General features: G+C 35.4%; 6 protein-coding genes across 8 annotated transcripts; 3 read left to right on the top strand and 3 right to left on the bottom strand.

Moving 5' to 3' along the window:
- The first annotated feature begins 3,203 nt into the window (after positions 1-3,203).
- LOC121248454 lies at positions 3,204-4,765 on the top strand. Its single transcript, XM_041146928.1, has 4 exons — positions 3,204-3,315; positions 3,391-3,629; positions 3,833-4,159; positions 4,292-4,765. Exons 2-4 carry the CDS (start codon positions 3,545-3,547, stop codon positions 4,444-4,446), a joined length of 567 nt encoding a protein of 188 aa, XP_041002862.1. The 5' UTR covers positions 3,204-3,315; positions 3,391-3,544; the 3' UTR covers positions 4,447-4,765.
- Positions 4,766-19,915: 15,150 nt separating this feature from the next.
- On the top strand, positions 19,916-23,468 carry LOC121248452 (oxalate--CoA ligase). Of its 2 annotated transcripts, none has more exons than XM_041146925.1 (4): positions 19,916-20,235; positions 20,721-21,768; positions 21,968-22,071; positions 23,207-23,468. In XM_041146925.1, the coding sequence occupies exons 1-4, from the start codon at positions 20,035-20,037 to the stop codon at positions 23,423-23,425; spliced, it is 1,572 nt and encodes a 523-aa protein (XP_041002859.1). In that variant the 5' UTR covers positions 19,916-20,034; the 3' UTR covers positions 23,426-23,468. The 2 variants fall into 2 exon arrangements, with proteins under 2 accessions (XP_041002859.1, XP_041002860.1); XM_041146926.1 differs by lacking the exon at positions 19,916-20,235 and adding an exon at positions 20,538-20,590.
- Positions 23,469-24,332: 864 nt separating this feature from the next.
- On the bottom strand, positions 24,333-28,731 carry LOC121248453 (tubulin beta-1 chain). The gene is made up of 3 exons (XM_041146927.1): positions 28,210-28,731; positions 26,209-26,478; positions 24,333-25,225 (listed from the first exon to the last, which is right to left on the bottom strand). The coding sequence occupies exons 1-3, from the start codon at positions 28,601-28,603 to the stop codon at positions 24,546-24,548; spliced, it is 1,344 nt and encodes a 447-aa protein (XP_041002861.1). The 5' UTR covers positions 28,604-28,731; the 3' UTR covers positions 24,333-24,545.
- Positions 28,732-36,909: 8,178 nt separating this feature from the next.
- On the top strand, positions 36,910-38,645 carry LOC121248451 (actin-depolymerizing factor 7-like). Of its 2 annotated transcripts, none has more exons than XM_041146924.1 (3): positions 36,910-37,010; positions 37,850-38,109; positions 38,320-38,645. In XM_041146924.1, exons 2-3 carry the CDS (start codon positions 37,868-37,870, stop codon positions 38,468-38,470), a joined length of 393 nt encoding a protein of 130 aa, XP_041002858.1. In that variant the 5' UTR covers positions 36,910-37,010; positions 37,850-37,867; the 3' UTR covers positions 38,471-38,645. The 2 variants fall into 2 exon arrangements, with proteins under 2 accessions (XP_041002858.1, XP_041002857.1); XM_041146923.1 differs by having other exon boundaries at positions 36,916-37,112.
- Positions 38,646-39,317: 672 nt separating this feature from the next.
- Positions 39,318-48,468, bottom strand: LOC121248448 (O-glucosyltransferase rumi homolog). Its single transcript, XM_041146919.1, has 6 exons — positions 48,157-48,468; positions 46,689-47,278; positions 45,982-46,174; positions 40,596-40,660; positions 40,201-40,411; positions 39,318-39,904 (listed from the first exon to the last, which is right to left on the bottom strand). The coding sequence occupies exons 1-6, from the start codon at positions 48,343-48,345 to the stop codon at positions 39,542-39,544; spliced, it is 1,611 nt and encodes a 536-aa protein (XP_041002853.1). The 5' UTR covers positions 48,346-48,468; the 3' UTR covers positions 39,318-39,541.
- A 10,994-nt stretch (positions 48,469-59,462) lies between these two features.
- On the bottom strand, positions 59,463-70,516 carry LOC121248449 (O-glucosyltransferase rumi homolog). Its single transcript, XM_041146920.1, has 6 exons — positions 70,228-70,516; positions 62,514-63,112; positions 61,766-61,958; positions 61,332-61,396; positions 60,458-60,668; positions 59,463-59,985 (listed from the first exon to the last, which is right to left on the bottom strand). The coding sequence occupies exons 1-6, from the start codon at positions 70,345-70,347 to the stop codon at positions 59,623-59,625; spliced, it is 1,551 nt and encodes a 516-aa protein (XP_041002854.1). The 5' UTR covers positions 70,348-70,516; the 3' UTR covers positions 59,463-59,622.
- Between the last annotated feature and the right edge of the window lie 501 nt (positions 70,517-71,017).

The raw sequence follows: 71,017 nt of genomic DNA, 5'->3' as shown, positions 1-71,017 counted from the left end.
ATTTTTGTACGTATTTATATAATTTGCACATCAGTACTACTAATGCGAGTAAAACCTGGATGAATTAATTTCTATATACAGATCAACAGTCAGGCCGGGAATCGTGAGATGATTAACTATAGGTTGAATATTCGTTAACATGGAACAGATCGATCAAGGCCAAGGTGAAGAGAGATTTAATTAGACTATCTTGATAAGAGCGATGTTACGATTTGGGGACTGCATTGCAAGTCTAATTAATTTTATCTTTAAATTTTTTCAAAATTATAATAATATTCTTATCAAAATAGTACTTTTTTCTATTTAATGAAGGACTTGCACATGCAATTCTCAAATAGGGACTACAAATAGAATTTTTCTCTTATTAAACAAGTAAATAACAATAATATAATCTTCTGTTTGTCATGCTAGCGTGTTATTTAATCGTCTAATTAATCTATATTCTAACACTACTACGTCTTCTCTCTTCAAATTAAGACCTTGAGTCCATATTATAAATAAAGGGATATTGATTGAAAGAAAGGAAAAAAAAAAAAAAAAAAAAAAAACAGAATTTTATTGAAGTTGCTAATCATACCACATGAATCTCTTCATGTTCTAAAGCGCCATTTCTACGTATGGCCGTGCGGGATATTACCTGATTAATTACGATGGCATAAAATTAAGATAAACCTTTAAAACGAAACAAATTAAACTTACCACGGGCAGCAAAAACTCTATCCGCTGTTCTAATTTTGCTGTCGTGTTTGAAGTCATGTGTTCAAAAATAATCAAATGCCACGTACTTTCAACACGATCGATATCCCCAGCGTATACGTACGTACGTAGTTCAAATGTTAATTAATCCGAGTCATGAAAGCGCGCATTTTGTTTGACTAATTTTGAGTTCTAATTTGAATTATATATATACACTGCTTTCATATTATATATAAAAATACCACATACTAATTTTGGGTCTTATTCTAAAATTGTGATCAAACATTCAAACTAACATATAAACGGATAAATATTATTATGTCATCACTAATTATACTTATTTTTAATAATAATCGTTTTTTTTTTTTAATCTTACGGGCTTTTTGGTCATCTCATCACTTTTTGTTTTGAAATAAGTTTTAAGGCTTTCAAAAATAATTCATTAATATTTAAGGGTGCCCCTCGAAGAAAATTCAAGCTGTCCAACGTACCCTTCCCTCTTAACTTTAATATTCCAAGCTTCCATCTGTTCATTTTGTCTTTGTTTGAATTTTTTTATTAATGTATTTAATGCTTTGGGAGGTGTAACTCAGTATAGACTCTAAATACCACATACTGTCACCCCTATAATACAGTAATTACATGCAACTTGTGAATATCAAACGTACTGAATAAAAATTAAAAAAAAAAAAAAAACTTGAAATTAAAAACAAGAACTAGACTAATTAAACATGAGTGCTAGTGCCTCAAGCTTAATGGGTAGTCCAGCCATTACGGATCATCAGCCAAGGAAGGCATAGCTTAATTAATTAATCTGAATTTTCATTACTCATGTGATGCAGAAAAGAGCAAAATTTGGCATTCAGCTCCTCTTTGGGCAGGTCCATCCTATAGATGGAGTTTAACGGACACCAGTAAAAACTACGCATTTCACAAAAATAAAATCTATACCTGCTCACACCCACCCCTCACTCCCATCGACGGAAACACAAAAACACTTCCAGTGGTCTGCGACTTTGCATCCCCTCTCCCTCTCTCTCTCTATCTCTCTCTCTCTCATTTTCTTCTTTCCATCTGCCCAGAATGCGACCTTCGTCCCCCCCCTCTGAAACATTTCTTCTCACAATGAAGTTTTTTCATTCTATCCATCATCTAAAGCACCAGACCACTTTGAAATCCACCATTAATATTTAGGTGATTAAGTTCTAGACCCAAGTCTCACATTGAATCTAGGTGTGCAATTTGATGGTTTTTAAACCAGAAATTGAGCTCTAAAACGGAGGAAAAATGAAAAAATTACTTTATTATTATTATTATTATTTTGTTGTAATTTGGAGGTTACCTTACTCAGTGGAGACTGCTTCTAATAGTTGGACTTCAAACCAAAATGAGCTCAAAATTATAGCTTGAATGGATCTGTTAGCCGAGGGGTGGGGGACGAAGGAGGAGGATTTCTTCGGGGGTTGGGGAAGAAGAAAATGAGACAGAGAGAGAGGGGTTTCGAGAGAAGGAAAAAAAAAAATGAGAAAGAGATGGGGGGACGCTGGAGGAAGAGAATAGTTTTAGTGAGAGAGAGGGGGAACGCAGGAGGAGTCTGTCGAGGGTGGGGAAGAAGAAACAAAAGGAAAAAAATGAGTAATAGCATTCACGTTAGGTTCTATCAAATTCCTTATAATTTAGTTAAATAGTATATTTTAAAATTTTTTTTTTAATTTTACTCATTTTTCAAAAATTTTTTACATTTTATTTTCTATCCATTTTCTATTCTATTAAAATAATATTTCTATATTCCTTTTTATTATTTTTTTCTCCCACTTTCATTTATAAATATAACTACTCAATATTTTCTTTTATGTTTTAAACTACTACTCTAGTGAATATTTTAAATAAAAATTTAAATTTTTTTTAATATATATATTTTTTTATATTTTTGTAGTTATTTAAATTATTTTTAAAAGTATTATTTAAAATTATAACAAATATAAATATAAGAGAAATTATAGATGATTGAAAGAATAGTTAATTTAATTAAAATAAATAAAATATTGATAAAAATAATTTAGAGAATGAATAGTAGTTTTCCATTTTATTTTCTAAATCTTTTTCTTAAAATAAAGATTCGGTTTTGAGAATATTCTTTAAATTTTTTCTCAAATTATAAAAAATAATAATTTTAGAGAAGCGATGCTCTAAGAAAAGGGAAAGCTGATTCGAGCTAAAAGGAACAATTAATTCTTCTGAAATGCATCGCATAGTTTATTCCGTGCGTATGACTTACGTGGCAGCTTCTGGTTGGACTCTATTAAAGAGAGAAAAACGGGTTGGCCTGCGGGAAGGTTTTCTCTTTGACATTTATACTTGAGATTCGATTTGGGGAACCTTCAATACTGACGATCGAAAAAGTACTAATGAAAAAAAAAAAAAAAAAAAAAAAATTATGATCATGGCATGCATGGTGCATACACCCATACATATATCCGCCATTATAGTGGCAGTCATTGACTAGTAATTGATTTCTTCTGGGGGAAGAGATCAGAGGGAGGGGCCCGGGGTTAAATGGGAGAATTACCATTCAAGCACGGCCGTCCGAGTGGTCGCACAGAGACATTAACATCTAGAGTAATGTTCACGATGACTTTAATTAATTTTCTCAACTTTGAATTAAGGGCTCGTTTGTTTTTTTCCTTTCTACAGTATTGATCGTTGAAGCAAATTAGTCTTCTATAAATGCTCCCGGTTACCCATGAAACGTCGCAGCGTTAATCCTCGTAGGAGAAACACTCGGTCTCTAGCTAACAACTTTTAGGCTTTTCCCAGTATCTTCTTAACTTCATTTTGGAACTCCGCAATGGCCTCCAATATGAGCTTGAAGACCCACGTCATCATATTCACCCTGGCTCTTTCACTTGCCCTCTTTGTGCAAGGCACTCTAGGTAACAATATTATGTTAATTTCCAAACCTAACTTTGTGATGATCTCATGATATATGTGTATCTTTCCTTTGAAACTTTCATGCATTAGGATATATTTATGACTCCTTAATCTCGTACATTAATAACGATGTTACAAAATTGGCTTTCATGCATCTAGTTCTAACTGCATGCAGTACTCAATCCAATGATGTTGGCTGTTGTAGGCGGAATAACATGTGAGAATCTAGAGCAGGACACATGCGCGTTCGCAGTGTCGTCCTCCGGAAAGCGCTGCGTGCTCGAAAAGCATGTGAAAAGGAGCGGAGAGGAAGCGTACACTTGCCGTACATCTGAAATTGAGGCCGACAAAATGAAGGAATGGATCGAGACTGACCAATGCATCAAAGCATGTGGGCTCGATCGGAAAACATTGGGAATCTCATCTGACTCTCTCCTAGAGTCTTGCTTCACCCAAAAGCTTTGCTCACCCCAATGCTACGAGAGCTGCCCCAACGTTGTTGATCTATACTTCAATCTTGCTGCGGGTGAAGGTGAACATGCATTTGTTTTTTCAATTAACTAATTACTCAAAAAGCTTATATATATATATATATATATATATATATATATATATATATAATTGCCGCTGGTTAATTTAGCAATTCCATTTGTTATTCTGGTAGGTGTGTTTCTTCCCAAATTATGTGAAACACAAACAAATCCGCGGCGAGTGATGTCCGAGCAGATTCGCAGCTCTGGTTTTGTTGCACCAGGACCCGCGATGCCTGCAAAGTTCTTGGTTGCACCAATAGCAGCCCCAGCACTGGCACCACACTAGAAAGAAAAAAATTATATATGCTAGCTAGCTATAAGCTGCTCCAAGCCTTAATTAGTATTTAATTAGGTTATAATTAATAATGAAGACACACCAAGGGCTCATGAGTAACTGCACTCAACTATCATGCATTCCGGTGTGTGCATTCGAGTTTGGTATGTTATATATTACGTGTGTTCTTCAGATCAATAAGGTCATGTTGTGGAGAGATAAGAGATATGATACATTTGTAGAGACGGTGTTACACGTTGTGGCATCATATATTGTCACGCTTTTGTGCTTTGTGATATGGTTTGGAACTGAAATAAATAAAGGTTTTTTATTTGGCTGTAGGGTCCAAATTAATTCTTCGTGATTATCGATGTAGATAAACAAATTAAAATGATAGGTGAACGGACAAAATAAAAAGGGACTATTCACAACTTTATTACTGTTTTTCTTCTTTTTTTTAGGAAAACACTTCGTTATGAAAATGAAGTTATGGTTATGACTGTTATATATAGAAAAAATTCTATATTATAAACTAATTATTCATAATTGAAACTCTATTAGTACACAAATTTTTTTGAGATTGGTATAATATTAACTTTTATAATTCTCTACAAATAAACTGTTCCAGAGACTACACTCTATCTAAAGTCGATATTTTAAATCCCACTCTTTGAAGTTGGAGATGACTTTCATTCTGTGAATAACTTTATTACTGTTAATTGCACTGTTTAACCACAAAATAAAAGTGGACTCTGTTTTAGCCTGATTTTGCCCATAACTGGAGTCTGTAACACAACAGTGTCGATCGGGAATTAGGTGATTCTTAAAGGCTTCGAATTTTGATATCTATTAAAGTGGAACAAAAGGCCAAAATGAAGACGAGGAATTAATTTGGCCATCTAATTCCTAAAACTAATAATAAATTTGAATGGCTTAGACTCATTGATTCCTAAAGTCAAAATCGTCCACTACTTTTGGTGTTCTCACTTTCTCTCTTTAATTTCTTTCTATTAGAATTGTGCGTAAAATATTGATGCTCTTCTAACTTTATTTTCAAAAATTAAATATTATTTATTTAAAATAATATTATAAAATAGTTGTGAAAAATATCTCATTTTTATAATTTTTCATAAAATAAAAATTAAAACTGCATGCGGTATTATATATAAGTCCCCGTTTAGTACGGCTCATATACCTAGGTAGGCACTAGATCAGATATGCCGTGAAATCAATGCGAGGGCAATGGTTTTTGGAGATTGATTTTGTATATTAAAAAAAAAAAAAAAAAAAAAGTGCAATTAGCACCATTGCAAATTCTATCATTTAGTACCCATAATAATTTTTTCTTAAAATTCTATCCATTAGTGAAGAGAGAGGGGGAGAAGAGAGTAAAAAGTAATAAAATAAGATTTAAATAATAAACAGTGCATATTTAAATTTGTAAAAACATTATTCATAACTATACAAATTTTTAGATATGCATAATCTAATGCAACCCGATTTAAGATCATATTATATAAATATGTAGATGCATATACAAATGCATTATCTAATACTATTGCTCTAAAACAAAAGGCAGAGGAAGGTAATTAAAGAACATTTTTTTTTTTTTAAATACAGAGTGGCAGTTACGTTCGTCAATTGTCATAAAAGAAGAGTTATTGGACTTCTACGAGGTACACATTATATATATTCACCATGAAGTCAACTTATAAATTATTAAAGTTCTTGCCATAATCTTACATTTCTTGTACTATCTTCAATTAGTACTTGTACCTGTAATTGAAGATAACGTCTGAAAAACATCATCTTTGAATTAAAATCCTCTACATTTCTTATCATGTTGGTGAACTATAATCATGAAAGAAAATGAAAATTTGAACTTTTGATTTCGCACTCCTTTTGTTTTGGTTTCCAAGTCTTGAAAACGAGACAAAAAAAGCTCGATTATAGAAAACTAAAGTGGTGCGCATGCCATGATACGCTGCCGACTTCTAAGGAAAAAGAAGAAGAAGAAGAAGAAGAAGAAAATCAAAAGCTCTCAACAGGAAGGAAAACCGTGGTTCAGTTAGCTAGGTTGTGGTTCTCTATTCAATCTTCCAATTATGGGCCTTTCGGAATAGGTCCCTTGTGAACATCACACCAAATGCCTCAACTTGAATTATGTCCCCAAAATGCATGCCCAAGTCATATCACGTATCAACGATGAAGTCAGTGCTCCAGAAAATCTGTACTATGATTTTCTTTCTATTTAGACTTTGGGACGCTACATAAATATCACGTATAAATCTAAGACTCTTATTGCAAGTTAGTGGAGTTGATATCGAAAGTCAGAACCTTTGTTGGAAAGAAAGCAAAGAGTTTGAATTGTTACTAATTACTTTACATTTTCAACTTTAAGTTATGATGTTTCGTGTAGATTTTGGGATATTTTCCTTCTTGGTTCAGTAAAAGGAAACTGGAAGATTTCAGCTGAAAGTTGAGTTTGGTAATGAGATGAAATGATGGAAAAGGAAGTTGAGCATCCGATCTGGAACCCACGTCCTCTCGAACAATAACTTAAGTGGTCTATATACGGTTTTTTAAAACAAAAATGTGGCCCAAGTTTTTCTTTTTGTGTTTTTGGAACAGGGCCTGCCTTCATCTAAATGATCCGGACCCAACCACTTAACCAATCCACAATCAAATCATATGTACATGCAGATATACTCAACAAGCCGAGGTAAACATGACCCAGATGCTACAAAACGCAAACTGTTGTGGGATTTGTTATAAGGTGGAAAGATGACAAGGTCTTCATTCTTTTCTCTAGTTTAGGATCTTTGGCTTTCGTTTGCCTTCCGATTCACTGGATGTATTAATGGGGAGCGCAAAGGGGACAGACAGAAGAAGATCAAGAAGAATACATCACGAACGTCGACCCTTGTTCCGAAACCATTTGTCCCAAAGATATCGATGTGAGTTGATGATTACATAATATATATATTAACAGTACTACATCGAAATTAAAGGAGGTAGCTTAAGACAATGAATCTATAAAGACTTCAAAATCCATTTCATCTTTCAGTTACGTTACGATTTCTAGTTAAACTGATCTTTACAGTCAGAATTAAGGAAACTAAACTCAAAACAGAATTAAAAAATGTAAATGCAAAAGAGTTTATATATGGAAAGGCCAGTTTCAATCTCTTTGGTATGCGTGAAGTGTGGAGGTAGATCAGGTATGTATATATGAGCCACATAACATATATATCCCAATCCGTGTATATATATATATATATATATATATGTATGTATATATATATAACAAGATATATACTGATCACTGACAGCTCTGTGGTCACCCCCAAATGTTGTTATCTGATATCATCATCTCCTCATGCCTTGGCACAACGATTGTTAATTACTTAATGGGTGCTGCTCACAAGTTAGATTGAAGATGATCAACTACATAAGTGCTGTGTTTTTCTAAAACCAGAGGAATTTTAACCTCGAGATCAGGTACTTAATGGACCGTTTTAACGAAAATGAAAAACAGGAAAACGTCCAACAACAATATCACAATTACTTGCAAAGGAAAACACCTCAATTAATTACTTATTTGTATAAATCCATTCACTGAAAGCACGAAATAAGATGAATATAATAATAAACTTACGTATTTTTCCCTTTTTTTTCTCATAAACATTCAAATATTTAACCCAGTACTGGGAATCAAAAACACCCCATGAATTAGAACTATTTATATTGTACGCACTCCATTCCGTCTTAATCCTCACTTTCTTTTCTATTTTTCCAATATAAACTTGTAAAAATTAAACAGAAATGGAGAGTGGAAAATGGAAAGTGACGAAGTGGATCACCGAGGTCTTGTTTAAGCGGGTGCTAATTATTTATTCAAAACATAATCAATAAAATCACCTTATTGTGCGCCACACGTACAGTTGTCGACGAAAATATATAGAAAGCAACTTTCAACAAAGCTAGAATTGGAGAAAAAAAAATAAAAGTTAACATAAAAGAAAGAATAATTAAACATGCTAAAATCAGGATTCCTTACCAAATCTCGATTGTGAATTTCTTCTTCTTTATTTGCTCAGACATTACAAGCAGGCACAAGGTACGTAGAGACAAATTAAAAGGAAAAAAAAAATGTTAGTAAGTAACGACGGATCTACAACTCTCAACTTAAGTTTTTCCTTGTCCTTGAAGCGACTTGAATATTGGTAAAAATTAATCATCCCAACTCAGTGACTCACACTGATCCCGGCCGTAATTGATCGGTAAAAATTATATATATAGTGATTGTTAGAGCAAATATATAACTATATATATTTGAAAAGCACAAGGTTTTGGCCGTACGTGTCGAATCTGTAATAGATCAAACTAGGGATTTAAGGAGAAAAGCACAATCTGATGAATATTTCATTTGTATTGAGAATGAAAAGATAAGGCTCTCTTAGAGGGGAGCTCCTCCATAGATGAAAATGAAATAACAAAATGATTCTCAGGTTCTGGATGATTCCTCATTCCGTTACTATGCTAGATATACTACTAATGTAAAATGACTGAATTACCCTTAGGTTATTTGATTACAGATTGAAGGAAATATAAAGCAGGAAATAAACATGCATCAGGTCTTCTTAGCCCATTCAAAGCCCACGAACGTCCATCTCATCTGACCGTTGCTACAGCCCATCCACTAGCTAGCCCACGCACGATCACTTACTCAGGAACATGTCTTCGAAGGAACCTTAAGTCCCGAACTCATCATACACTTCTCCCCCTCTGTTCTCTTCACTTCGATGTCGACGTGTAACACTCCCCCTCCCATCACAACACCTTGCCCATAAGGTGTGGGTAAGCGGTGCACAGCTGTGTGTATGGCTCCCAGGAGGCTTCGTCTTGCGTCTGACCAGTCCAGCGAACCAAGAGCTCGACGACGGGTAAGTTCCTCACTTTCTTCAGTCTTCGTTGGAGGATCTCTTCAGATTCCGATTTCACTACGCCATTTTTGTCAGTGGGTGGTAGAGTTGGAATGATACTGACCTGGTTGCCCAATTTTTTCTTTAATTGCGAGATGTGGAAAACATCGTGGAGTTGAGAAGAATGGGGTAGTTGAATTCGGTAGGCTACTTCACCAACTTTCTGAACTACCTGAAAGGGCCCGTAGAATCGTGGTGAAAGTTTCAAACAGTGGTGGTTGCGAAGAGAGGACTGTCTGTACGACTGGAGTTTCAGGTAAACCCACTCACAGATTTCCAAATGTTGTTCCTTTCTGTTTTTATCATCATATTTCTTCATTCTCTCTTGGTATCTGACCAAGTTTTGCTTCAACAAGGCCCAAAGCTGGTCTCTTTCTCGCAGTGTAAGCTCGACCTCCTCTAATCTTGCAGTGCCTGTTGTATAACTTGTTAGTTTAGGCGGTGTGTACCCATACAGTGCTTGGAAGGGTGTTAGTTTACTCGAACCATGTTGGCTCGAGTTGTAGCACCATTCTGCCAAGGCTACCCATTTAGACCACTCCTTAGGTCTATCACACACATAGGACCTCAAGTAATTTTCCACCCATTTATTAACAGCTTCCGTTTGGCCATCGGTTTGGGGATGGTATGCCGTGCTGAAAGCCAACTTAACCCCCTGTAAAGACAGAAATTCTTGCCAGAACTTGCTAGTGAACGTTGGATCTCGATTTGATGTAATAGAGTTGGGCATTCCATGTAGTTTAAAAATGTGTTTGAGGAAGAGTTGGGTGGGCGATAGTCTTAGCCGTATATGGATGGGAGATCGGAATAAAATGGGAGTATTTGGTAAACTTGTCAAGCACTACCCATAAGGCATTAAATCCAGCAGAGTTAGGTAATCCTTCAACAAAGTCCATTGTAATGTCAGTCCACGGTGTCGATGGAATTGGAAGGGGTTGGAGCAAGCCACTAGGAAGTGTATTATCCACCTTGACAGTTTGGCAAATATCACAGTCTTTTAGAAATTTTCTCACATCCAGCTTTTGGCCTGGCCAATAAAAATCCTTCTTGACCTTATAAAGGGTCTTGTCAAAACCCAAGTGACCCCCTAAAGGACTCCCATGTAACAAATCTAGGAGCTTGTGTATGAAAGAAGGAACTGTAGGAATGTAAACTCTGCCTTTATAAAACAGGATATCACTCTTCACTGTGTAAGGAGACTGCAGTTGTCCCTGCTTGTGTTTCTCCAAAAGAACCTTAATTCTCTCATCACTCGAGTATAAGGATTTGATATCATTCATCCAGTCTCAATTTGAGATAGAAATGAGAGATACAATAACCTCCGAGTCTACCCCTTGTCTAGATAAGGCATCCGCCACCATGTTTTCTTTGCCTTTTTTGTATTCAACCACAAAGTCATATCCCAAGAGCTTAGCAATCCATTTTTGTTGCATAACTGTCCCCACGCGTTGGTCAAGCAAGAATTTCAAACTTTGATGATTCGTCTTAATAATAAACGGTTGACCCAAAAGGTAATGGCACCATTTTTTAACTGCTGACACTAGGGCCATAAATTCTTTTTCATAGGTAGAGAGTTGTAAGGATCTACCTTTTAAAACTTGACTAAAAAAAATGCGATGGGGCTCCCTGTTTGCATAAGTACTGCCCCGATAGCCTCCCCTGACGCATCACATTCAATGACAAAGAGTTTTTGAAAGTTGGGCAAAGCTAAGACTGGGGGTTCAGTCATGGCTGTTTTGAGTGAGTTAAAGGCTACTTGGGCTTCCTCATCCCAAGTAAAACTGTCTTTTTTGAGTACGCTGGTCAATTTTGCTGCTACAACTCCATATCCTCTCACAAATTTACGATAATAGCCCGTATGACCTAAAAAACCTCGTAGGGCTTTAAGGGTTTTAGGTGGTGGCTAGCTCAACATCGCCTTTATCTTCTCCGGGTTTGCCCTTACTCCTTGACCAGAAATTAAATGGCCCAATATGCAATTTCCATGCAGCCAAAATCACACTTACTCAGCTTAGCATAAAGCTGGTTGTCTCGTACGATGTCAAAAGTGAGTTGTAGGTGGTGTAGGTGAGCCTCTTCGTCCCTGCTATAGATTAAAATATCATAAAAGAAAACCAAAATAAATTTCGGTAAATGAGGTCTAAAAACTTGATTCATCAAATTTTGGAAAGTAGATGGCGCATTGGTTAAGCCAAATAGCATCACAAAAAATTCGTAGTGCCATTCGTGTGTACGGAATGCAGTTTTAGGGATGTCTTCAGTTTTCACCCTTATTTGATGATATCCCGACCTTAAGTCGAGTTTAGAAAACACTTTGGCACCATGTAATTCATCCATCAATTCCTCCACCACTGGAATTGGGTATTTATCTTTCATTGTGACATGGTTGAGGGCCCGATAGTCAACACATAAACGCCAAGTGCCATCTGCCTTCCTTACCAATAAAACAGGTGAGGAATACGGGCTTTGACTAGGTCGAATAACACCAGATTCTAGCAACTCTTTAATGATTTTCTTAATTTCATCTTTCTGAAAATAGGGATAACGATAGGATCTCACAGAGATGGGTTGAGTACCTGGCAATAGGGTGATACAGTGGTCTTGAGATTTGGTTGGTGGGAGGATAGAAGGGAGAGCAAAGATGTCAGGATATAGGTCAAGGAGGTGCTATATGGGTTTCGGAATAGGGGTAGATGTTTGGGCTTGGGAAACTTGTTCAATGAGCTGTAGTAGCACACTTTTTTTTTTCCAGAGCAGTAGCTATATTAAATGGTCATTCTTCCATTAAAGTGCTGCCTCGCTGCCCCTTTAAAATGATCACATTGTCCTAGTAGTTAGGGCTGTACAGAAAATTGCAAAACCGGCCGAGACCGACTCAGACTGACCGACGGAGCTCGGAACCGGCCGAAACCGGTAGGGAACCGGTCGGCCGTCGGTGATAAATCATCAAAATCGGCGTCGGCCGGTTCGGTTGCGGTTTGAACCAACCAAAAATCGAAAAATCGGCCGACGCCGTATATATATATATATTTTTAAATATATTCATTTATTAAACGACGCCGTTTCACTTAAATAAGTGAAACGACGTCGTTTTCATCTTAAAGTTAGAAAAAAAAATAAAGCGAACGGCGCCGTTTCAGCCCTAGGGCATATTGTCCCCGAGCTGGCCCCAGCCCCCAGCCTCCCAAGTCATTTCTTTCCGCCTCCCTCTCTCAGACTCTCATTCGACGATTTCGGGCCTCGGCAATCGGCGATTCGGCGCTACTTCAGTGACTCAGTTCGTGAGTCCGTGACGCCGCATCGCTGTCCACGACTCCAGCCACTCACGGCTCACCGACGCCCAGCAGTCCACCGTCCAGCAGCGGCGAGACTTCCTTCGGCAAACCATAGGGAACCCGAGACCGACTCTCCATTGTTGTTTTTAGGTATGATTTTGAGATTTATTTATTTATTTATTTATAAGTATTTTGTATTTTTTTATTTAGAACCCGAGGATCAATTTTTGGATTAGGGTTTTTGTTTTCTGATTTGGTATTTCAATCTAGGGTTAGGGATTGTGTTTGCTTTGTTTGAGATGATTGAAATAGTGAATATCATTTTGATGAAGAATTTTGATTGATTTTTGTCGGCAGTATGCATTGCCATTCACGGATTGGAATTTGGATGTAATTTTGTTGAAAAAAAAATAATTTGTGATGTTTATTGAAACTAAAATTTATGATGTGTTTATGTTATAAATAATTTGTGATGTTTATTGAAAGTAAAATAATTTGTGAGATTTATGAGCAATCTAAAATGTAGATTAGAATCTTAGATTTGTGATGTTTGTCACGTTGCAAACTAGCTGCTGTGTAATTAACAATTGTGGTGATTTTTTGTTCTTTCTTGTTTTTACATGTTAGATGGATTCTTCGTCAAGTCTAATTGATCTTGATTCGAACTCTCAAATACCAAAACCCTCGACTTCAAGTGCCCCTAATAGTAGTAATTGTCCACTTCCTAAGAAACGGAAGGGGAATGATCCGTCAATTGTTTGGGATCATTTTACAAAAGTTGAGGGTTGTTCCGTAGATGATCCTAAGGCCAAGTGCAATTATTGTGGCAAGATATACGCTTGCCACTCGAAGAGGAACGGAACTTCAACTATGCAAAACCATCTACCTTCATGTCTCAAAAATCCTCATAAGCGTGGGCCTTTAGATAAATACCAAACAACATTGGCAGGTGAGGTATCCTCGGAGGGGTTTGGAGAGAGTGATAATTCTTTAAGAAATCTTGTAACTCATAAATATAGTGAGGAGGCTGTGAGGATGGCGCTTGCGGAGATGGTAATTCTCGATGAATTACCATTTAGAATTGTTGAAGGGCAAGGATTTAAGAAGATGGTTTGGTTGCTTGAACCTAGATTTAAAGTGCCATGTCGAGTGACGGTTGCAAGAGATTGTATGAAACTATTTGCATCTAAAAAAGTCAAACTTAAAAAGTTATTCAAAGATGGGGGAATGAGGATTTCATTAACTACTGATGCGTGGACATCGTACAAAATCTTAATTATATGTGTCTAACTGCCCATTTTATTGATAGTGATTGGAAATTACAAAAGAAAATTATAAATTTTTGTTTAATCCCTAATCATCGAGGGGATACCATTGGAAAATATGTTGAATCGTGCCTCCTTCATTGGGGCATTGATAAGATATTTACTGTTACTGTTGATAATGCTAGCTCAAATGATACTGCAATTGCATATTTGAGACATTTTTTGACGGAGAATATGTTGGAAGGGAAGTATATGCACATGAGATGTTGTGCTCATATTCTAAATCTTGTCGTGAATGAGGGTCTTAAGGAGTGTGATGATGCCATTACAATGGTTAGAAATGCTGTTAGATATGTGCGTTCCTCCCCTGCAATATTAGACAAGTTTAAGAGATGTGCAGAAAAGGAAAAAATTGATTGTAAAAAAATGTTGTGCCTTGATGTACAAACCCGATGGAATTCAACTTACATGATGTTGGAGGCTGCTGAGAAATTTGAAAAGGCTTTTAGGCGAATGGAGAGTGAGGACTACAATTTTCTTTCTTACTTTAAGGATGGAAACATTGGGCCTCCTAGAGCTGACGAGTGGGAGACAGTGCGGGTTTTTGTAAAATTTTTGAAAATATTTTATGATGCCACTTGTCGATTTTTTGGTTCTTTACATGTCACGGCAAACACAAGTTTTTTGGAGATTTGTAGGCTCCAAAAAGAGTTGGTTAGACTGTGTGAGAGTCAGAATACTTGTTTGATGAGCATGGCCATAGCATGAGAATGAAATTTGATAAGTATTGGGGTTCATTGGATAGACTGAATTTGTTGTTGTTGATTGCAGTTCTCCTTGATCCACGTAGTAAGTTGGGGCTTCTTACTTTTCACTTGAAAAAAATTTATGATCATAATTGGGCTGAAGATTTATTGTCGAGGGTGAGACAATTATTATCAGACATGTATGAGGAGTATAATGCTACGTTCGGTTCTTCCTCGAGTAGCAGAGAACATATTTCCCCTCTGTCATCTGCACCTCCAGATAATGTTGAAGACAATCTTGAGTCACAACTTTTTTATGAGTGGTTGCAAGCATCGACTGCCTCTGGATCTACATCTACCAAAATAGAGATTGATCGATATTTATCAAATGGTTGTGAGGCATTCAGTCAATCTTTTGATTTGTTGAATTGGTGGAAAGTGAATGAGCCTAACTATCCTATACTTGCGAGAATTGCACGAGATGTGTTAGCCATGCCTGTTTCCACGGTTGCATCAGAGTCCGCATTTAGTACGGGAGGTCGGGTACTTGATCCTTTTCGGAGTTCCTTGGCTCCAAGAACTGTGGAGGCACTTATTTGTACTCAGAATTGGTTGCGACATCCGTCAACGCCAATTGATATTCGAGACTCCATGGATAATGTTGAGAGCTTTGTAGTAGAATCTGATAATGTGTTTTTAACTTTTTCTCATTCAATTCCATATTCATTTATTTTTATTATTTAATTTAATTTGTTTTCATTATCCTAATTTATTAATATTGATAATTTGATTATTTGGTGTTTTCTTATAAAGTTAGGAGCATCATACATCACAACTATTGATGATTGAAGAGTCGAAGACTGCAGACTGAAGAATGAAGATTTTTTGAGTTTTATTCAAAAACAATTGTTATTTGTTGCTTAAGACAATTTAATTTTGTTTGTAATGTGTATTAAACATCTAGTGGAGTTTTTTTTATTTATCTAGTAATTAATAATTTAGTATATAAGATAATAAGACTATAAAATATAAGTAGTATATATGTAGTAGTTACTAGTTATTAGTTATTAGTTACTAATAATATATGCATGGCATGATTAAAATTAAAAAGAAATTGATTAAATTAATTAATTTTAAAAATTCTGGGAAAAAAAAAGTCTTTGTAGTAGATGATTTTGAATAACAAAATGAGCTCAAAAAGAGGTTGAATTGGGTCTTAAAATGGCCCAAACAGTGCCAAAACCGGCCCAAACACAGTGGCCCAAATCGGCCCAAACCCGACAAACCGACCGTGAACCGGCCGGTAACCGAACCGATCGGTTTTCATACCCTGATTCGGTCGGTTTCGGCCGGTTTTGAGGCTCTAACAAAACCGACCGGTCGGTCTCGGTTTGGGCTCAAAACCGAATCGACCGGTCGGTTTTTCAGCCCTACTAGTAGTTAAACTGCATAGTAAGGTTATGGAAGTTCTATAAAATCGACCTTAGCCCTTGTAACCATTGTACACCCAGCACTACATCACAACCTGCCAGTATTAGTAAATACATATCCACAGAAAACCTCATGTCTTGGACCACCATTGGAACATCTTTAATTCTGCTCTCACTTTGAACTTGGTCTCCATTTGCAACTTTCACCCTAACTTTGTCATTGGTTAACACATGTAGAGAAAGTTTGGATAGTAATGAAGGGTCCAGGAAGTTGTGAGTACTTCCTGAATCAATGAGAATAGTTACTGGTTGGTTTCCAATTCTGCCTACAACTCGCATAGTTTTAGGGTTCAAGGACCCTATAATAGCATGTAAAGTGATCTCTAGAGCTGCACCAATGAGTTCTTGTGTGATCTGGTCATCCTCCTTCTTAGTGTCAATGTCCACCACTTCATAATTCTCCTCAATCTCCTCAATCAAATATAGCTTTGGACTTGAACATTGGTGACCTGGGGCCCACTTGGAGTCACATGAATAACAGAGGCCTTTCGCCCTACGCTCTCGCATTTCAGTTTGACTAACTTTGTGAACTGAAACAATGGCTTTGGGATGGTTTTGGTGGTTGTCTGTGGTTTGTGGCTGTTGGAAAGGTTTAAGGTAGGATGGTTGATGGTTTTGTGTGGCTGTTTGGTAAGGTAAGGTTCTGTATGGAGGTTTCTTTTGCAAAATATTTTTTTCCTCTTGTATTTTCGCAAATCTATAAGTTGTAAGCAGGTCAGTTGGGTTAAACATCTTCACTGACAACCTTATATCATCCTTAAGGCCACTGAGAAAGCAACTAAGCTTATAATTCTTAGATAACCCACGCGGCCTATTAGACAAGGCTTCAAAATCAGTTTTATAATCATCAACACTACCCTTCTGTGTCAACTTAGCCAACTGTTCCATTGGATCATCATAAGTGGTTGGACCAAATCTGACTATTAATGCCTTCACAAAGGCTTCCCATCTGCTTAGTCTCCCAGACTCTTCCAAGTCTTGAAACCATACTAGTGCTTTCCCTTCCATGTAGAGAGATACCAAACGTAATTTATGCTGAGGAAGGATATTATGATAGGTAAAAAAATATTTTACCTTAAATAACCATCCATGGGGGTTATCACCACGAAATATTGGAAATTCCAATTGAATGGGCCTTGGCTAGATGTCGGTATTGTGAGGTACGAGCTAAGACTCTTGATTTTCCAGATTTTGATTATTTTGTGAATGACTGGATGAATCTCCTGATAGAGTTGTCTTCACATTATGCAGATCTGCTGCCATACCAGAAAACTGCTTCAACATTGTCTCCATTTGACGCCGCATAGCCAGCATCTCCACTTCTATTGTATTAAACTGGCTATCAGTATTTTTGATGTGTTGTTTTGTAGTTTTTCTTTGAGCATTGAGACATTCCTGTAGTTCCTTCATACAAATGTTTTCAGCCATGGTGAGCAGGGCAGGAAAGGAGCTCTGGATACCACTTGTAATAAATCAAACTAGGGATTTAAGGAGAAAAGCACAATCTGATGAATATTTCATTTGTATTGAGAAGGAAAAGGTAAGACTCTCTTCGAGGGAGCTCTTCCATAGATGAAAAAGAAATAACAAAATGATTCTCAGGTTCTGGATAATTCCTCATTCCGTTACTACGCTAGATATACTACTAATGTAAAATGACTGAATTACCCTTAGGTTGTTTGATTACAGATTGAAGGAAATATAAAGCAAGAAATAAACATGCATCAGGTCTTCTTGGCCCATTCAAAGCCCACGAACGTCCATCTCATATGACCGTTGCTACGGCCCATCCACTAGCCAGCCCACACACGATCACTTACTCATGAACATGTCTTCGAAGGAACCCTAAGTCCCAAACTCATACAGTTCTCTCCCTTTGTTCTCTTCACGTCGATGTTGGCGTGTAACAAAATCTCTCCCTTTCACATAATCATGATATCAAGTACTCGTGGCATCCCGAAGCTACAGAGCTAATATTAATAGTTTAATACATCATGATCAACCGAAGATCGCTTATCCCTACGATCGCTAGTTTATTTTAGACCCTTCAAGGTAAACATTTTAAGAAATACTTATCTTTTCCCCTCAAGATTCGGATAATGATCAACAGCGTAGTAATATTGTTGAAAATAAAAATAGCAAAAGTATATTATAATTTGATTCAAATGGTCACAATGTTATAATTCCTTGCACCCTAATTTTTAAACAACAAAAATTGAGTAATGATTTCTACATGAAGTTCTAAATATATAAGTACTCTCATGCACACGCTATGTAACAAAGCAGATTCCATTAAAATAAATTTAAAAAAAAATCTAAAAAAAATCAATTTTTCTCGTAAGATCGACTTTTATTTTTATAAAATATCTGCGTAAAATTTGCACACCTAAAATTTATAATACCTAATTTTATTCAAAAGAATTACCAAATTTTATGAATTGTTAGGTATATTTACTTGAAAACATATTTTTGTATAGTTTCGATATCCTGTTGTTACTGTTTATATGATATACTTGGCGTCTATGTTTCTCTCTTTAATATGACAAGTTATAATATATCAGCAATCGTGCAAGATTTAAAAGATATTGAAAAGAAAGAATGCGTGGCAAAGACAAGCAAGTTGCAGTGCTTTTCGCCAGACCCCGTAAATAATATATATATCATTGCTTGTGCGTCATCAAGTGCATTAATCAAAGCATGAGCGACCTACGTACGTCAAGCTAAAAATGAATGAAAACGACAAAGTCTCGTATCAGCAGCGGCTTGAAACTGAAAGTTGAGACTACAGAAATAGAATTATATATGCATATATCGTGTCATCGCCACCTCTATGCCTCCACATATCCGTTAAAGTACTTCATTTTACTCTTTAATGATTTAATCACTCAAATTGCTTTTTCGAAGTTTAATTTTAACTCATGCATTAATCATGCAGATTGTAGGGATGAACTGGTGACCTAAATCTCACCCCCTTTAAAAAGTCATTGTTTCTTAAAATGGGTCAAAGCTCGGATAGATATTGATATCAAGATATATAGAAAATGTTTATTTACAAGCTTGTGTGATATACTAAATATATTATTGATGTGCAAATTGATTGATGAAGTGGCACAATTAAATTGATTGATTTAAAATTACTTGTAAAATATCATTAATGTGTATTATATATATAATTAATTCCTTACATTAAATTATATGCATTAATTACATGATATTCTCTATCAAGTAAAATTATATTCTCTTGTCATATACAATTGAGGAAACTATTTTGAAGACTCAATATTTGTCCAAATTTATCATGACGTCTTGCCTATATATATATATATATATGTATGTATATTTATGTGGGTAGCCCTATCAGTGTTTGATCAATATTGTATTCTTGGCTGTATGAGTGGACATGTAACGGGGGATAACAACATTTCGCAAGTAAAATTATAAGATGTTTTATTTGGGATTATAGATGATGATGCATGTACTACTTCCGTTCAATGAAACAATAACATATCATTATAATTATTAATATTATATGTTCTATATATATTAGTTAATGATGTGTCATTTCATAATAGGTTGAAAGTATAAATTTTCGTATTATAAAAATATTTTTTAAAAATTAAAAAAATATATTAATACACTTAAAATCATCTCTCCCATCTTTGGTGTAAAAAAAAAAATCACCGGAACGTTAGGGACGGCAGTGTAACGTTTTTCCTCCTATATATACACGCGGTATCCGGAGACTGGCTTCCATCTATTCGTATATCATCGATATTGCTTCTTTTCAGATCAGTACTGTAGAATAGAAAGATCTCTCTCTCGCTCTCTCTCTCTCAGAAATGGAGAATCTAACAGTTACGGGGATGTTGAGACGCGTAGCCGGAGACTTCTCATCACGGCGGGCCCTCTCAGTCTCCGGAAAGTTCGACTTGACGTACGCTCGGCTTCAAGAACTCGTCGAAAGTGCCGCTTCTCGACTTGTCGCAGCTGATGTAAACGTCGGCGACGTCGTGGCGCTCGTCTTCCCGAATATCGTCGAGGTTTTGTTCTTTCTAATATATATCCTTTCTTTAGCCATTCCTTATGTGTTTGATCGTCGAGAAAGAGGCAGAAAATAAAACATGGGGGGGGGGGGGGGGGGGGGGGGGGGGGGAATGGATCTTTCAAAAGCATTACGTATTGTTTCGCATGAGGTTAACTTCACCCTAATTAAAGCTTAAATTCTTTTACCTATATAGCTAATTTTGGCTGTGATTTGAAGTTCGATGCCCCAGTCTGTTATGAATATGGTTTTGAAGAGTTGGTAATAATTTCTTTCGTGCAGTACCATCACAATTTAAAACCCAAGAAAAGATTGCATTTTGATGTTTTTTGAAAGCGACCCATTTTGAAGAGGTTTGTGATAACTCTTCTCATCAACCCTCTGGGTACCTGAATGAGTTTCTTCGTTTTTATTTTACTGTATATTTATTGTATATAGAAGATTATTTCAGAGTAATTTGTTTATTTGCTCTTGTAATTATAGTTCGTTATCATGTTTATGGCTGTGATAAGAGCCAGGGCCACCGCTGCGCCGCTCAACCCAGCCTACACCTCGGATGAGTTCGAGTTTTTCCTCGCCGACTCAGAGTCGAAACTCCTGTTGACCTCAGAAAAAGGAAACGACCCAGCCCAAGCCGCCGCATCCAAACTGAAAATCCCTCACGTCACAGCCACACTCTCCGAAGCCGACGCAGAGCTCACTCTCTCCCTGACTCAGTCCGAGTCGGAAAAAAACTCGGTCTTCAATCTCACCAACGATCCCGACGACGTGTCGCTCTTTCTCCACACGTCAGGCACCACCAGCCGCCCCAAGGGTGTACCCCTAACTCAGCTCAACTTAGCCTCCTCAGTGCAAAACATTAAAGCGGTTTATAAAGTCAGCGAGTCGGACTCAACTGTGTTAGTCCTCCCCCTATTCCACGTCCACGGCCTATTAGCCGGGTTGCTGAGTTCGCTCGGCTCCGGTGCCGCCGTAGCTCTCCCTGCCGCTGGACGTTTCTCGGCTTCAACATTTTGGCCCGACATGATCCAATACAACGCCACATGGTACACCGCGGTCCCGACCATCCACCAAATCATATTAGATCGGCACTTAGATAAACCGGAACCCGCATATCCGAAGCTCAGGTTCATTCGGAGCTGCAGCGCGTCGCTGGCGCCGGCCATATTGAGCAGGCTTGAGGACTCATTCGGGGCACCCGTATTGGAAGCGTATGCCATGACCGAAGCGGCCCATCTCATGTCGTCGAACCCGTTACCGGAAAATGGCCCTCACAAGCCCGGGTCGGTAGGAAAACCGGTGGGTCAAGAAATGGTGATATTGGACGAGAACGGTGTGGTTCAAGAGGCAGAGAGGAGTGGGGAGGTGTGCATCAGGGGACCAAACGTGACAAAGGGCTATAAAAATAACCCAGAGGCTAATAAGGCTGCTTTTCGGTTCGGATGGTTTCATACGGGTGATCTCGGGTATTTGGATTCGGACGGGTATTTGCATCTAGTTGGTCGGATCAAAGAGCTTATTAACCGTGGAGGTATTGCTTTTCTTCTTTGCCCCAATTCCGAAAATCTTATATCCAAGACTTTTGCGTGTGCTTCAAATTGCGATTACCACAAACCTGTACCATTCTGCCCACTACTACATTTTCATGGTGCATTTGAAAGTCTGCTGAGTTTTGTTTGAAATTTAACAATCTATATATATATATATATATATATATATATATGTTGCAGGGGAGAAAATATCGCCGATTGAGGTGGATGCAGTTCTTCTATCCCATCCTGATATTGCTGAAGCTGTTGTTTTTGGAGTACCTGATGACAAATATGGCGAAGAGGTTTGTTTGTTTGGTTAAGAAGCACAATCCCTCCTTTTTTTAATTTTTCTACATGCATAGTCGATCTTCATCATCAGATCAGATTTCATTTAATCACGCCTATATATAATTTTAAGTAGCTTTATAGATAAACCATTTGAATAAAAATCTACTTCAAATATTATTATATTACTTGATATATATAATTGGAGACCAATATAAAATTTAGAATAGAGAACAATATTCTGGATTTAATTCTAGTATTAACTAACAAGTCTGTATATAAACACGTGCTGCATGGGATCCCTTAAATGAAAATGGATATTTTCTTTCTCTACCTAATAATTAATCACAAACGAAGAAAAAGATAATTTACGCAACAGTTGTTGCTGATCCCACACCCCCACACCTGACGTGTGTGTAGTTTTATTTTAATTTTTTTATTAGTTTTTCTTTAACAAAACTTGAGGAGAGATAGTTGGAGAAAGAGGCCGAGGAGAGCTTGAGGAGATAGAGAGAGAGGCCGAAGAGAAAGAAGTCGGAGAGAGAGAGAGCTTGATGAGAGAGAGAGAGGTCGAACAGAGAGATTGAGAGGAGTGAGGAAGGAGATAGAGAGGTGGACAGAGAGATTGAGGAGAGAGAGAGGTTGAAGGTGATGGTGAATGTGATATAATGCTGAAAAAAACAAAAAAACAGTGGCTGATGTATAGAAGATTCTTTAAGCAAAGAAAGACACTGTCCGTGGGTGGAACTGGGATGCATCATCATGTGTTGGGCACTGCTTGCTGATAGTGTGATGGATACTGATACCAGAGAGAGTCATGCACTTACTTCAACTTCAAACATTAATATGGTTTCGTATGACTCCTGCTGTTCAACTGATTACATCGTACCCTGTAACCACACGTGATTCGTCATATATATGTCAGATCACCAGGAAAAGCTTTCCATTTTCTCAAGAAAATGAACTGAAGTGCTCTCTAGGTTTACAGTTTTGACAATCTTTGTGATCTCGAAATAACATTAATAATCTTGAATTCTATGATGTTTTCCGTGAAATCTCTCACTTTATTTTTTATTTTTATGGTTACATGGTCAATGCCTAGCACCAAATAATATTGTTTGATCGATCGTCTCTTTCTTTTGCCCTTGCAAGATTAACTGTGCAATCATACCAAGAGAAGGATCGGGCATTGAAGAGGCAGAGGTACTAAGGTTTTGCAACAAAAATCTAGCAGCCTTCAAAGTCCCCAAAAAGGTATTTGTCACCGATTCTCTCCCGAAGACCGCTACTGGGAAAATCCAAAGACGCTATGTAGCAGAACACTTCCTCGCTCAAATCTCAACTGCCAAAGTCCCCAAGTTTGGAGCCTAGACCATGCAACAGACACTCGACAGACTTTTTATCTTTATGCATACCTTCTGTCTCCGAATGTGGGGATAAAAAATATCTATGTTTTTATATGCTGATGAACCGTACAAATACAAGTAATTCGTCTTTCCAATCGAGCTAAACGGATTCGTAATTTCTTTGTTCTCTATTCTCTTCTTAACCGTGATATTTCCCCATGCTCAATTTTTTAGGCTTTTAGAGAATGGTGTTCAGTGATGACCTCTCTCTTATCTCATCGCGAGAATTGTGTTTTTGACATCTGTCTTACTTCGTATTTAAAATTATAAAAAACTTAATATAAGCTCTAAATTATTTATATTTTTCAACTTATATTTCTAGTTATTCAATATCTGTTTACTTCAAAGATTACTATTTTATAACTACTGTGGATCTCACAACTTGGGTCAAACTCATAATCCCTAATCCAAAACATTTGACTCCAATAGAAATAAAGTGGAATGTTTTTGTTAATGACCAGAAACCACTCCACGACAGAGCTTTTTAGAACATATACCTATACAACCTAAACCTCCTGAGAGACTAGCACAACAACCCACCATCATAGCTTCCCAATTAAATCACAGTTTGATTCTAAGAAATATCGAACCTGTGACATGGGACACATGCACACAAGTTCACCCATACCAATTGGCGGTGTGTAGAAACAAAGTCAGGATCATACAAGAAAAATAAAATTGGAATTCAGGATATTTACAAGCCCACCTGCAAGCTCTCGACTTCATCAGTACTCGAACAAAATAAGAGAACATTCTAATTATGTTTGCACAACCAAAAACTCAAAAGGCATGCAACGCGACAGTAGCACGATTGAAAAACATGAACTCCCTGGACTAACGCAAACGAGAGTCCGAGACACATCACAGAGGCATGAGAAATTAATCATTAACGCCTCATGGTAGCATGTTTGTAACACAAAAATCCCTATACTACAACCACAAAGGCAAACGAGATACAAGCCTAAAAACCAACCAAATTCCAACAAATCAAGCCTCCCAAATAAGGTATTCAGCAACAAAAGCGACACATTAATGCCATATCAAAGCTTGCACAAGCAGAAAGAGAAACAGGAATCCAATACTGCTTAGGCCTCCTCCTGAACTTCCTCCTCATCTTCGTAATCATAGCCATCTTCATCTGCTGTAGCATCTTGGTACTGCTGGTACTCGGAAACTAGATCATTCATGTTGCTCTCTGCTTCTGTAAACTCCATTTCATCCATCCCTTCTCCTGTGTACCAATGCAAGAAAGCCTTTCTGCGGAACATGGCCGTAAACTGTTCGCTGACTCTCCTGAACATTTCCTGAATGGATGTAGAATTGCCAATAAATGTTGAAGCCATTTTCAAACCAGTTGGAGGGATATCACAAACAGTAGATTTAACATTGTTGGGGATCCACTCAACGAAGTAGGATGAGTTCTTGTTCTGCACATTAATCATCTGTTCGTCCACTTCCTTAGTGCTCATCTTTCCACGGAACATAGCAGAAGCAGTTAGATATCGACCATGGCGAGGATCAGCGGCACACATCATGTTCTTTGCATCCCACATCTGTTGGGTGAGCTCGGGAACAGTAAGGGCCCGATACTGCTGTGACCCACGGGATGTGAGTGGAGCAAACCCAACCATGAAGAAGTGCAAACGAGGGAATGGGATCAGATTAACTGCAAGCTTGCGGAGATCTGAATTCAGTTGACCAGGGAAGCGCAGGCAGCAAGTAACCCCACTCATGGTGGCAGAAATAAGGTGATTGAGGTCTCCAACTGGAATAAACAATAATCATTTCTAAGCTGATTGGAGAGGTCAAACATTGATAAATGGACTCACATTATTCGAATTAAAAAAAAAAAAAAAAAAAAAAAAAAAGATCCCCATCAATTGTGCCATACACAAACTTGAAATTAATATCCATCCATATCACAGTCCAGACATAGAATTACTTACCTCTCAAATTGACTCCCACTTAAATATTTCCAAGTAAAAAATCTATAAGAATCTCTTCAGTTGTTACAACATGAAAAATAAGCCATTCAAAAGGAAATTGTACAAGAAACAGCTAGAATCCCACGGCCATGAAAACAGAAGAAAAGAAAGAAAGAAACAACTTTCGAACATCATACTATGTAAGTTGTAACTATATACACCATAATAGCATCTTTTTTCTTTTTTTCTTTTTTTTTTTAATGATGAGGAACCTCAGAGACTGTGCAAGTGCATATCTTTTACCTAGTTAAACTACTACGTGCCCACATTACACAGATCAAATAAATCATCAACTTTTCACCAATGCACATGACCCTTAGAAATTGTTTGCACCTAAATATTTGAACTTAGACCTGAGGGAAGCATATCCCCAAGACCCTTACCACTTCGCCAACCCTAGGAATTACTTTCCATGATATATTTAGGGTTCGTTGGTTTTCAGAGATGAGATGAGATGAGTTGAGATTAAAGTTAAAAAGTTAAATAAAATATTGTTAAAATATATTTTTTAATATTATTTTTGTTTTGGAATTTGAAAAAGTTGAATTATTTATTTTATTTTATGTGGAGATTTGAGAAAGTCGTAATGATGAGGTGAGATGAAATGAGATGTTTCCTGAAAACAAACGAGGCCTTAATTCGTAGTTACACAAAATTATGTGTTGCATAGTAATCTACCAAAGGAATGGTCACAGTGTACAGTATGTCACATTCTTAAAATCAAAATGATAAATACATGCAAAAAAATGGACAAGAAACTCACAACTTGGGGTGGTGAGCTTTAGTGTTCGAAAGCATATGTCATATAGAGCTTCATTGTCCAAGACCATACACTCATCTGCATTTTCCACAAGCTGATGAACCGAGAGCGTTGCGTTGTAGGGCTCAACAACAGTATCAGACACCTTAGGAGATGGGAAAACAGAGAAAGTGAGCATCATTCTATCTGGGTACTCTTCTCTGATCTTGGAAATGAGAAGAGTTCCCATTCCTGACCCGGTTCCACCTCCCAAAGAGTGGCAAACCTGAAACCCTGAGAGAGAAACAAGTTTGTTACAATCACAGGATACAATAGCAAGTCCTCCAAAACTATGTAACCGGCTACTTTAGTACTGCAATCCCCACAAAATTAGAAGTTAAAATAAAACAATTTCATGAAGAACTGATCTAAAAAACAATTAAAATTTGTTAGCCCCCAAAAGCATTGAAAATCTTACACAACCAATAGGTGTTTTCTCACTCCAAATTGCAATCAACCAATAAAGAATGGCTATCAACATCACAGCCCATTGAGGCAATTATTTATATAACTTGACTCTAATTTGCATAATCGGAAGAAAAACAAAAGTTGATTTCAACTCATTTTCAGTACGTTGAATTATGCAACTGTTTCCTATCAATGTCTAATGAAGAAAAGAAGCGTGAATTGGGTAACTCTAATGAAAGTTTTGCCATTCATACTTTATTGGTATCAAAAGCAAAGCAGCAAAAATACCCAAAAAATAAGCAGAAGTCTGATTTAGATGTCAGAAGAAAACAAAAAAGTAAACAGAGAGTGAGAGAATAAATGTAATCCAGAATCGATATTATATAACTTATATCAACCCAATAAACTTTTAGAAAAATACTCAGGAAAAAATTTCAGAAAGCACAGATAAAATCTAAGATAGCAACTGGAAGGATGTCCACACCCCCCACCAGGCTAGGCCTAACTCGTCCCCAAGAGGCCTAATGGCCAAAGCATAATCGGCTCACGAGTCAGTATAAGAAGGAGGCCCGAGCCAGTGCGGAAAGAGGGTCGACGAGGAAAGATAGGATGGCGTTCCCTCTTACACAACCCTACACACGCACATAATAGCAAAGCCACGCCGCATTAAAGGGTCAAATACAAAACGTGGATAGAGACCCTAGAGAGAACCCCTGTCCCTGACAGAATGCACAGAAGATGACGGCACTCATCAACCTGCCACATACAACATGACTCGAAGGAGCCACACCGCATTAAAGGCAACGATATGGTATCCAGTACAAAAGACGGGTGCCCCTAATACCAGATATGGGACCACCTCGGGAGGAGGTATAAAAGCCAAATATCAAGTTAGAATACATTCTTACGTTCTCTCATATACAAAGAGTTCTCTAAAGGAATAACGAGTTGACTTTAGGCATAGTTTGGGTACTCATAATAGGTAGTCTCTAAATACCTTACTACTATTTATTATTTTATTATTATTTCTTACCTATTTTTTATTACTATTCACTACTATTTAATATTTTATCAATAGATTTTAATTATTTTATCATTATTATTCATAGAATACCCGAATACCTCACTACCCAAACGTAACTAGGCATCAGAGGTGTTTCGCCAATTCTGAGACCTCACCTTCCATGTGTTGCAGGAGACCAAGATCGATGATCGGTGTGCGACACACTTCGATAACCGCAACAATACACCAGCTATTTAAAAAAAAAAAAAAATGAAGACAACAAATCCTAAGACAAAAAAACATTTACGCTCTACATAGAGGCCCAAAAGATTCGCAATAAACCCATGAAAGCGAAATATGAAATAAAAGATCATAAGTAACCTAAAATGCTTGTAAACTCAATTTCAACACTATTCCAAATACTTATTCCATAAAAAATCAGAATAGAATACAAAACTAAATTGAATATAAACTCATAACCGTTAGTTCAACTGAAAAAACACTTCGAGTAAAAAGTTTCGGAAAATAGTTATAAACTAATAATACCAGAGTACCTTGCAAACAGTCACAATTCTCCGCCTCTTTCCTGACGACATCGAGAACGGAGTCGATCAGTTCGGCCCCCTCCGTATAATGCCCCTTGGCCCAATTGTTCCCAGCCCCGGACTGCCCGAAAACAAAGTTATCGGGACGGAATATCTGCCCGTACGGTCCGGATCTGACGCTATCCATGGTGCCCGGCTCTAGATCCATGAGCACGGCACGAGGGACAAAGCGGCCGCAACTGGCCTCGTTGTAGTAGACATTGACGCGCTCGAGCTGGAGGTCGTTGTCCCCCTGATACCTCCCCGTGGAGTCGATCCCATGCTCCGCGCACACAACCTCCCAGAACTTAGCCCCGATCTGGTTCCCGCATTGACCTCCCTGGATATGAAGGATCTCCCGCATTTTGAACTCGATCACTGAGTTTGTTCTAGAAGTGGCTTAACGAGTGAGAAAGTGGGAGGGAAGAGTGTGAGGGTTTGGGAAATGGCGGTGAAACGAAGGGGGTTTTGTTCTATTTTTATAGTGGGAGATGACGGGGGATGAACGGCATTTTGTTCAGGTGAGAGGCGGTAGCGTTTGGTTTAATTAGGGGAGGGAATTTAAATTTGAAAAAGCAAAAATAATTAGGGAATGAATTGTTGATTATTGGTTCTCAGAGGAAGTGCAGCTAACGAACGGCTAGGATTCTGTGCACACGCCGGCGTGTCGCGTGTGTTGCGGGAAATGAGAATGCGTGGGGTTAGCAACTGCCAACTTGGCATGGCAGGGAGACGTAGTTTTTGAAGGGAGTGAGAGTAACGCGCCTCTGGATGTGGAGATTGCTGGAAATGAGGAAATAAATAACTTGGGGGTTTGTGTGCGGCGCGCAACAAAGTTTGCAGTGGTTACACGTGATGTGAGGAGAGGATTAAACGTGAGTGGCAATTTCTTTTATAATTTAATATATTATGATTAAATTATTTTATTAATTTATTGTTATATAATTTATTTTTTAACAAACAATTTCCATGTTATTGAGTTAAGAAATTCTATTTGTAATCTCTATTTGAGAATTGTATATATAGACTTTTTATTAAATAAAAAAATATTATTTTAAAAAAATATTTTTATAATTTTAAAAAATTTTAAAAATAAAATTACTTAAATTAATATTACAGTCTTCTAATGAGACTGTACGTAGCGTTGGGTCAAGGGGACGAGATTGCCACAGTTACAAGCAATGAATGACCCAAATAGATGACGATGGCCTGACATCTCTATGGTAGTACTTAGAAGATTTGCTGTCAGGTCTTGATGTCATATTAAATTCAACTGGCAATCCCCAAACCCTTTTATGCCCCCACAAATGCCATACCAAACGTACTTCTCACTCAAACCAACTGTCAAAACAGTTTCAGATTTCTGATTGGTTTACATTTTCACATGAAATAAAAAATATTTAAATAATAATAAAATAAAATAGATAAATAATTAAATAAAATATTTTAAAATTAAAAAATTATTTTTATTTTATAAATATTCGTATAAACGAGCCCAAGTTGGATAGAAACAGAAGCAATGTTTTGTCATCAAATAATAACATGCAGCGGAAGCAGACGTACGTAGTACTGATCTGCGAAACCTTCCTGAAAAAGGTAAAGAGTAAAATGGTCCCTGCCATTTTTTATGGGTCCGATACCAACGCAAGCAAGAATAAAATTACTTTATCTCTTTAATTTGACCATTTTATTTGATTTTTTTTACCTAATAATTAAGTAAATAATTTTAAATATATTAATATATTTTTTTTATTTTTTAAAAATATTTAAATATATTAAAAAAAATCACTAGGCGGTATCATAATAGTGAGGCGGCATAATAATCTCACTCCGCAAGAAATAATGATAAGAGTATACATTTTTAGAATCTATTTTATAATAATATTATAAGATGAAAGTATTTTTATAAAATGATATTATTTTTATAAAATATTTTATAAAAATATTCTTCATTTAAAATATAATTGTATAAAGTATTGTAAAAAATGTTGTATAAATTATTTTCCTAGTAATTAACATGATGATTCAAACTACATCTTATGAGGTTTTGTTAGGGTTATATGCATATATGGTTTGTATCAATTTTTTTACACTAGATCGTTGACATTGAGACACCCATTCATTAAAGGCACATATGGTTTTGGTGCTGACCCCAAAAGGGCATGTCCAGCATTCCGAGCAACCCTTTGCGTAAAGCCCAATCATTAGTATCCTCCCTCCTGTTCTCTAAAGAAATATATAATGGTGAATATGTGAGGTGGCGGGTAAAGTAATTTAACGATAAATAGACTCATTATAATCGTTGCAGCCCCTATGCCCCATACTTCAGCCCGTATGTCCTGAAACCCTAAAGTATTCTATACTTAAAAGTGAAACCCTAACCCTAATAGCCTCCTAAGCCTATTAGCGAACTAGAGGCAGCCCCAAATGCGAGCGTGCACACACACACACTTGTACAACCGTTCTTCCTTAGGGTAAACTCTATACACTTCACTAAGTTTCATATCATAAAAGTGTTAAAGGATTCTCAAAGTTGTTGTCGCCATTATGCCGCCACTCTCTTCCACACTAGGTTGTTCCAAACTTGCACAGAATACACCGTATTTCTTCAACTTCTCTCCACTGTGACAGCAACTCCAAGTGCGTGAATTGCATGCTTAGTTGATTCTCAAAGCTAAGGAGATAAGATGATGATGACGTGGACACGAAGCAACAGGGCTAAGAGTAGATTTATTTTCCAGAATTAGACCTTTGAATAAGTGTTATTGCCACATAGGACTAGTTTATGCTTACATTATTATGTTTTTATCTTCATTTTATGAAACTTTGTTATGCCAAACTAATTTTATGATTCAATAAATGCGGTATTAATTTTAAAAAAAAAGACTCATAATCATTGTTGAGCCCTCCAAAAGGATAACAATTTTTTGTGACTATAAAAGTTGGGAATGATAGGAGAGTTTGTTTATGGCTGCTAATTAATCTATGCATGCATGGTAATCATGTGAGACGCACTTAAAGATATTCACGCTTTCTGAATAACATTTTTGTTGCTGAGATATATAAGGAGAGTGGCGGTCGATTATAAGAATAATTCTACTTATTATCTCTACACACCACACTTATTTTAATTTTTTTTCATTTTTCCTATAACAAGTATGTGGTGTATAGATGATGAATAAAACAACTCAATTCGTTTAACAATAATAAAATAAAATAAAATAATAATTTTAAAATATAAAGTGTGTGGTGTGAGATGATAAATAGCATCCCTCTTCTTTGTGGGGTGGGACTGGGAGGACTTTTTTGGAGTCTAAGATTTGTTAGATTAGCACTATAGAGATTTTGGAGTGTGCTTCTCATAATCATTTTTGGGAGCATGAGGTATTATTTATATTAAGTTTGTACATGTGTTCTATTACAAATATGAAATTTAAAAAAGAAATGCTATCTAACTTTATCCTTATCTTTTTCATTTGAAATTTGAGTTGGAGAGGATTGGCTTGTGCTGTTGGAGTTGGCATCAGATATGCTTTTGACTTGATCTTCCTTTGAGTTGGAGTTTGTTGTAGATGAATTGAGCTCTGTTTCGATACACCCTTCCAATGTCAACGACAATTCACGTACGTTGGGATTGTGTATAATGGAAGAAAACCGAGCAAGTAGCAGTGGATTAGTTGGAGCATCCGCTAGTTGGCCTTCGTTAGGACATCCAGCCTAGTCAAAGTCTAAGAAGGCTTGAAGATGGTGAGATAGATAAAGCCGATTTGCAGTGAAGTGAGCTTCTACTCCAAGGAAATAATGCAATAGCCCAATGTCATTTAGTGCAAATACGAACTGAAGAGTAGTGATAAGTTGGGTAATAAACATCCAATTTGGCCCAATTATAACAATGTCATCAACGTATCTGAGGATATAAATTGAATTTGACTCACGTCTATAAATAAATAGTGAGGTATCGGATTTGGAGCCCATGAAGCCCAATTCAAGAAGTTTATAGCTAAGTCGACAATACCATGCTTGTGGGCCCTGCTTCAGGCCATAGAGAAATTTCTTCAAGTGACAGACATGGTCAGGGAAAGATGGATGTTTGAACCCCGGAGGTTGAGTCATAAAGATGCCTTCTTCAATAATGCCATGTAGAAAGGCATTCTTAACACTCAATTGGTGAATAATCCAATTTGATGAAATGGAAATAGAGAGAATAAGACGAATTGTAATGGGCTTGACAACGAGGCTATAAGTTTCATCATAGTTGAGGTCCTCTTGTTGGTGGTACCCTTTTGTACAAGACAGGCCTTATAACTCTTAAGTGATCCATCGGCCTGACGTTTGATTTTAAATACCCATTTGCAAATGACTAGATTCATCTTGGCAGTTGGAGGGACTTGAGTCCATGTGCCATTTTGCATGAAAGCTGTGAATTCTTCATTCATGGCTAGACGTTATTCCAGAAATTTGATTACACTGCAAAAGATATGGGCCATGAGTGCTAAATCTATGAGGGTTGGACTAGTAATTGATGGACCTGAAGCTGGTATAGTGGTGAAAAGTGCAATAGGTTGGCGAGCCAGAGTGCCATCCGCAAATCTTTTGGGCCTGAAAATATTATTGCGAGCTCAAGTTTGCATAGAAGTCTAAGACACTTGAGAATGCATTGGATCAGGACCAAAAACCATAGTTGGTGCTGGAGAAGGTGAGGCAGTGACCATTGGAGGGTCTTTAGAAATTATAGATGAAAGGCTTGACAGTGGGGGTAATATAGTACCTGCAATATTGTTAGGAGAAGAAACAAACAGAGAAGGTGTAGCAAATAGAAAAATATGTTCATAAAGAATGACATTAGTAGAAATGAAAATTCTGCCAATAGAGGCCTTTGCGGTTAGTGCTATAATCGAGAAAGACACAACGAGAGGATCGAAAGTCCATCTTTTGCTTATTGTATGGCCGAAGATGGGGGGCCAACAAACACAACCAAATGTTTAAAAAAAAATTGTAGTCCAGAGTTTGCTTGTAGAGTAGTTCAGGAGGGGACTTATTTTGGTGATGGGAGATGGTAATCAGTTTATAAGATAGGCAACAATGGAAAAGGCATCATCCCAGTAAGGAAAGTGAGGCCCATTTCCACTAAATGTCTATGTTTGCGTTCAATCAAGCCATTTTGATGGTGCATGTGGGGATAAGAGAGACGATGAGAGATGCCATTAGAAATGAAGATAGGATGTAATTTCCTAAACTCACCTCCCTAATCCTATTAAACAGTTTTTTATATGACAACCAGAGAACCTTTCAACATGATTTTGAAGTTGATAAGAATAGTATAGACATTATATTTTGAAGAAATGGGAATAACCAAGTGCATTTAGAATAATCATTGACAAAACAAAGATAATAATGATTGCCATTACAAGAGAGTTGAGGGATGAACTCCATACATTCGTAAATAACAAATCTAATGAGCCTTCTGAAATAGAGCTAGATAAATAAGATGTGAGCCAATGACCCTTGCCAAGTTGACAAGAGTGACAAACATTATTGGAGGAATTATTGGAAACAACTAACTGATGTGTGGAGAGAACTTGACGAATAATGCGTAAAGCAGGGTGACCAAGACGATGACGCCACTGATCAACAGAAGCTCGAGTACTAAGAAAGGCTGCATCGGAACGGAATATCTTGGAAAGGTGATGTAATGGATAAAGTCCATGGTTACTCTTGCCTTTGAGAAGGATGGCTCCTAAGGACTAATCATTCACATAAAAAAAAAAAAAAAAAAAAAAAAGAGAGAGAATGGTGAAATTCAAAATAAGCATGATTATCCTTGGAGAATTGATAAACAAAGAGGAGGTTCTTTTTTAGACAAGAAACATGGAGAACATTATTAAGAAAGAAAGATTTGGGGAGGAAAAAAGGATAGAGGAACCAATATTATGAATGCACAAACTTTTAATATTACTAACCAAGACTTAATCCTGTCTAGTGTATTCGTCAGTGTGAAGGTTGAGATTTGACAAGTTAAGGGTGCCATGATGAGTGGCACTAGTGTTTGGATACCATGATTGATCTGATGATGCTTGAGTTGATGTATTATATGCTTGTGGAGTGAAAGGTGCTTGGTAATCTTGATCAAACCTATACCAGCATTAGGATGCAGTATGACCCACCTTGAGGCAAATCTGACAAAATGGGATTGAGGAGCAGATGAATTTATTGGAGTTGTAGATGAGTTGGGTCGACCACGACTTCGGCCATGACCACATCCTCCAAAACCTCAAAATGGTTGGTTATTTGTGTAGCGTTCTTGGCCATTAGATTGAGAATTTTGGGCAACCATATTAGCAGAAGGGATGTTGATGTCAGATGAAACAGCAACCTATTCCAAATGCAATTCATGTGTGATCAAATGATCGTAGAGCTCATCAAGGGGCATAGGCTTCAAACGTGTATTCACTAAGGTAATAAGAGGATCATAGTCAGTGTGTAGTCTAGCAAGAATGTATGATGTGATTTCAAAATCACCAATATGATGTCCAATAGTCGATAAGGCATCAGCAAAGCTTATAGCTTTTTGAAAAGAATCTGAAATCGAGAGACCTCCATTTTTCAACGTACTTAGTTGATATAGTGTGTTCATTTGGTGGGCACAAGACGTGGTAGAAAACATTTTCTCCAAAGTGATCCAAACATCATAGGAGGTATTGAGACGAACAATTTGTTGAAGAACAAGTTTAGATAAAGAAGAGATAAGGGAGCTCAAAATCAACTGATCTTGTTCAAACCTAAAATTCATAGGCAAGATTCAGTGAAGAGGAATCAATGGGGAAACGGGGTTTACAGATTTGGGTGGGGCAGGAAGGCTACTATCGATGAAGCCATAGAGTTTTTGACGACGAAGGTAGGGAATAAATTGAGCTTTCCATGACAAATAATTGTCACAGTTGAGTTTGAGAGTAATTTAGTGGGTGGGATGAATCGAAGTAGGAGAAGACCAAGACATTGTGGAGGAGGTCGTGGAGGAGGAGGTTGAGAAAAAAAAAAAAAATAGATCAGATGGCTCGTGATACAATATAGAGATTTTGGAGTGTGTTTCCCATAATCATTTTTGGAAGCATGAGGTATTATTTATGATAAGTCTATACAAGTGTTCTGTTACAAATATGAAATTCAAAAGGAAAGGCTATCTAAGTTTATCCTTATCTTTTACATTTGAAATTTTGAGTTGGAGAGGATTGGGTTGTGCTGTTGGAGTTGACGTCAGATATGCTTTTGACTTGATCTTCCTTTGAGCTGGAGTTTGTTGCAGATAAATTGGGCTCTGCTTCAATAAGCACAAACTTAATTGGAAGTGGGAACCAGAAGTTTTTTAAGTTGTATTCCCGCTGTTGTTCATCAAGAACCTATGACAAGATCATCGTGTGTTTGAAGGTTGCCAAAACCTCACTTGTTTTGTTTGGAATATTTTTACAATGCTAGCTTAGATAAGAGAAATATTAACCTGAAAACCAACTTAAACCTAAATCAGTAGTTGTTTATCATTAGTTTGTAAGATGTTAAGTTCCGCTTTCTTTTTGTCGACTCGAGAGATAATACTATAGGAATATTATTGTTCTTCATCTTGTATTGTATTTTATCACTTCCGAACACATAGGCTGAAATGAAATGTCATATTTCAATTGACTTTTAATCTAAGTGTTTGACTTACTAAACCATTTAAAATACGACTTGTCAGCTGGTTCAATTGGAGATAACAAAGTCCAGAACGAAAAAGAGCATTTCTTGCCTTGTAATAATACCACAATGAAAACAAGCAGCTTTCTTCTTCCTTTTCCTTTGTCCGAATATGAAGTAAGCAGCTCAATCTTTATTGCATTGAAGTTCAGTGTTCAATCTATATATATTTGTGTTGCGCAAGAGATAAGCCAATATTTGCGTCTAATATGCTTGAATTTAGTCAGCATTAGAATCGAATGCAACTTCATCGGCTTCGCCTGCAGTACAGCTGAATTTGAAATGTATATGATCCTCTTTACATTGCAAGAATGAATTTGGTCAAAAGTAAATGGTTACTTACTCCAGAAGCCCATGTTTACAAATTTAGCTAAATTTTGACTAAAGAGTACCTACAGGGGCACGGCCAAAAAGGCAAAAAGATCGTGGTTTTGCAATGAACTAGCCCATGGAAGTCCTGGAAAAGTAAAGCAAAACAAAGATAATGGTTTGATAATGGTGTTTTGACTTTGAGGGCCTTGGGACAGAGAAACTCCCGATTAGAGTTTTTAGGTTGCTTTTGATTGTAAGACTCAGTTGAGTTCAGTCTAATTTTATATTGAGCCTAATATCCAAACACTCAATTCTCAAATTATTAAATTTATCTCAACTCAAAACTCTCTTACAAGTAGGACTTATAAACTTTTTCAACTTAATACATCTTTAAACGTGAGACTCACAATCTTTTTTAATTTTTTATAAAAAATATTAAAATCATCTTAATATTCAAACATACTTTAAACTCAATTTAAATGAATTTTACATAACTTTCTCAATTACTTAACTCACTATTATTCATAAATACCGTTCAACTTCCAAACCTAGCCTTAGGCTCTCATGCCCAAACTAATGAGCCAACGATATATAACGTGGCGATATGCACTCTTACTTGAGGACACGATCAGCCATAGAAAGCATAGAAAATTCTCAACCCCTGTTTTCTCCCTCAAATTTCTCTTCCTCTCCGCTTTCTTCTCACCTTTTATTGTCGCCCCAAAAAATAAGTATCTCTCTCCCTCTCCAACACTCTCCCCATTCTCTGTTTCTTCTTCTTCTTCTTCTTCATTTTTGAGAAATCTTCCTGTCTCTTATTGACTTCCAACATGGTATGCTCTCTCTCTCTCTCTCTCTCTCTCTCTCTCTCTCTCTCTCTCTCACATCTTTATTTCCAAGATTTTCATAAAATGGGTGAGAAGGAAATTAGAAAGAAACCTACACAATTCAAGATTTTCTTTTTAAAAGAAGGCAAGTACGGTGTAATGATTTGATTAACATTTTCACATTAGTTAGATATGAGTGGTTGCATTTCTCTGCAATGATAGCCAGGCATCTTGAACTTTTGGGTCAGATAGACTTCTCCGTTAGATCATTCTTTCACTGTTTCTTTTACGAGTCTTTTCTCTAGTATGACTTACAATTTCATGGTTTCAGAAATTTGAATGGCGGTTTGGATTTTTGTACTGCCTTCTCTCCTATATATATTCTTCCTGTCATAGTCTCCTCAGAAATTAGGCGAATAGATCCAGAAAAATAGTCCGAGTAATTTCCAACTCGTCCCATTACGTAATACACCATGTACTATCGATAAAGAACTCTAGTTCTCCAAAATCAACACTGCTTGCTGCTTCCCGTTGATTAGTTTTACTTTCGGAAATTATACTCGTGGCCTGTTTAACAAACAGCTGAAAGAGTTTCTAAAATAAAAACTTTCTGGCGTGCATTTCTTGATATTGTTTTCCTCTGAAACAATCAGATCGTCATTAACTCTTTTAGTATCCATAATGATATGTGTGATTTATAAATATATGTTTTCTTTTCTTATCCAAACTAAATTTTGGATTAGGCGAATTCGGCATCTGGAATGGCTGTGAATGATGAGTGTAAGCTGAAGTTCTTGGAGCTAAAAACGAAGAGGAACTACAGATTCATCATTTTCAAGATTGAGAATCAAGAAGTGCTGGTGGAGAAACTCGGAAGCCCAGATGAAAACTACGATGACTTCAACGAGTCTCTTCCTGCCGATGAGTGCCGCTATGCAGTCTTTGATTTTGATTTCATCACTGATGAGAATTGCCAGAAAAGCAAGATTTTCTTCATTGCATGGTAATTAATTTAGCTTTTCCTTAATACGTCTACACGCATGCTCCAAGGTGTACGTACTTATTAGCATAACGAAACGGAAAAGAAAAGAATTTTTTATTCTTCGTGTTTAGCGTCTGCTGCTCTTTGAAGGCCACCAATATAGCAGACATACTTAATTTGTGTTGCAGTGGAAGAAGGTCTGTGAAACTCAACTCTCTTGTGTTTTTTCAGGTCCCCGGACGCATCAAGAGTGAGGAGTAAGATGGTGTATGCGAGCTCCAAAGACAGATTCAAGAGAGAATTGGATGGCATTCAAGTGGAGTTGCAAGCAACAGATTCTAGCGAAATGAGCCTCGACATCATAAAAGGCCGAGCACTTTAAAATGTTGTAATATTTCCCTTTCGCTGTTCAGCCATTCATAACAAATTACGTTCCATGAGCTAGTATTGACTTTCAGTTCCTTGTTTATTTTTAGTTCTTTCTTGTTGCATGGGTTGTATACTGAGCCTCTAGTTTTAATGCCATGCTATGAATTCATCCGTCATGATTACTACTTCTTTAGGTTGCTCGTTTTGGCTCATGTTTGGTAACATAATTCTCTTGTTTGAGATTAAAAGAAAAGGCGATTTTTAAGGGATAGAAACATAAAACTGGTAAGGGAAACAACAGAACTAAAGTCCTATTTTTTTGGTGCGAAGTGTAATGACTTCCACTAGACACAGGAAATAGATTTTGAGGATAAAAGATTTAACTTCAACTAATCATCTAATCACTTTGCATAGAGTAATGCTATCATCACACTCTTATCCTACTTTCATCCTACTAAATAAGATATAACACATTCATCATCATTAAATAATAAAGAAACATCTAATAAATGATCATTCAATTGTGATAAATGTATCACATCTTACTTAGTGGAATAAAAGTGAGACAGTAGTATGGTGTATAGAATTTTCCTTTTGCATAATTGTGAATATATACACAAATTGTTCATATCATTTTTTGAGTCATCCAGATGTCAAATGTTCAGATGTGATTTCTGAAAAGAATAATGCTAGATACAGTCATATAAAAGCTGCGCACTACTTTTGAAAGAGTGAGATTCATCATTAGAAACAGGAAATTCTAAAATCTTAGCTACAGTAATCCTATTTACAGCTTCCCTCCCACCTTGAACCAGACAGCGCACGCCACTGTGATGACGATGATCAATAGAAACAGGAAATTCTGAAATCTTAGCTACTCATATAGATGTTTTTATTCTTAATGCACTCCTTTTTCTGTTGATATATCATATCATCCGAGATAGGACATACATGTAATTGAGCAGTGAAGGAATCCTAAATATACATAAATACCTGACCGAATTCTTTATATATATATATATATATATATATATATATATATATATATAATTACGTATACCTGGAAATTGAAAAAAGAAACCTCCTAGGTCTGCTTAGTTTTATTTTCCCAAAAATTCTTCTCCCATAATTCCACTCGTTTTATCGAGTTTTCCTTTCTCTTCAGAAAGGCATGAAGAGAAGGCGGATCATATGGAGGAGGCATAGTGCATGGGCTTGAGTATGTGGGACCTTTTACCATTGATTCCATAAAGAATTTCTTCTGCAATCCTTGTGCCGGGCAAGCCATGGTCTCTGCACAGAGCTCAACAGCATTTCTAGGTCTAATGGGCTTGAATGTTAATAGCTTAGCATACTCATTCAAAAGATGAAACATGTAATCATAGACATATTCCATTTTCAAATCCTCTTGAATGAATTCACTTGCGGCCTTCCCAATTCCTTGCGCCTGAATAATCAAAGAAACATAAATGAATAAGCTGTGAAATATGCAACCAAAATTCAGTTCAGCTTTTGTTCCTTTTTTCTAGTTCTTTCGTTGTTACTGTATCTTTGGCATGCCCCTTGATTCTATGCACTTGAGGCCTCAAGTGAACTTGGGACAAGACAATAACGGGTGTCACTTTAGGAATTAGAAATTAGTTTGATATTTGAATGCTACTAAGCTTCGAAATAATGACTTCAATCAGGCATGAGAGCTCCAAAACTAAGTAGTCTGCTCAACAAGCCTAAACATAAAATTACCTTTTGCTTGTGGCTGTTGCCCCAGTCAACGGCAAACTTAATAGACTTGCACTTATCATCATCCCTCACTGGCCAGTAGTGGTGCACAGGCATCAAACCTCTCGTGAAGAAATCATAATAGTGGGGCTTTACCAGTAAGGTAACAGAATCGCAAGCAAGAATGTACTTTTCACTGACAGACCAGGCAGACCCCTCAATGTAGATCTTATACCTGCATACATCATGACAGGAAGAAATCAAAATTTCTAATTCACAATGCAGAGTAAATGAAAAGAGACGATATAGTGAGCATGGAATAAAGTAATCAAGATATATGGAACAGAATAGATACGAAAATTAAAAACAGATGCCTGCATGCTCAAAAAGCAGAAAGGAGGTGACAATCAAAATCTCACCTATGCATGCACTGGCTGCCCAAGTCTGATTGCTTGTACCCTTGCTGTGATTCTCGGGACCAATCCTGCAAGAGGATTCCTATGCATCATACCAGTTACTCATAGAGGAAAGATTACTGCACTAACCAACATTACTTGGAAAAGCTTACTAACATGTTACTGAAAAACACGAAGGCACAAGGAAAAGGAAAAGAACAAAAACATGACAATGAAAAATTTTTCCTTTATATGGTGAGCATAAAATGCCATTCATATTTCTTAAGAGGGTAACTATTCGTTAGGCTCCCACCTGCACCCTAAAGGTTCATGTGGGAGTCAACGACTCCACACCTATAGAAGAGAGAGATAGAAATCATGCACTATAAAAGGGCAAAAAAAAAAAAAAAAAAAAGTAGGGGTGGGTAGCGAGGCGGGAGTCCGTTAGATGCGGGGGGTGGGTGGCCGGCATCTGACCCCCAAGGCGAGGGTGGGGGCGGGATAGGGGTGACTCCCGCCCAGCCCCGTATTATAAATATATATATAAGTATATATATAAAAAAAAAATAACCCAGGCATGAAACGACGTGCCTGGGTTTTTTTTTTAAATATATCAATAACAGGCATCATTTCATTTTTTGTATAGAATCCCCCCCACCCCCCGGCGCCGCGAGGTCACCCTCCTGAGTCCCACTCACCCAAAAGCTCTCTCTCTCTCTCTCTCTCTCTCTCTCTCTATACATCATTTTTTGTATAGAATCCCCCCCCGCCCCCATTCAATGGGGCTGAGCACCCCGTCCGTTAGATGCAGGGGGTGGGTGGCTGGCATCTGACCCCCAAGGCGGGGGTTGGGGGCGGGATAGGGGTGACCCCCGCCCAGCCCCGTATTATAAATATATATATATATATATATAAGTAATATATCTATATAAAAAAAACTAACCCAGGCATGAAACGACGTGCCTGGGTTTTTTTTAAATATACCCATAACAGGCGTCGTTTCATATTTTGTATAGAATCCCCCCCCCCCCTCGGGCGAGGTCACCCTCTCGAGTCCCACTCACCCAAAAGCTCTCTCTCTCTCTCGCCAGTCGCCGCGCTCTGTGTCTTGCTCCGTTGCTCGCCGTCATCGTAGCCGTCGCCTCAACCTTCCTTGACTCCTCCTTCATCTCCGTCGCCAAAGGTAAGAAACCCTAAATCTACTACAATTTTTTGTGATATTTATTTTATGGAATGTAGATTGGAGGAAGGATGGGGTTCAATCGGAGATGGAGGATAAGATTTTGTGAATTGCGTGCTGTGGAGACTTGATTGTGCATGTGGTTCACTGGTTTGAATGGTTGATGTTTGATCTGTACAGTGTGTTCGTGTGTGAATCTCTCTGTGATTGGTTTATTTTTTCATTTTTTTCGAAATTTAGGGGTTCCAATCTGAAACCCTAAATTAATTTAGGGGTTCCAAGTATTTTAGGGGTTTCAAGGATTGGAACCCCTAAATTATTTTAGGGTTTCGGATTGGAACCTTAAATTAGGGTTCCAATCCTCAGTTTTGAGGTGGAAAATTTCACCTCAATATGTTTAGTTTTGACACACTAAACACTAAAAAAGAAAAATTTCTGTGAAATACAAAGTTATAAAATTTTGAATAAACTTTTCAACGTCACCAAGTTTCCCTTCATCTAATGTATAGATCAAGATATATTTCCGTTTTAACTTTGACTAGTTTTTTCCCAAAAACCAACATACATAAACTAGAATCTTTCAAGTCCTGTATCGAATTCATCACCAACTTATCCCTTAACACTGAATATTTTAACACAAGAACATATTTTGACACGTGAATTTGCCAACACAAAAATAAAAGATAACAATCAACGTACGTATTCAAATTATCGATCTAATTTGTTTTAGTTTCAAAAGCGTAGTCAAAACATGATTTGGTTGTGTTTTTAATTGAGTGTTTTTTTTATATACTTTCACATTCTTATATTTTTATGTAAAAATTCTTTATAACTTTATAACCCATTTTAATTGGGTATTTAATTTTTTTTATGTTTGCTGTTTTTAATTTTGGTATTTCATTTTTTTTATGTTTGATGTTTGATCTTCCAACTTCCAATATATATGTTAATGCTTGGATGTTAATTGTTTGGCATGTTGTTATGTTTGCTTTAATTTTATATTTCTTGTTTGCTCGAGTTAATGGATATACTAGCAGATTCTAGTGCGAGCTCTCCTTTCCATGCCCAGGATACCCCTACACCTACCCCTACGGCACTAAGCCTAACAAGAAACATGTTTCTATAGTTTGGGCTCATTTCACCAAATTAAAGGGTGGTGACCTCAATAACCCCTAAGCCAAGTGTTAACCATTGTGGAAAAATCTATGAATGCCACTATAAGAAATATAGCACCTCACAATTAAAGATGCACTTAGAAGACCAATGTAAAAAAAGTCCAATATTAAGATCATTACAAGAGAAGAGCTAATCTAGGCTAGAAATTGGACTTCAAAAAATGGCGAATGGGACTAGTGGGGATGCAACTTTAAGGAGATTTACTAAGTATGATCCCGATGAGTGTAGAAGACACCTAGCTCGTATGGTCATCATGGACGAGCTACATTTTCAAGTTGTTGATGGGAAAGAGTTTTAAGCGTTTGCTCGCTACTTGGAACCAAGATTTAATATTCATTCTCGCCATACGGTGGCAAAGATGTAAAAAAATATTTTTGGTATGAAAAATAGAAGTTGAATGGTGAATTGGCCAGTCAATTTGTTTGTCTTACCACTGATATTTGGAAATCAATCTAAAATTTTAATTATATGACTTTAACTATGCATTTTATTGATTGTAATTGGACATTACATAAGAAAATTATAAAATTTTGTCAAATCACCGATCATAAGGGTGAGACAATTGGGAAGGTCTTAAATGCCGCAATAAAGGAGTAGGGGTTGACCCGAGTTCTTACAGTCACAATTGATAATGCCTCGTCTAATGATGTCGCATTGGGACATCTGACAACTTATCTTAGAGAGGCAAATAAGACAATCTTGGGTGGTGAGTGTCTGCATGTGAGATGTGCGGCACATATTCTTAATATTATTGTTACTGATGGTTTGAGGGATCTTCATGACTCGATTGCTCGGGTCAGGACTGCTGTGAGATGGGTGAGATCTTCTCCTATGAAGTTTGAGAAATTCAAGATTGCTTCAAGGTTTACGAGCCTAACGTCCAAGAAGTGCCTTTGTACTGATATGTCTATATGATGGAACTCAACATTTTTTATGTTGAAGGCGGCCCAAGAATATAGGCTAGCATTTGCACTATTGGGTGATGAAGACATCCAATATGTTAAATATTTTGATGATCATGAGGGATTGGGGAAACCCGTAGATAATGATTGAGAAATTGTATCTATTTTTATAGAGTTTTTGAGGTTTTTTTTATGAGATTATCATGACTATATCTGGAACTTTATACCCTACATCTCATCAATGCTGTCAACAAATATGTAAGGTAAAAGAAGAATTAGATGACATGGTCGCGTGTGGTCACATTAGGCTGCTGGAGATGACATTGGTTATGAGGTCAAAGTATGACAAGTATTGGGAAGATTTTACTAGGGCTAATATTTTGTTATATGCAGCTGTCGTCCTTGACCCGAGATTTAAGGTGGATGGCATGGTATTTAGATTGGGCCTTGTGTACGGGCAAGCATGGGCAAAGCTTATTGCAACAAGAGTTCGGGAAACCCTTAGTAGATTAGTTTATGAGTTTACTGTCCTGCGAGGTGGTAATATTGCGGCACCTACACTTACCCCCACCAGTTCAAGAAGTCGATAGTGAGAAAAGACGTAGATTGGACTGGAGTGAGAGGTTTGAGTAGACCCCCTTAATGCAGAGTTATGTAGAGGTTCAATCAAAAATAGACAGATACTTAGCAGCGGAGGTAATACCATTTTCACGAGACTTCGATATATTAAGTTGGTGGAAGGTGAATGCCGTGAAGTATCCCATCCTTAGAGAGAGCCTGCAGTCTTTTGGTCATCCCTTTTAGTACCGTAGCCTTAGAGTTGGCCTTTAGCACCGAAAGGGGTGTATCGGATTCATTTCGGAGTTCACTAGCTCCTACCACTGTGGAAGCTTTGATTTGCATGCATAATTGGATCAAGGGAACTCCAATTTATGTTCCGGATGTTCTCGAGTATGAGGAGGCCAACATCGAGGAGGAGGGTGGTGATCAGCCTGGATCTGGTATTTATTTTAATTTCATTTTCTAATTTATTTATTTTCATTTAATTGATATTCATTAATTTCATTTCAAATTTTATTGTTATAGTGATGCATGAGACGGCGTCTACGGCTACCTCCGATACAATATGACTCTGTATTGGGCCCACCATTGCTATGGTTTGCATAATTTGTCCTTTATTTATTTTTTGCATTTATAATTTTATATCATATTTTAGTATCTAATTATTTTGCTTGTATGTTTTTTAGCTTTTATATTCTCAATATACATATGCCGAATCCTAGATTTCTAATGACCGATCTATGCTCATCTACCTCATCTTCATCTCAATTCCCAATTGCCCAATCCCAATCTACTTTTAATATTTTGTATTTTAATATTTTTAAACTTTTGTTTCATTTTATAACTTTATAATTCTAATTTGTTTTATTTTTAACTTACTAATATTCCAGATTTTATAACTTATTAATGTTTATGATCTTGATTTCCAGTGTCACAGCAGTCGACACAACTCACCACTCAGTGAACTCACCGCCACAGCGCCATCCCAAATTGATCAAAATTAAAAGTTGAGTTATAATTGTTACAATTAAGTGTAATATTGCTACAATAGTTAATAGTACAATTTGTAATATTTAATATTTTTAGAGGAGTTTGTAATATTGTAATAGTTTAAATTTATTTGTTATCTTAGTCTTAATTTGTATAATTGTAAATTGTAATTTGTAATAGTTTGGTGCCTTAGTGATGATCATTACTTAATTAGTTAATAGTTAAAATTTAGTATATAGTTAATAGTTCTATCTATATATATGTATATATTTTTTTCAATTTTTAAATATATTTATTTTTTTTAATTAAATTATGGGCCCAAAGTGGCCAAAAAATAAATTTTGGGCCTAAAGTGGCCCAAAAATAAATTCTGGTCCATTTAAGGCCCAACAAAATGAGCTGGGCCGAAAGCCCAGTAGGGGGGTGGACGAATGGGAGTCCACCCCCACATCCCGGCGAATGGATGGGGTACCTCGCCCCGTAGGGTACAGACCCCCTAAAAAAAAGTATATATTCTAATTTCCAATCATAAGTACAAATTCCGTTTTTCTTTGGGTGCATGAATAGAAGAAAATCGAAAGGAATTAAATAGGAATTTTACCTGAGCATATACACGAGCATTCCAATCCTGAGTGGCCGAGACATTACATTTGATGAGCTCTTGCCTCGTTACAGCAACCGCAGGATTACCCTTCCAGTAAGCATATGGTTCCCTATCCATCCATCTTTTCCTGCCGTTTCCTTCTTTCAGGTCTTTCAACAAATTCTCCCATGGCTTTATATTGATCTCAGGCCTACACAACACACAACGGTACATGTCATGCATGGACTAACGAGGTTGGTGAGACAAAACAGAGAACCTTTCTCCAGAAACGTTCCCTTCCTCCTCCAATTAAGACTTAAGAACATCCTGGACGTAGGCCTAAGTAAAATTGGGATAAGAAATATGAGAGAGTTTTTTGGCTCAACCATATATTTCTTCCTCACACTGGTACGTTTGGAATTCAAAATCATCCCAATCCATCTCAACTCATCATTATAACTTTTTCAAATTTCAATATAAAATATAATAAATAATTCAACTTTTTCAAATCTTAAAATAATAATAATATTAAAAAATAATATTTTAACAATATTTTATCATCTCAATTCAACTCAACTCAGTTCAATATCCAAACGCAACCTCAATGTTCATACCTCTCCGCCAAACATGACCTTAATGCTTTTAAACTTAATAGTTCGAAAAAACATCTACGTGTAAATGTATATTATATATAAATTACTAAGGGAGGGAAAAACAGATCATACCATCCCCAAAAGGACCAATCAGGGAAAACAATGTCAAGTGTGCTATCATCCCCACAGTAGCGAAAGAGCGGGGGCGGGCCCGTGGAATTGGGCCCTTGATAGTCCATTGTCTTAATGACAGGCCAGTCCACGCAGTCAAACATCAGCTCCAAGTCTGGCACTTTCCCTGGGTACCTCCGTAGCAACTGTAGGATCCCCCACAGGGTAAAAACATCTCTCGTCTGAAACGCCTTATGATATTTCTCCACGTAAACCCTGCCCTTCAGTATCACCAGCCTAAAATTGGCCGTCTCTTTAGCTCTTTCCACCATGTCCCTCGTGATCCCCGTGAGGGCCCAGGGCCGTAAATCTTCATGAATCCAACGGAAGTATTCTGGACACGTGGGGGCCGATGAAGGGTTTGGATTTTCTTCAAGATCGAAGGTGGTGGTGGGGTAGTTTGAAGAACAGGTTCGTGTGCGGTTGTAGGGTGCGCAGTCGAGTGGGATCTCGATTTGCTTGAAGGGCTTTATGGTGATATCAAGGTTTTTTTGAGGGTATGAGTGGGATGAAGATAGTTTAGGTTTCGAAGCTAAATTGCCACCTACACCCTGTGACAGAGCACAATGTCCAAAAAGTCAATAGTGTCGAATACTTAAGAGTTAATCCGAAATAAATATAGTTGCCCATAAGAAACGAAACAAACAAAAGTGAAAAGGTCACAATACCGATTTCCAACAACGACGCAAATTATTAAATAACGACAAATACTTGTGCCGTTTTCATTACTGTGGAGGTGCCACCGTCGCTAACATGTTGCACTTTCAACTAGCATCGAAGATAATAAAAAAATGGTAATAGATCAAATCTACAAAAATGTCTATTCCTGTTCTTGTCGAGCTGGCGGCTGTTTTTCGAACAAAACCTTCGAGTTAGATCAAAATTTATTATATATATATATATATATATATAGTATCTCTTGAAGAATTTAAATAAACATTAATTAATAAGTGTTCTAGAGTTCTAGATTTTTAGAATTCTAAGATCTCCCACGAGGTCATATGTGGTACGACGAAAGACACTTGGCTGTGTATACAATTTCCTGCTTGCTGGAAGATAGATTTGGTACAGTGGTTGACCGACACTTATGCCGGCTGTTACGCCTAAAGCGTTTCACACGTTTACAATCTCCTCGTCTTAACATTTTGTTAGAAGAACCAAACGTGTCGTTTGGACTTAGTTTGAGTCAAGTAAAGATGTTTTGAGTGTCGTTTCATCCAGGTAAAAAAAAAACTAAGTTCGCCATTGCTTCTTCCAGAGTAGTCAAAAGTTTTTTTTTTTAAAAAAATAAAAAATAAAATTGCATGATATTCAGGCCAGTTTGCCTGTACAAACTAATTATCGCAGCGGCAAGATCACTCACAGAATAACGAAAAGTATAATCGATAACAACACGAATTGAGCAACATCAGGGATTACGAGCGCTTACATTGCCGTCGAAGAAGCGCGTGGAAAGAAACGCGCCGACGAGGAGAAAGATGATGAAGAGGAAGATACCGGAGGATCTACCAGGTGATTTCATTAATGGTAGCCAGATCGTAGCTTCGAAACGACGATAAAGCACCGATTCGTGGCAGAAATACCTCTGAAACCGCTGCTGAAAATTGTACTTTCTCATATTCTATTTAACTATAATTTCTGACAGCCGCGACGGTGGCCAAACCGGTTTCAGCTTTTTTCAAGGGTCCTAGCCCCTTTTGGGCTATTTTCCTCTACTAGGTTCCTCAATCTTCGGCTGATCGAAGCCTTTCTTTAGCAAGGGAAAGGAGGAATAGAAATAAGATAAAGATTTGAGGTACAGTAGCACTGAGAACAACAGAAAAATGGAGAAGAGAGAGACTTTGGAGAACACACAGAAAGAACGAAAAAAGTAAAGAAACGACGAGAGACGGAGAAAGTGGGGGCTGCAAAACGATAGAACATAGAAGAGTGAGGTCCAAAGTCCAGACTGTAGAAAGGTGACCTTTTAGAGGTGGAATCTCGTGAGTACGTTGCTTTTTCTTTACGAAGGAGATGTTTTGTTTTTTATTTTTCTTTTTTGTTTTTTTTACTTTAGTAGAGATTGTCGAAGATAAAGAAGCCTCACTTTTCAGTTGTCTATGATGGAGGACAAAAAGAGGAAAAGGGCAAAGGTGTAAATACAACTCTGTTATTTCAGGCTTCAGCAGTTTGATGTTTGATCTTTTGCTCCAATATGGGTCGTGTGGTGGATCTTTCACAACGTTTGTGTGGTGGATCTTTCACAACGTTTTCATTTTCTAATTTGATGGAGAACGGATTTGCTTCGTTAGCACTCTTTTCTTTTTATAATTCTTTACTATTTATCTCATCTTATTTTATTTAATTATTATAATTTTTTTAAATTTTTATATAAAATAAAATAAATAATTTAATTTTTTTAAATCTCAAATTAAAAAATAATATTAAAAAAATATATTCTTATAATATTTTATTAAATTTTTAACTTTCGTCTTAATTTATCTTATCTTACATCATTACGAAAACAAACAAGCATTTTTTTTTTCTAAGGTACGAGCGGAAAGTAGTTGAAGGAATTGAAATACCTGGTCAAAGAAAGGCACTGGCATTTGTTCAGAAAGTCTAACATTTCCTCCCACGTTTACATTGTTAGAATTTAGAAATATGAAGTCTGAAAATATAGATTCTTAGAGATTTAACCCATCTTTGAAAATTAATAGAAATCTTATATGATTGTTTGACTTATTTTTAGGCAGCTTATAGAAATTATTTATCTTTTCCAAAATATCCATTATGTATTCACTTCAAATATATAAAATTGTTTAGTACCAAACATTTAAAGGTTAAATAAAACTTATAGGAATAAAAACTACACACAACCTTGTTTTTTCTTTTATTTTTGAAATATTCAACTATATATCTTGTTCGAAAAATTTTATTTGTTTATTATTTGGTACCAATCAAAACATATTCTTTTACTTTTTGTTATGGAAAAATGATTTTTACTTTTATATATAGATTTTAAAAATGATCACAATAGAAAATAAATACTAACATAAATCGAGATTTATGTGTAACATATGGCGTGGATAATAACAACAAAAATATATGTAAAAGTTAAAGTTACAGCTTTAGTTTTTTGTATAAATATAATTTATATAATTAAAGAAAATTTGTCGAGGATATTTTTGTCCATTTAAAATAAAAAGGGAACGTGGATTCCTACCTTTAGATTCAATATTCCAGGCCTAGAAAGAATCCAAATTCGAAATATGTATGCATTAACCTACAGCTGCAGTATACTTGATGTGTTGCGGTAAAAAAAAATTAAATAAATAAAAAATAATATGAAATATGTTGTGAGCTGTAGGCTGATGTATAGCAAGCTTCATCCAAATTTTTTCAGCTCTTCCATGCAAAATAATTTTTTTAGAATTCACAAAAAATTTTAAAAAGTTACCCACGTTCAAAGGTCTTGGCTGTTTAGAAATACTCTCAAATATTTTTAGATTATTATATTATTATTCATAAACAGTTCACTACTATTTGCTATTAGATCACTTAGAAAGGTATATTCATCCCTCATTAGGCTGGACCCGGTCCACCTCGCTAAGGCCCAATGACCAAACAAGCCCAACAGATGGCAAATGAGAAGAAGTCTCAAATCATCTCAATTCATTTTAACTTATCATTATAATTTTTTTAAATTTCAATACAAAATATAATAAACAATTCAATTTTTTTAAATTTTAAAATAATAATAATATTAAAAAATAATATTTTATTATTTCAACTCAATTCAATTTAACTCAATTCAACATCTAAACATAACTTTAAAAAGATGGGATAACTTTTACTCCGTCAAGCCTCAGCCCGGATAATTTGCATTGAGCCACGTATGAATCGCAAATAAGAAATCTTGGCGAGAGAATTTATCCCTGACAAGGTACTCAGAAAAAGATCGCACTTCATCACCTATCACAGGAGACATTACCTAAGGGACAGGAGGGAGTAGCCAAATTAAATGTTAAATGTAATGGCATGGCGCCCAACTCAGTTGGCAGACAACCTTGGCACAGAGGAAACAGACATCCACTAAGGAGAGGGGATATATAAAACTTAATTACAGGTAAAATTCGAACTCAAGTATCCATCAAATCAATAAACTGTGTCATCCACCCATTGAGAGTACTCACGTTTCTTGTATTGCATGATTGAGTTTGTCGGCTGGGGTGCGAAATACGCCCTTAACATCATTATTATTCACAATTAATAAACTTTTAACATCCGAACTTGGCTTATAATAGAATTCGATGATTTTGTTAAAAAAAAAAAAAAAGTAGAAGCTGCGGTACATTAACGATAGTCAATGGACTTTTAACTAATGTTTTAAATACTGTACTAGATGGTATATCGATCAAAGTATTGAAATGAAATATTTTAATATAAGTATCGTTTTATGTACCGTTTCGAAATAGTCGATATATGAATAAATTATATATATAAATATATATAACAATTATATTCTAAAATAATATATAAATACATACATATATATAAATTATAAATAATCTAATCTAAATTAGGAGTCAAAAAATGAACTTGTAGTTTAAAAAAATAAAAAAAAAATAAAGGTCGAAATATCGACCTGTACAGGCTGAAATTTAGACCGATACAGGTCGAAATTTAGGTCGAAACGGCCGGTACTGACCGGTACGGTCGGTATTTAAATTGATATGAAATACAAGTAATATCTGTACTGACCCAATAATCAATACGACAAATTTCGACCGTATCGATCCGTAAAAAACGATTTTTAAAACTTTACTTCCAACAAAATTATACTTTTAACTCTATAAAATAAAAGCTGGCAGAGGAAATTGTATAGGCCCTTACTTTTTTGTCAATTGCCTTTCCCGTTACGGCACGCTCCCCATTTTTTATTTTATTTTTTATAAACAGGAGCGAAAAACCTGGTTCTCGTTAACTACCTCTGGCTATATTTTTTTTTTTACAAAATAAAATTAAGATGACGAGAGAATGCGGCGGAGATCTTAACAAAACTTTTATGCTATGTAAGCGTAAAATATCAAAATTAAAAATAAAAGACTCAATAAATTGAATCCCAACCCTAATTTCATAGCTGACGTAATAATAAACAGCTAAGAGTACTAATATTAGTTTATCTATATACATCTTTAAAATCACATATTTAAAGATTAATTTTACAGATCAAGAAAAACTCTCACATTAGATTATACATATTTGAATCAAATAATAATAAAATATTATTATTTTTAATTTTTTTCTTAAAATTATTGTTTTTTATATATTTTACAATTAGCACTATATGGTCAAAAATACAAATTCCATATATCAAAATCATCTTATGCAAATTTCACAAAATTGATTTTAATGAGTAGAAGAGAGAAAAAACAATAATAATAATGTTTGGAGAGTGAATAGTATTTCTAGCTATGTAAAAATTTAAAGATGCATAAGCTAATGTAGATAAATTTAAAGACATATTATACAAATATGAAAATGAAGATAGAATCTAAATTAATTTTAAGTTAAATGACATAATGACATTAATTGATTGTATCAATGAGTTATAAAAGAATTGTGAAAAATTTATAAGTATATTATTACATTTAAAAAAAAAACTATTTTTACAACTCTCTTTTAAATAGTTGACATTTATGTCAAATTCGAGCTTCAAATAAGAAATTGTAGTATTATTTATGAAGTGGATCATCACATTAGTTGATTGTAAAAAGATGTATAAATATCATTATTTCTTTATAGAAATTGTTAAACTTATTTAATTTGAATTTAAAATCTTATGTAAATGTCTTCCATTTAAAACATAATTATTAAAGATATTGTATATATATCATTACTCTTCGGTTCAATGCATACACGATAGAATAAATATATATAATTTTTATTCGTCATTTAGATCTCAAACAAAAGATCCATGTCCTACAATACCTATTTACATCCATCTTCGACTCACTCTAAGTAATATGATTTCTATGAAATTCTAATACCAAATGGAGTTAAGGGACCAAAATGGGGATTTCCATAATAAAACTTTGGCCGAAAGTTTACAGACACAATAAAAAGGTAAATCATGTCCTTCAACTCTTATCCCCGCCGATTCTAGTGATAATATTATATTATATATATACACTCATTAAGGTACCTAAGAGAATTAGAGCATTGACAATGACTTATGCATCTTCAAATTGCTCTACATTAAAATCAATGTTCAAAAGATGTGATTTTGCATATGCATATAGATAAACTAATGCTAGTGCTCGTGGTGGACTCAATAAGGTTTGACCAAAATTTAACTAGAGAATTTATTTTTATAAATTTAGTTAGTCACTTTTCAACAAAATTAAATAACAGACTTTTCAAATCTATCATTATTATATTAAAATATTGATTTTGACATTTTCATTTATTTTAATTCTAATTGTAATTTAAATATTTATTTTTTATTAAAAAAATACACACTAATTTTCTAACATTTATATTATTCCTTACTGATAAATAATAATGAATTCTTCTTTATCTTGTAAGGTGTAGTTTAACAAACCAAATTTAACTATATAAACTATATGGATGGTGTAGTTTACCAACCGGTTTACTAATATAATTTTTCGTAGTTCTATTATTTACTCAATAATGTAACGAGTCTTGTTAAAAAAAATGCAACGCCTGCAATGGCACACCGCCAATACAAGAAAATAAAAAGTAATGAATTTTCTTTTATCTTTTTTTCTTGCATGGAAGGAACAACATACAGCTAAAAGAGAATTATTTATAGTGAAAATAATATTTAGTCTGCCCAAGAGGCTGGGTAGATTTGGCGAGTGAATAATGTTTGGGCAAAAATTATTATTCATTTATTGAGTCTATTATTGTGAATTTTTATGTAACTTAGCTAAACTTTGACCAAAATTTGGCTAAGTTGAATCCACTACTAGTACTCTAAAATGCGTTTTTTTTTTCGTTTTTGGTTTTTCATCATACATCTTTTTTATATCCTTAAATATTTTTTAATAAAAATTCACAATATCATTAAAAAATACTTACTTCGTATTGCTCTGGTCCCAGAGATTCGAAGAGTTAACTCTTGTAACCCAAAATCATCTTTGATAACATATTTATATACTCCAAATTCTCCATAAAATATAAATTCATTTATTCAAAACCAAAAATATATGTTCATCCATCAAGACTGGAGGCACCAAAGAATTACCTTAATGAAATAAATTATAATCTCCGCAACGACTCAGGAATATCTATGAGTCAAAATTTCAAAATAACATAAAATAATTTCTTTAGTAAATAAAACTCTCCAATAAATACTTATACCCTTTAGCACTTCCAGCTGATGCATCAAAATTATCTAAAAAATATTGTGGAGATAAGGGGTGAGTTATCAACAACTCAGTAAGCAAAAAACATATACTAGTATATAAATATAAGCATTTACAGAGTTTAGGATGCAGAACAAACTATTTTAATTTTCATAATGTAAAATCAGAATATGTTATCAAAAATATCAGAACGAAAATTCAAAAAATATTCTTATTAAAAATTCATTTGGCACAGCATTACTGAAACATCACATTAGAATAGAATTCCATATTTAACACTCGTAGTAAGGTTATGCAAACCTCGACGGCCAAAAATAAGCTCATGTTACCTAAAATCATCTTAAATAACAATTATATATACTCCAGAGACTCCATAAAAATATTAACTTATTTGTTCAACACAAATATCTATGTTCCTCCACATGGATACCAAAGAAATACCTCAATAAGATAAATTAAAATTTCCACAAAAACTCAGGAATATCCATGACTCAAAATACCATAATAACATCAAATAATAAATCTACTAAATAGGACTCTCCAATTAATACTTGTTCTCTTTGGCACTTATTCCTCTACAATCATCAAACATTACTAACACTTCTTATTCCTGACTTCTAGCTGAAGTATCAAAATTATCTGAAAATATTGTGGAGATAAGAGATAAGTTATCAACAACTCAGTAAGCAGAGAACATATACTAATATGTAAATATGAGCATTTACAGAGTTCAGAATACAGAACAAAATATTTTTATTTTTAGAATGCAGAATCAAAACATGTTATCAAAAATATTAAGTGAAAGTTAAAAAATGTTCTAATTCAAAATTCATTTAGCATAGCATAACTGAAAACATTATATCATAACATTACTTCATGTTTAGCTTCCGTGGTAGAGTTCTGCAAAGCTCGTCGGCCAACCGAGTAGAAACTGAACGTGAATCTTCCCCTTATTATTCTTTGAGCCCCGAGTGTGCATACATGAAAGATCACACAGAAAACCACTTTGCTTCCAAAGTGGGTGCACCAGAAATAGAAAAGTTGGTACCAATCCTAACAAGGGCCACAGTTTTACACCCATGGTAAGATCAAAACAGAACAGAAACAGAATGTCATACTAAAACTTTTTAGAAATCACATCATATCATATCAGAGTACATAATATCTTCAGAATACAACACAATAAGATCAAATATAATTTATGCACAGAATTTCATATTCTCTATCTTTTGCACAGTCAATAAATAAAATGCCAAAATAGCACATTTCTACACTAATCATGCCAGAAAATACTTTATTCTTATACAGAATTTCATGAGTAGCGTAGAATAAATAACTGAGGTTGTTTCAAATTTTGTTTCATAACAAAACATGCATATTTTTCTAAAATTGACATCAATTCATTTCTTTCATGTAAAGTGTAGCCTAGGAACTTCGCTTACCTGAACTTTTTAATTTTTCAGAAAATTTTCTCAACAAAGCCAAAAAATTAATCGTCAACTATAAAATAGTCATGTAACTTCCGTAAATTTTTAATCAAACACGTACTTCGATATTCAAATTTCAAACTTGAAATAATAAATTAACCTATTATAATTTCTCAAAACCTAAAATTTTCATAACCTTAAAATACCATCACTTCCCAAGTTCATCAATATTCACTTACTTCTTCCAATTATTTAAGCTCTAACTTATTTATTACGGGAATCTAGCTATAAAAATATAATACCAAGTTTTATAATTTAAAATCGTAAATATTTTCCGTTAAACAACTTTTTAGACTAATTTAAAGTGAACTGGAACCTACTTAAAAAATAACACGAGTTTTCCTACAATTTGACTTAGAAACTCGACTACACATATCCGCACAATTTGTAAATGATACATATCCAACAAACTCGACTCCACTTGGCTAAGGTTCATTTATGCCCGAGTCAACTCATTAGGTCGACTCGATTAAAACTCATTCATATATTGATAAATATATACATGCACCTATGTTTAGCTAATAATATAAGCATACCACTTTTGTAATTAAATATATAATATGTAATCTAATTACTTATGTTTATATAATGAATGTATTTCATAGGTATATTTTTTAATTTGTATAATAATTAGTTGATAAAATTTAATAATTTTATATACTAATATGTGGAAACCATATATGAAATAGATATTTGCTATCATATTAAGTATATGTATTAATAATATATATAGGCATACAATATATTGTTATTTTGAATAAATATCAACTAGTTAGATATTAATTATTTATAAATTTTTTAAAATTTTATAATTCAATAGAGGTTCTATTTGTTAGTTGTATAAATTAAATATTAGATCTTTTTTTTATTTAATTTATTAATTATTAAATTTTATTCAAAAAATAAAAAGATAAACAATTTGAGCTCGAGCTTGGCTCGACTCGAACTTGTTTGTGGGACGAGCTTGACCTCGAGCTCGAATTGAGAGTTTAGCTTATCGAGTTGAGTTCAAACAAAGAATAAAAAAACTCTCAAGCTCGGGCTCGAGCTCGAGCTCGAGTATTTTGAGTTGAGCTGAGTTCGACAAGCTAAAAACTAGCTCGGCTTGGCTCGATTACGGCCCTACTCTCATACTTCGACTTATAACTTAGAGGGTAAAGTTGTAATAAACTAAAACTAGGCTTCCCTACTATCTTTACATAGAATGAGCTTTACGTTAAAATATATAACATATTTTAGTTTGCAAGGAGATCATCACTACATCCAAGGTAGTCGTGCGATAGAGACTCATCGCGAGAGGAGTCGCAATGGAGTTGGGCGAGTGGAAGGTGGCTAACTCGCGACAGAACATTGAGAGAGAGAGAGAGAGAGAGAGAGAGAGAGGGAAAGCAACAAAAGACCGTGGCGCACGTCGTGAGCTTACCGAGAGGGAGAGCAGTGGCTTGGGATGGCGTGAGGTGCCCAGCAGTACTTTCTGTGCAGGTGGCGACGTCGTGGTGGGTGCTGACGATGTGTCTCATGGTGGGGAATACTTTCCCTATTTCGGAGTGTAAAAACAGAGCCCTTCACATCCAAAGCTTATTGGTGGCTGGGCACAATGGCTCAGGACGGAGCTAGGGCAGCACATGGGTGAAAAAGGCAAGCAGTTCTCTAGTGCACCACAACATAAAGGTTCTACCGTGTAGGGGAGGTGGTTATCGTGGCTTGGTTTCTTTCTGGACGTGGACTGGAGGTTGTTGGTACGCGAGAACTAGATGGCTCGCGTGGAGGAGTTTGGCAGTTGGCTACCTTTAGGTGGTGCAGGAAGGTTGGTATGGGTGCATAGGTTTGGTTCCCATGGTAGTTCACGATAGAGGGAGCGACTTCGTTTATTGTCTAGGTGTTGCTGCTAGTGTTCTGGTCGTGGCCTGGGGGAAAGAATTTGTGAAGGCGAATCTTCTATAGAGAGAGTTGATGAATGCAGTGCGTCAACCCTAGACTAGAGGAAGGAACATCAGTATGGGGTCTAACGTGTACGTGTTCTATATATATAGAGACTGTTGCCGTGAATGTAGAGAGAGAGACGTGCATGGGCGTGGAGACGTGCATGGTGTGGAGACTGAACCTTGGTTCTCACATGCTTGGGTTTTGGGCATACAAGGTTTGGGCTTTTTTAGTGAATTATAGGCCTCAACTCAATCTCTAAAAATAATACAACTTGTTCCATAAATTTTTTGGCCCAATTTCCACTTAGCCCATTAAAAGATTTTAATCTAATTATCACGCCCCATAAAAAAGATTCCACTTAATCCAAAAATATTTAGTGATTTTAACTTAAGTAGCAAGCTTAATAAAAATTCAATACCTGCCAAAATAAAAAATTTGAGTTCGTAATATTTTCCAAAAATTACCCATTAGGCTCAAATGGGCTTTCCATACATATAAATCCAAAATTTTTTATAATATGAGCTTGGTGTTGGGTCCGGATGCTACATACTTAATTACAAAGTAAAAAAAAAAAAAAAAAAAATCAAATGTTCGAACCCAAAATGGGAACCCGAAGCATTTTTCATTTCAGATTGTTCCTTTCCATCCCATGTTACTCTGCCATTGAGTTAGCTGCATGCCCAATCAAAATTGTCAGAATTAATATGATGTTATAGTTTTGGTTGGTCCATTAGTTATTGGAGGTTTCTTTACATAGGAACTTTACGAATTTGGTTAGAAAGGGAAAGCCCATGTATTTCAGAAATAACTTCTCAAATAGTGGTTCATTTATTATGTGGGCTTATATATATATATATATATATATATATATATATATATATATGTAAGGAAATGCATAATCTAGCTATATCTGAACATTACATTATATATAATATTTACCTTATGAAGTGAAATTCTCTCCAATTCGCTATCCAGATTGAATGATAAAACCTATAGAGAGATAAAAATATTAACACGCAAAAATCAAAATACCAGATTTATTTTTATTTTTATTTTTATTTATTTTTGTGACGCTTTGATATAGTGTGGACTATTAGTGAAATGCACAGTAATATAACAAAAATTACAATGAATAACATTCAAATGAAACCAGGACCGAGATACGAAAATCTCGCTCTCTTAAAGAAAATTCAAACTCTCTATGGTATACAAAATTTTAATTTAACTGGTGCATCAAACCTTCTTTTGACTTATCTCTTCTAGAATACAACAAGTCAACTGATCGTCGTAACTCAAACCTACTGATATGCACAAGTGCTTGAAATCAAAGCTCAACTAAAAGAACACCACTCTTTTGCCTAAAAAATACTCTCAAAATCTAATTCAAAATTCCATTTTCTATTGATTTTGCTCTAATTCGTACCGAAAGAAAAAACGCCAGAATGGAAAGGAGACTGTAAAATGGCAATAGGGAATTAATGAGAATAAAAGCAACCAACTTTTTAATACCCCTTAAACACCCATATATATATATATATATATATATATATTTTTTTTTTTTAGAATTGAGATGATGAGTAACATTAATATTTTTTTTTTAAAAGTTCAAAAATAAAAAAAAAAAAATTCAAACGGCTATATTATTTTTCCGTATCCATTAAGAGTAAGTAAACGTATAAAGATTTTATTGTTGCTCGGTTAATTCACTTTGAAATGTATAACTCGTTTGTTTTCCCAACCATTCTTATATCATTTCATCTAATCATTATAACTTTTTTAAATTCACACACAAAATAAAATAAACAATTCAAATTTTTCAAATTTTAAAACAAAAATAATATTACAAAAATATATTTTAATAGTATTTTATTTAACTTTCAACTTTTATCTTAACTCATTTCATCTCATCTGTAAAAACAAATGAGGTAAATCTTCCTTGACAAAACATCTATAGAAAAGCAACGGTCATGGTAAGAAAAATTACAATTAATACTATCTATTAAAAGATACCAACATGGACTCATTTATGATTTAATGTTGCCTGTCTAATATTTCTAGGAATTGTGAATCCTCACGAGTATAATGCCTATAAACTGAAGAAGAAACCTTCTAAGACTGCTTGGTACGATTTACCCAAAAATTATCCTCCCATAATTCCACTTGTTTTATTGAGCTTTCCTTTCTCTTCAAGAAAGCATGAAGAGACGAGGCATCATATGGAGGAGGCATGGTGCATGGACTTGAGTATGTGGGGCCTTTTACCATTGATTCCATAAAGAATTTCTTCTGCAATCCTTGTGCTGGGCAAGCTATTGTCTCTGCACAGAGTTCAACAGCATTTGCAGGTCTAATGGGATTGAATGTTAATAGCTTAGCATACTCATTCAAAAGATGAAACATGTAATCATAGACATATTCCATCTTCAGCTCCTCTTGAACGAATTTAGTGGCTGCCTTCCCAATTCCTTTCGCCTGAATAATCCAAGAATAATTAAGCGCAAGTTATTAATAAGAGAAGTATGAAACATGCAATCAAAGTTGACCAAAAAATGGGCCGAAAATTCAATTCTTCCTCGAAATTTTATCCTCTACATGCACCATGATTCCTATGCACGTACACGAGGGCTAACGTAAAACTTAAACAAAGCTTTCACTTTAAGTATTAAAACATTGTGAATTAAGGAACTACTACGCATAATTTGACATGATCTGCTCATCAACAAGCTCAAGTAATAATAATAATATATAATACGAGTAATGCTATATGCAGTCGTAGAGTATGCAAGCGTCGCGCAATAGCTTTAAAAAATAATATGGTCTACTATTAAAAAATTAATATTTTTTTTCATATGAGTCCTGTATATATTCATTTTTTTCAAAATAATTGTGCAGCATTTACACATTCACGACTGTAACTATCAATTTCTTTTATAAATATATATACCTTTTGTTTGTGGGTGTTGCCCCAGTCGACAGCAAACGCAATAGATCTGCACTTGTCATCATCCCTTGCAGGCCAGTAGTGGTGCAATGGCATCAAACTTCTCGTGAAGAAATCATGATAGTGGGGCTTTACCAGTAAGCTAACAGAATCGCAGGCAAGAATGTACTTTTCACTCACAGACCAGGCAATGCCCTCAATATAAATCTTATACCTGCATATATGTATGACAGGAAGAAACGAAGAGAAATCGTTAAGGTGAAAGGACATGGATGATAAAGTGAGCATACATGGAATATAGTAAACAAGAGAGATGATCTTCACAATTTTGAATTTTGCAACTCTTGGTATACTCTTTTTAAAAAAATGAATAATTATAAAACTCATATAAAAAAATTATTTTTTAATATTATAACTTTTTTTTTTCTTAAATAAGTGTACAAAAATTATACATGCTAAGAGCACTAGCTTGATTTCTCTATATGCATAAGCAAAATCATATCTTTTAGAAATTTATTTTGAATATCAAGAAAAACTTTAACATTAGATTATGCATTTTTAAGTTAAATAATAATAAAATAAGATTTAGAGAGTGATCAATGCATCTTCAAATTTATAAAAATACTGTTCATAGATATTCAAATTTTTAGATATATATAATCTAATGCAACCTAATTTATTTATTTTTTTTTACAAACAATGTAACCTAATTTAAAGTCATATTATATAAATATATAGATGCATAATTCATTAGTGTTACTAAAAAAGATGCATAATTCGTTAGTGTTATTAAAAAAAAAAAAAAAGGTACTGAAACTAAAAACTCGTGCCACCCACAAAAGCAGAAAGGCAGTGGGAAATTTTTATTTTTCAGTACCTATGAGTGCATTGGCTAGCCAAGTCCGATTGCTTGTACCCTTCCCGTGATTCTCGCTTCCAATCCTGCAAATGGGTGCCGTAATATATAAGGGAAAGTTGCCACCTACTTTGTGTTATTAGTCACAAGTGACAACACATCGTTGCTCTTCTTTGTTGTTGCTCTCTTTTCCTCAGGGAAAATGATTTGTACAACCCTTTACTCTTATTTAATTGCTTGTCGGGATTTTCTTGTGATTTTTTATTTTTTAAATATACATATAAATTATTTTATGAAAATTATTCTAAAAGATAAAAAAGAATTGTTTTGACGTGTAAAATATGCTTTGGTGTGTAAAAAAAAAAAACCCAAAATACAGTTCTTTTCTTTTGTTTGTTCCTTCGGTTCATATTCATCTCACAAATAAAAGTAGGAAAAAAAAAAAAAAAAGTTACCTGGACATATATGCGAGCATTCCAATCCTGAGTGTCCGAGACATTACATTTGAGGAGCTGATGCCTCGATAGAGAAACCTCCGGATTACCCTTCCAGTAAGCATATGGTTCCCTATCCATCCATCGTTTCTTCTTGTTTCCTTCTTCTATGTCCTTCAACAATATTTCCCAAGGCTTTATATTGATCTCAGGCCTACACATGATGAGCGGTACCATTTAATTAAGGACTTTTCAGGGAATTAATTAAATGTCACCAAATAAAAACTGTATTTCTAGAAATTTAATTCCTCCTATAAGCTAAGATTATCCACTGTAGTTTCCCTATTTTAAAAAAATAAATATCTATATTCATTATAATTTTTTAAAGCATCTCTTGACTCCCCAAAAATCTATATTTACCCTATTTTATTTTTATATAAAGTTTGAAATTTTCTACATTTATATTTCTGCTGAAACTTAAAAGTTAGCCCCTGCATTTTGCTTAAATATCTGAAGTTTGGTCCTGAGAATTTCTAAAATCCAATATATATATATATATATATATTTAAAAAAAAAAAAAAAACACATATATACCACGTAACATTTTAGGAACATGGGCCGGGGGTGGCTCGATCTACTTGCTGGAGCTACTGCCCGGCCATTAAATTTCATTCCATTAAATATTAATGCTATTATTAATATTTGATTTACATTCGTTTAAAAGTAAAAAGAGAAAAAAGAAGAAGAAAAGATCTTATGATAATCTTACCATCCCCAAAAGGACCAATCTGGGAAAGGAATATCCAGTTTATCATCAGTCCCACAATAACGAAAGAGGGGCGGTGGGCACGTGGCATTGGGCCCTTGATAATTGCTTTTCCTGATCGTCGGTTCATCGCCACAATCAAACATAAGCTCCAAGTTTGGCACTTTCCCTGGATTCCTCCGTAGCATCTGTAAGATCCCCCACAGCGTAAAAACATCTCTTGTCTGAAACGCTCTACGATATTTCTCCACGTAAACCTTCCCCTCCACTATGATCAGCCTAAAAGTGGATGTCGTTTTAGCTCTCTCCAACATCTCCCTTGTGATCCCTGTGTGGGCCCAGGGCCGTAGATCTTCGTGGATCCAACGGAAGTAGTCTGGACACGTGAGGGCTGATGAATGGTCGCGATATTCTTTGGGGTCGAGGATGTTTGGGTAGTTTGAAGGACAAGTTTGTGTCTGGTCGTAGGCTGGACAATCGAGTGGTATCTCAATTTGTTTGGAGGCATTTTTAGGGATATCGAGGTTTCTTTTAGGGTACATGGAGGATGATGTGGTTGATAGTGTAGGTTTCGAAGCTGAACTACTACTGCTCGTTACACTCTGTGACAAGGAACACATGAATGTCTTTAGTACCATATTCTATTTAATTCATAACTGTAAGTGTAAGATTTTGGTTAGGACTAAGTGACTAGATAGATAAAAATTATTTGATGCTTTATAAGTTGGATGAATATAAATCACTTTGATTTTATCTATAAATATTTGAAGTGTATTAGAAATTATTAGATAATGTTTTAGATAAGTTAAGAGTGTGTGTATCCCAAATTCAATGAGTCTAGCTAAAATTATCCAGTTGAATGGAAACTATATCCGTTGAGAAGATTTAGTGCCTGGTGTCAACAGAAGCGTCAGCAAACTCGTTCCCAACAAAGTCTTCCCATCAGCAAATTCTTACTGTGCCTCAAATTCCTAATATATTCAATCCGTCAATAGAGTCATACTGCAAATCAAATACTTAGTAGATTATTTAAATGAGGATTTCGATTGAGGGAAGTGATTTTTGGTCAGTTATTTTTTAGAGCTTGGAGATTGGAGAGAGGTCCAAGTGCTTGAGTGTGAGAGAATTCTTGTGAAGGATTTTTTATTGTTTTTTTTTCCCTTTCTTTCTTTGAGTAAGTGCATACTCTGGGTCGGAGTTGAAGTGACTAAATTTAGCCATTCGAGTTGTAAGAGGGAAGTCGATACGTTGAAGATCACTAGAGGTTCTGGCTGCTACTGCAGTAGAAAACAAACGAGTCGTTCGTCTGGGCAAGTAAGAGTTTAGTTACAAAAGTTTTGTAATTGGAAAGTTACTTGTAATTGATTTTCACCTAATAAAATTGACTTTAGTTTTGGCTGCTCCATAGAGTTCTTCAACGGGTTTTTCTTTCGTAACCAAAATTAGTGTTACGCATTTTATTTATTCTATGTTATTGTTTAATTATTAAATTAATTACATGCTTAAAGACTAACCAATTTGTTGAGTGAATTGGTAAATATTTTCGTTGTGATACAGGAGTACTTGGGTAATTTCAATTGGCATCAGAGAGTGGTTAACTCATTCGAGTGTGATCTGTGCCCCTGTATATCATGTCGTCGTTGTTATATATCCCGCCACACTTTGATGGAGAAAACTATATATATTGGAAAGTTCGTATGAGAGTTTTCCTCAAGCCATTGGATGAACATGTGTGGTATGCAGTTGAGCGATGATGGATTAAATTTGAGAAACTATTGATGTTTGGATAAGAGATGAGATCACCTCAATGAGTGAGATTGCTAAAGAAGTTTGGGATATCTTGGAGATTAAACATGAGGGGACAAGGATTGTAAAAAAATTCAAAATTATAATTGCTAACCTTAAAAATTGAAAAGATTAAGATGTTGAAAGATGAAAGTTTTAATGATTTCTATACTAAACTTAACGATATTTTGAATTCAAGGTTTAATCTCAACGAGAATGTGGAGGATTTAAGGGTCGTGAGAAAGATTTTAAGATTGTCTGAAAGATTTCATCCAAGAGTTACAACTATTGAAAAAAAAAAAAAAGGATTTGGATGCTATTAAGGTTGAAGAACTAGTTGGCTCCTTACAAACATATGAGTCATCTCTTCCTCAAACAAAAAAATGTAAGTTCATTGCTTTCAAAATTGTGAAAGAAAATCAAGATGTTTTTTTGATAAAAAAAATATGAATGATGAGGATATAGATTTCATTGCAAGGAAATTCAGTAAATTCTTATTTAACAAGAGAACAAATGGAAAGTAAAAGAGAGGTAAGGAATTTTCTGCTAAAAAGAGTGATTTTGAAAAATAGAACAAAGATAAATTTGAGCAAAAAGATAAACTTAAGTGTCATGAATGCTCAAGTTATAGTCACATAAGAATTAAGTGTCCAAACTTTAAAAGAACCAAATGAAAAGCTCTTAACGCCACACTTAGTAACGGTTCTGATTTTGAAAATTTCAGTTCATCATCTGAGGATAAAACTTCATTTATAGCCTTCTCTGCTGTTGTTAGTGAATTTTCTGATGTTAATCTAACCAAATCTGAAAGTGATGATGATGATAGTGATTCAGAGGTTGCTCTAGTTGTGGTTGATTATGAGCTAAGTTTACAAGAACCCTACAATGATCTATGTGAGGAAGTAGTCAAATTGCAAAAATTAAATAAAAAGCTATATAAAAAGCTCACAGCTGTGGAAAATGAGAAGAGTAACCTATCTGAGGCACTAAAGATATCTGAAATTGAAGTATCAGAGTTATATACTCAACAAGGAGTACTTGAAAAGGAATTGGAAAAAGTTCAAGAATACCAAAAAAAAAAAAAAAAAAACTGCAACTCAGAAATTAAATGAGATGTTGAGCTTTCAAAAATTCTAGCTGTGATCACATGGGTTTGAGATACATGACTTCCCACAGCAAAGAACTTCAAAGCTCATTATCCTCTGTCACTTCATCAAAACGTATTATTTTATTAAAGGAAGCCAATGTGAGGATGCTCCAAAAAAAACTGTGTCAAAATCTAACATTCTGAGAGCCTCTTATGAAAGATCAACGTCAAGGAAGATTAATCAAAGTAAGTTCGAAGGTAAGTTTATTTCTACTTGTCATCATTGTGGTATTTTTGGCCATATAAGGCCACATTACTTTAATTTGAGTAAAATACAGAAAAATAGAGATGAAAGAAAATAAAAAAAAAAATGTAAAGACACTTGGAAATCAAGTCTAAGAGTTAAGCTAACAAATAAACACTATAAGTGTTAAGGTATGTGAATTGTCTAAATTTTATCTTGGCAACAAGGATAAGACCACAAAAAGTTGTGATGATGCAGAGATGACCTCAAAATTTAAAACAAAGTGGGTAGTCAAAGAAGATGCTGTGTCACATTAATTGATAGGTCCAATTGCATGTTCTTGCATTCCTTGCATATAATTAGTTTAGGACATGCATTTCACATTATTTTATTTTTTTGCATCTCATTTTATTTGGTTTAATTGAGTTGTCTTCTATTTTTCTAGTTTGTATCTCAGCTTGAATTTTGTTTAGTTGAGCAAAGGGCATGCTTGGTGTGTCAAGTCTTAAGTACTCGGATCCTCACACTTTCATTCCTTGAACTGAAGTATCTCTCTATTTTGTGCATTCAATTTTGTGTATCTTAACCTTATGGTTCATCTTGACAAAGTCAAAGTATAATGCACTGTGAGGAACTTATTTTCACATTCTTTATTATTATATTCCATAATTATTTAAAAGTTGCTTATCAAAGGAGGAGTCTATGCCTTAAATTGACTAATACTAGTTAAACCTAATACGCAAGAGATTTCCACTTTCCAAACATAAATCGTTGATCCATATAGAAAAAGTCAGTGCTTAATCATTGCGAAAAAAGACAAACACCTTACACGGATCTATCTATGAAGTCCTTATATATATATATATATATATATATAAATCATTGCTCTAATTATTGTGAAAAAAGATGAAAAAAAATAGACATATCAAAGGGTTGTGCAAATTTGTGTTTGGAGGAGATACTCTTTCAAGTATTTAGACTCTAGCATGAAGTTTGACTTTTAAGGTAAGAGACAATCTCTTGGGAGTATCTATGGAAAGAAAGAAGAAAAAAAATGAAAAAAAAAAAATATATATATATATATATATATATAGATGATTCCTTGAAGTAAGTATTCTCACCCACACACTCACATAAACTTTGATATTGATAAACTTATGAGGTGTAAACAACTATTGTGATTGTTACAAATAAAAGAGTGTATTTTATTTTTTTTGGCTATGTGATGACACTATGCTTGGATTTGTGATGCACTTAGGCATATTCATTGACTCAATGATTAGAAAAGAAAAAAACAAGGGAAAATAATTTTTCGAAAATAGTTTTTTGGGGTCAATCAGTTTTAATCTTTTATTTGTATATATACATATTTTTTTTTTGTTGGGTTATTTGGTCTATGTCAAGTTTTGTTTATTTTACCTTCTTTTGCATAAGCCTAGAAATAGTGGTTGTTTATTTGGGAATGGGTCTCTGTTTTATTGGCTTAAGTCCCAATGGCACACTAAGATATGTACTAGTGCATGGTACGGGAAGTCACTTAGTGACTTAAGTAATATAGCATGTGATAGACCTAGACTCCCCGATACTCTCTCTCACCCACACCCACGGCACCCTCACTCTTTGTGAGCCATAGTTGAACCCCTATTTTCAATCCTATTGTATTTGAGTTCTTCAAAGCTTAGTAATCACACAGACTTCCTCGCCTACACAGTAAGTACCACATACTCTTCCTCTATCTTACCTAGGGCTTGGTCATGCATTGATTTTGGGATTTTCTTATAGTGTAATTGTGCGGTGCTAGTGTGGTATATTGGGTTTCGGATTGGATTTTGTTTATAGTTTGGTTATCTATATTTGCTCTTGTAGTGGGTATATCCTAATTTTTATGTATTAAGGATGGTTTTTGTGTGAGTTACGACATTGTTCATCTCGCTTTTCAAGTAGTGCCCACCAAGTGTTTGGATTTTTGTCTCAACCAAGTTGTTTTAATCATTTGCTCATTGCTTGACATGCATTCATATTCATACATTAGGTTTATCAAAATGCATGGTTGAGTTAAGGTCATAGGGAGTTTTTGTAGTGTCAAATCAAGATCTTTCTTAGTGTCCTCATCTCGGCACATATATGTTTGGTATTTATTCTTCTAATTCTGATGAGGATGAGCTTTAAACCTTGACAAATTTGTGACAAAAATGAGGAGAATTAAGTGTGTTGCTGAGGGGGAGTTGAATGAATTTTAAGAGTAGATATTAGAGGAGCAGATTAATTGATTTTTTTAGTATTATGAAATTTAGTGAGAGTTAGAGTAAGTGTATTGCTGAGGGGGAGTTGAATGTTTTTTGTGAAGGGTGGGTAAAAAGTGAGGGGGAGTCGCAGTAGCAGCAAACGGGAGTTTAAGTTTATGTTTGATATTTTAGTTCAGAAACTATTTTGCTTATTTTGGGATGTAATCTAGCTAAACAATGTCTTGATTTCTTGCTTACTGAACATGGTTATTAATAATGACTAGAACAGAATTTTATTAAGATTAGATTACATCTAACCTTTGGTTTTGTTGAGACTAATTTCAATTAATGTTCTATGTCATTTCTTTTCATTACTGTATTAAGATTTTCTTCACGAGATCTTGGTCTGCTAGTTGTTTTTGTTTCAGGTACATACTACATTCATCAAACTGATTTTTGTCACCAATCCGTTAAAGGAGGAGATTATAAATGCAAGATTTTGGCCAAGACTAGGTGACTAGATGGGTAAAGATTATTTGATACTTTGTAAGTTGGATGAATGTAAATCACTTTGATTTTATCTATAAACATTTGAAGTATATTTAGAAATTATTAGATAATGTTTTAGATAAGTCAAGTGTGTGTATCTAAATTTCAAGGAGTCTGAAACTATCTAGTTGAATGAAAACTATATCTACTGAGAAGACTTAGCACCTGGTGTCAACAAACTTGTTCCCAGCAGATCCTCCAGTCAGCAGATTCCTACTATGCCTCAAATTCCTAACAAAGTCAATATGTCAGTAGTGTCCTACTGCAGATCAAATACTAGGCATATTATTTAAATGAGGATCTCGGCTGAGGGAAGTGCTTTTTGATCAGTTATTTCTAAGAGCTTGGAGATTGGAGAGAGATCCAAGTGCTTGAGTGTGAGAAAATTCTTGGGAAGAATTTTCTACTTTTTTTCTTTTTTTCTCTTTGAGTGCATGCATACTCCGAGTCGAAGTTGAAGTGACTGAGTTTAGCCACTGGAGTTCCAGTAGGGTAGTCAATAGGTTGAAGATCGCCAGAAGTTCTGGCTGCTACTGCAGTAGAAGACAAACGGATCGTTTGTCTAGGCAAGTAAGAAAGTCTAGTTACAAAGATTTTGTAATTGAAAAATTACTTGTAATTGATTTTCACTTAATAAAATTGACTTTTCTGAGTTTGGCTGCACCATAGAGTTTTATCTTTGAAGAGTTCTTTAAAAGATTTTCCTTTGTAACCAAAATTGGTGTTACGCACTTTATTTATTCTATGTTATTACTTAATTATTAAATTAATTGCATGCTTGACAACTAACTAATTTGTTGAGTTAATTGATAGATATATCTGTTACGATAGAGGGGTACTTGGAATAACTAACATATTAATGTCTATGGAATTTCAAATTCGTAACAAATGGTCCAAAAAAAAAGTTCCAACGAAGTAGTTAATTGATCACAAAAATAAAGGATATATAACCAATAACAAAGCTATCATCCTTATAATACGCACCTAACTCTATTTTTCGAGATTAAGACTTTAAGTGTTTTCCTCTCAATGATCATGAATAATATTGGCTTAAATCCCCACCCGAAGACAACTAAAATATTTGGTCCACACTTAAGCTAGGCCATATTACACATGAAACAGTGTCTTTAGTTGAAAAAATTATTATTATATATATGCAGTATGGTCATGTATAAATATAACCAATCATAGAATACTATGTCAGTTAATATTGATACATATAAATAATTTTAATTATATGATATATTATAATAATATAAGAGTGCTAGCTACATATAATCTACCATTGAAGTTGCCTAATAATTGTTTGTATATATAATTGTCTCACCCCAGAGCCAGAGGTAAATGAAGTGGCTAATTGTCTACCTTCGACTGGGACCCGGGCTGCTACTAAGGCAACCTCCCAATGGAAACGAAGATGGCTTGGAACATCCTCAACCAAAGTGGTCGGATCAACCACCCCTTTATGTGCCTACGAGTGCCCCTACCAACCCCATTGTTTCTTTCTGAGAAACAGAAAAAACAGTCTATCCATTGTTACATTCTGAGCAGTTGAGTTTGGATTCGGGGTCCCCCAACTTAGTGATCATTATATGAATATTTAATTGGGATTGAGTCATTCGGTTTGCTCCATACGTTGTAATATTTGCAAAAAAAATAACCAAGGATTCCAATTGTCGAGTTTGGCAGGCATCATGGCATATATATATATATATATATATATATATATATATATATATATATATATATTGATATTGACAAATCGTAGAACGATTAATCTAAGGAGTGGATCAGCAATAATAAGAGGCCGGGAATAGTCAAACTTACATGAGCGACGTCAGAGAGGCCGATGAAGACAGATGAACACCCTAGGAGGAGGACAAAGGAGATCAGTAAGATACCGGAGGATCCAGCAGCTGACTTCATATACAATCGCCAGACGTTCATGCTTCTGAAACCAGTATAAAGCCCCCAAGTACTCCTGCCATGGCTTACTCTGAAAACTCTTCATACGATATTGAGGCAGGACAAAAGAAACATGTACACACACAAAACACGTCAGGCCTAGCTTCCTCGACTATATTCCCTGGTACTGTTTGGTTGATTAGAGCTTTCCAACGAGAAGTTTTGAGTTGGTCTCGGAAGCAAATGAATCTTGTTAACTTGGGTTTTGCAAATTATGCAGGAAGATATATGTGGACAAAGATGAGATACAATTTAGCTCTGGCTTGAAGACTTCGGTTACAGTTCATGTGCAGGCCGAGCAGGAAAATGGAGTACTTGATGGAGAAAATTACAAGATGGTGGATGAATTAGCATTAAGATCGAGAGAGATTCGAGAGTACACAGAGAATGGAAAAGACACAAAACTCTCTGCGGGTACACTCGGAAACGCAAGCAAAAGAAATGGCGGAGGGAGGAATGGAAATTGACAGAAGAGAGAGAAACGTGAGGCGCAGTTAAGAGGTTGGGAATATATATGGTAGTTAAGCCAATAAAAAATGGAATGAGATCATGGGATGATCTAATATTTAATGATCTTCATCACTTGTTTGTCTTTTCTGCTGGGTTGGTTTGAAAATAAAAAAAATTGATTACAAGGATCAAATGAGTTTTG

The sequence above is a fragment of the Juglans microcarpa x Juglans regia genome, chromosome 2D (genome assembly GCF_004785595.1).
Source record: "Juglans microcarpa x Juglans regia isolate MS1-56 chromosome 2D, Jm3101_v1.0, whole genome shotgun sequence".
Classification (NCBI taxonomy): Eukaryota; Viridiplantae; Streptophyta; class Magnoliopsida; order Fagales; family Juglandaceae; genus Juglans; species Juglans microcarpa x Juglans regia.
The sequence above is the reverse complement of the archived record's forward strand: the minus strand, read 5'-3'. Positions and strand labels throughout refer to the sequence as shown.

What these genes read in the sequence shown, in the direction of transcription:
- LOC121248449 (XM_041146920.1), bottom strand. Translation starts at nt 70,347, where the DNA reads ATGAACGTCTGGCGATTGTATATGAAGTCAGCTGCTGGATCCTCCGGT. An exon ending in GCTAGCCAATGCACTCATAG is followed by an intron (nt 60,669 to 61,331) that starts GTACTGAAAAAT and finishes ACATATATGCAG; the next exon opens with GTATAAGATTTATATTGAGG. An exon ending in GCAACACCCACAAACAAAAG is followed by an intron (nt 59,986 to 60,457) that starts GTATATATATTT and finishes TGGATTATTCAG; the next exon opens with GCGAAAGGAATTGGGAAGGC.
- LOC121248453 (XM_041146927.1), bottom strand. Translation starts at nt 28,603, where the DNA reads ATGCGGGAGATCCTTCATATCCAGGGAGGTCAATGCGGGAACCAGATC. An exon ending in GAATTGTGACTGTTTGCAAG is followed by an intron (nt 26,479 to 28,209) that starts GTACTCTGGTAT and finishes TTTCTCTCTCAG; the next exon opens with GGTTTCAGGTTTGCCACTCT. An exon ending in AAAGCTCACCACCCCAAGTT is followed by an intron (nt 25,226 to 26,208) that starts GTGAGTTTCTTG and finishes TGTTTATTCCAG; the next exon opens with TTGGAGACCTCAATCACCTT.
- LOC121248451 (XM_041146923.1), top strand. An exon ending in AAGATTTTCTTCATTGCATG is followed by an intron (nt 38,110 to 38,319) that starts GTAATTAATTTA and finishes GTGTTTTTTCAG; the next exon opens with GTCCCCGGACGCATCAAGAG.
- LOC121248448 (XM_041146919.1), bottom strand. Translation starts at nt 48,345, where the DNA reads ATGAGAAAGTACAATTTTCAGCAGCGGTTTCAGAGGTATTTCTGCCAC. An exon ending in GATTGGTCCTTTTGGGGATG is followed by an intron (nt 46,175 to 46,688) that starts GTATGATCTGTT and finishes TGTGTTGTGTAG; the next exon opens with GCCTGAGATCAATATAAAGC. An exon ending in ATGCTCGTGTATATGCTCAG is followed by an intron (nt 40,661 to 45,981) that starts GTAAAATTCCTA and finishes ATCCTCTTGCAG; the next exon opens with GATTGGTCCCGAGAATCACA.
- LOC121248454 (XM_041146928.1), top strand. Translation starts at nt 3,545, where the DNA reads ATGGCCTCCAATATGAGCTTGAAGACCCACGTCATCATATTCACCCTG. An exon ending in CTTTGTGCAAGGCACTCTAG is followed by an intron (nt 3,630 to 3,832) that starts GTAACAATATTA and finishes TGGCTGTTGTAG; the next exon opens with GCGGAATAACATGTGAGAAT. An exon ending in CAATCTTGCTGCGGGTGAAG is followed by an intron (nt 4,160 to 4,291) that starts GTGAACATGCAT and finishes TTATTCTGGTAG; the next exon opens with GTGTGTTTCTTCCCAAATTA.
- LOC121248452 (XM_041146925.1), top strand. Translation starts at nt 20,035, where the DNA reads ATGGAGAATCTAACAGTTACGGGGATGTTGAGACGCGTAGCCGGAGAC. An exon ending in TCTTCCCGAATATCGTCGAG is followed by an intron (nt 20,236 to 20,720) that starts GTTTTGTTCTTT and finishes TTGTAATTATAG; the next exon opens with TTCGTTATCATGTTTATGGC. An exon ending in AGAGCTTATTAACCGTGGAG is followed by an intron (nt 21,769 to 21,967) that starts GTATTGCTTTTC and finishes TATATGTTGCAG; the next exon opens with GGGAGAAAATATCGCCGATT.